Below are 72,089 nucleotides of genomic sequence, written 5' to 3'. Positions count from 1 at the left end.
TTATACTTAATTTAAAAAAAATAATGGATATTTAAAAAATGCATAAATTTGTATGGTAGCAGGATGAAACTAGAAATAAAAATCAAAATATAATTTTTAAATATCCATATTTTTTATAAATAATATCAAAATGACCCATAGATTATACTAAAAATATCAAATTGTCAAACAGAACAGAGATAATTAAAGTACAATGAATCAAAATTTATGAGATGTACCTAAAATTGTGTGTATAGAAAAAACATAGCCCTGAGTACCTACATGAGAAAATTAGACAAGCTATTCTTAAAGTTGTAAGGATCCATTTCAAGAAATTTAAAATAATCAAATGAAAAGAAACAGCAGTGGGAAATCATAAAGATAAAGTTAGGAAAAATACTAAAAATAGAAAGTCAAAAAATACTTGGTTCTTTGAAAAGATAAAATTAATAGACATAAAGTGTTTAAATAATTTCCGAGTAATCTTGTAATGTCTATTTAATTTTGACAACCATAATTGACACAGACATTGCAGAAACAGATATTAAAGGACTTTCTTCCTCTCTGTACACAATTAATATCCCAGGCAACATATTAGCAAATCGTTTCTGGCAATGTTTTAAAGAATGCTATAGTAATATCACATTGAGTTCATCCAAAGAAACAAGATTGAGTTATTATTCAAAACTAAATAAATTACCAGAATAAAGGAGAAAAAAAAATTATATATCTATGGAGATAGAGTTTATTTACAAGTGGATTGGAAAAGCTCTGTTATTATCTTTGGTGATTTCTGGATTTTGGATGTTGATTCCTGACCAAGATAAAGATAGCAGATTTTTTAAAAATTAAATTTATTGAAGTGACATTGGTTATAGAATTATACAGGTTTCAAGTGTACGATTCAATAATATGTATATGTATACTGCATTGTGTGTTTACCACCTAAAGTCAAACCTTCTTCTGTCATTATATATTTGATCCCCTTACCCTTATCTACTTCCTTCCCTCCCCCCTTTCCCTCTGGTAACCACTAAACTGTTATTTGTGTCCATGTGCCTCTGCTTGTTTTATTCATTTGTTGTTCTCAGTTTTATATCCCACATATGAATGAAATCATACAGTTCTCAGCTTTTTCTGTCTGACTTCACTTAGCAGGAGAATCTAAAAATCCATCCATGTTGTCACAAATGATAGTATTTCATTTTTTTTATGGCTGAGTAATATTCCATTGTATATATGTACAACATCTTCATTATCCAATCCTCTATCTAAGAATGCTTCGGTTATTTCCTAGTCTTAGCCACCATGAATAGTGCTGCAATGAACATTGGGTGCATATGTATTTATGGGTAAATGTTTTCCAATTTTGGGGGTAGATACCCAGAAAAGGGATTGGTGGGTCATATGGTAATTCTATTCTTAAGTTTTTGAGGAACTTCCATACTGTTTTCCATAGTGGCCATACCAATTTATATTCCCACCAGCAGTGTATGAGGGTTCCTTTTTCCCTACAACCTCTCCAATACTTGTTATTCCTTGTCCTGTTGATGATAGCCATTTAACAGGTGTGAAGTGATATCTCGTTGTGTTTTTGATTGCATTTCCCTAATAGCTAGTGAAGCTGAGCATCTTTTCATGTCTGTTAGCCATTTATATATCTTCTTGGGAGAATTATCTGTTAGGTCCTCTGCCCATTTTTTAATTGTATTGTTTGTTTTTTGTTGTTGAATTGCATGAGTTCTTTATATATTTTGGGATATACAGACACACAGAACAATGAAACAAAATTCAGAGCCAGAAATAAACCCACATATATATGGGCAAATAATTTTTGACAAAAGAGCCAAAAATATGCATTGGAGAAAAGAAAGCCTCTTCAGTAAATGATACTGGGAAATTGGAAAGACTGCTATCTGTCACCATAAACCAAAATAATTCAAAATGGATCAAAGACCTAAATATAAGACCTGAAACACTAAATTGCATAGAAGGAAACATAGGTACTAAACTCATGGCCCTTGGATTTAGGGAGGATTTCACAAATTTGACCTCAAATGCAAGGGAGGTAAAAACAAAAATGAATGGAACTATATCAAATAAATAGCTTCTGCACAATAATCAAAACTGCATGGTATTGACAGGAAAAAGAAAAAAAAAAGGATAGTAAATTTTAAGATGTGCTATTTTAAGGCCCAAACACTTCTGAGGATCTTTAAAGTTATTTTTTATTTTTTATTTTTTTGCTGATGCTTTGGTAACCTACTTGACTAGTTTATGAACTTCTTAGAGTTTTTATGGGTAAGCTTTCCTTGTCAATGTTCCTTGCACATGTATTAACAGTTTAAGCCAGTGACTCAGCATGGTTCATGTATGCAAAGTTTGGAACCACAGGGAGCTTGTGCTATGGAATGTCTTTCAGACCTCTGATACCTGTTAGAATTCTCTATTCCCTTGCTGTATCATTAGTTTGCCTTTTAATATAAGCCTCAAGTGAGTATGCACTGTGGAATGTGGTTAGTCTTTTCAGATATCCAAACTAGGGAAATCATTAGAACATCTCAGTAGATGTGCAAACTACCTTAAGAACTCAAACTTTTTTCATAATAAATTCAAATTCTAAAAACTTCCTAGCAAAGTAGAAGCAGAAGTAAACTTTTTAACCGTATAGACATTATCCTCAGGAAAAACAAAACAAAACAAAAAACTAAAACACACCTGATATTTTAATTATTAAATGCTGAAATATTTACTCTGGTGATTGGAAATAAGATAACAGTGTCCCAACCAGTTCTTTTAAACATAGTATTGTTGATACTAGCCAGGTCAATAAGGTAAGAAAAAGAAAATATTTAAGAATTAGAAGGGAATGGAAGGAAGAATTATAACTGATGTTATGTGTAGATGACCTTCTTGTATACAGAGAAAATTCAAAAGAACGTTTAGATTAAAATATTAGAAGGAAATGTAAATTTAACAAAACAGCTGGATATAAGATGAATACAAAACAATTTTATTTGCCTATACACTAGGCCAAAATAATTATTAAATAATATTGTAAAAATAATACCATTTATAATAACATCAAATACCTAGAATATATCAAAAATATGCAAGCCATAGCCTTTTTAGTAAAAGGATACCTAAATAAATATATCATGTTTATGAAAATCATTGCTGTAGTTTATATTGTGAATATTTTATTTCTTTCCAAGTGTACCTATTATTTATCTATACTTTTAATAAATTTTAAAACAAAAACTCAGGAGGTTTGTGTGTTTATGTGATTCCGAAAATCAACAAAATAATACTAAAATTTATGTAGAAATACCAAAATTAAAGAAATATAACAAAAGGTAATAAAGGAGAAGACCAAATCTAGCACACTTAGTCTATAGATGTGAAGATTTAGCAGCATTTTGTATAAATTAAGACAGTATGCTATTTGTAAAAAGATAAAGAAATACTAAAGGAACAGATAAAATGTATGAAAACATTCTCACACATTTAAGATAGCTGATTTTGCAGAGTTAGAACTATACATCAGTGGGGAAAGATCTATTTTTTTTAAAAAAAAAGTGTCTTTATAACAATATAAAATGCCATAATTAGATTCCTGCCTCACAACGTACATAAAAGTCAATTTCAAATTTGGTTAAGTGAATTTATCAAAGTCAGAAAATCTAAGGTCAATATTAAAAGTCAGTTGTGTTTTATATAAGTAGCAAACAAAAGGGAATGAAATTTTAAAAAGTAACACAAAAACATCAACATTTTGAATTTACTTAGGAATAAATGTAACAAATGATGTGAACTACAAATTTTGCTGAGAGAAATTTAGAAACCTAAATAAATGGAGAACTATGCTATGTTAATAGATTGTAAAATTCAAGAGTTTAAAAATGTCATTTCTCATCAAATTAATATATAAACTCATCACACTACTAATCAAAATCCTAGCAGGCTAATTTTCATAGATTTTGACAACTCATTCAAAAATGTATATGGAAATTGCAGAGGTGTTAGATTAGCCAAATCAATATTGGAAAAGAAAAACAAAGTTATAGAACTTATCCTACCTGACTTCAAGACTTACCATAATGCTTTAATAATCAAAAACAATGTGCTATAGGTGAAAGGATAGAAAAGGTAAATCAACATGAACAGAAGAGAAAGTTAAGAAATAGAACAGTATTAAGGAAAATCAAGGGGGAAAGGATGATTTTTCAATACCTTGTGGTAGAACAAGTGGATATCCATAAGCAAAATATAAACATTAGCCTCTTCTCATACCACAATCAAAAATTTATTTGGAGTATATTATAGAACTAAACATAAAATCTAATGATGTAAAAATCCAAGAAGAAAATATGAGAATATATTTTTTTCAAATTTTTGATAGGCAAAGAGATTTTTGATGACACATAAAAAGATCTGTTTATAAAATATAAAATTGATAAATTGGACCTCATCAAAATTTAAAAGGTTTTTAAATTAAATAATTTATAAAATTATGTATCTGACAAAGAACTTGTATCCAGACTATAAAAGAAATTTTTAAAATCAAATTCACCCATCTAGTATATATGGACAAATGATATAGACATTTCATATAAAAAGATGCACATGTAGATGCTCAAGATCAATAGTCATCAGGATAATGACAATTAAAATTCCAAAATATACTACTTCAAACCCAGTAGAAAATTTATAGTGTCTTATGTGTTATACTCCCAGGCTAGAAACAACAAAAAGATTCATCAACAGCACAAATTGTGGTATACTCAATGATAACAGTGAATGTAATACAGGTAACAGCATGGATGAAACTCAAAAACAAGGAAGCCAGACAGAAACTGGTGTCTATGATTTCTGATTTCAGCTCAGAGATATAGAAAAAGTTACATCTCTTATTCACATCTTACAAGACTGCAAACATTTCAGAGGCAGATATATAGTAGAAATTCTTGATGTATTAGAATCTATCATGGATGAAACCAATAAAGAATTGGGAAAACAATTGAATACTATAAAAATACCCTGCTACTGAATGTAATGGCAAACAGATCTAGTATCCATTAATGATTTTTGTCAACCCAATCTTTACTATGATGGTTAACACATGCTAAATTTCCCACTTCGGCCACATTCTCTACAATTACAAGTCAGTGCTCACCCTTCTATAAACAAAAGGCCTCCACTCTCCTATATTAAGTGTCATCAGCAGTTGACCTGCATAAGTTCCTATTTTTTTAAGACTCAGTGCTCAAATTACCAAGGATTTGGCCAGTAACATATTCAGGAATCAAGGAGAAGAATACTTTATCACTGACTTTATTTAGAATAGTCAGCAAATAAAAAGTATCTTCTTATTACCTGAGTCTGGCAGACTGTCTCATCTCTGTTGATATTCCATTGGTGATCATTGTGGAAGGGTAAGGATGATAACCATGTGAACATCAACAACTGGTAAGTCATGAAGAATTGATGCTGTCTATCTCTGAATTAGTTTTACTAAAAGTGTCAAACAAAATTTTGAAAATCAATTTAACTCTAATTTTTTTTAAATATTGATAAATATCAAAAATATCAAACAAATGCTAATTATAGCCTCAGCCAGGTGCCTTCTAACATAATTCTTTCATTACTTTCTGTATTGACATGAACCATGAAAAACTAAATGCTATTTTGCAGGAATATATGCTCTTCACGTTTCCTTGTTGTTGGCTATTGCTATGTATTCCAGTTGTTTCGGCCAGAGAAGACTGAAAGAAAATAAGATCAAGGAAAAATATCAAAGGAAATAATAAAAAAATTATTTCATTTAGTTTCTGAGATATGGAGTAGCTCCTAATGCTCTCAGCTTATTAAAAAGCAAACAATTTTAACAATTTTTATAAAAAATCATTTAAATCATATGACATGTATACTTCTAAAATAACATTTAAATGACTTTCAATTTACATAAATATCTCAAAATATATTAATAATGATAAATAATGCATTACAACTAAATGAAAAATAATTTTCTGACATTTATATTGAAAAGTACTATTATTTTTTACAATCCCCAAATATTAGTGCTTATATGCGAATCTATTTTGTGGAAAGTAATGGAGTCAGCATTTTTTATGGCCACAGTATCAATTCTCTAAAAAGGTGATTTTAATGATAATAGTGTCCTTTAATCAGATGACACTATTAGCAAGTTTCACTTTAACCAACCTCTTAATTTTTATCAAAAAGCAACTGATTATGCCACTCTGTAATTAAAGTATAGAAATGCATGCCAATGATGGAATTTGACTCTGTGGGGAATCATATCATTACAGCTTAACTTCAAAATGTCCAAATAATGAAATCAAACATTTATACACCAAACTATTTTTGGTTACCAGATTTGATGTAGGCTGCTAATTTTGATAAAGGAAAATTAAAGACAAAACTGTAAAATAACTAAGACTATTTTAAGAGCAAAACTATGGTGCTTTCAGGAGAAACCTTAAATATAAGGGCACAGAAATGCTGATATTAAAAGAACGTGAATAAGATATATTATGCCAACACCAATGAAAATACTGGCATAGTTACACTAACATGATAAAATTTTTAATTAGATTAGTGTTTCTTGTGTTTAACAGCATGGCTGAGGTATATTCTTTTGTAGTGCAGTATATATTTTTTCATGGGCTGTGATTTTTGCTGATGGATGAGATATTAATAATCACTTGGTCTGTTCTCTTTCACACTCTTTCTTTTCTGTAACTGTGGATCAGTTCCTGTGCTGTACAGATCTGCTCCCAGAGGATTCTGACATTGACAATAAACACGACTAACAGTAAACTCTCAGAGACTTAGAGAGTTTATACCAAAGATACAGCTTTGAATAACCGAAGTGAATCCAATGTTCCCAAAAGCCAAATTCATAAATAAGAAAGGAAGCTTTTAAAACAGCTTAGATCTATTTTTAAGCCTCTGCTTAGTGTTAATTACACTGTGAAAGTTCTTTTCCCTTCTTCTTTTCAAGACACACAGAATTTGGTGTCCTAACAGTGAAAAAAATGCATTTCGGTTTTAAGAGCTGGATTCAAGTCCTCCATCAGTTAATTCTACATATATTTATTGATCATAGTGAACTATGTGCTTGTAACAAGGCGAGGTTCAATGACTAGAAAAATGCATAAGAAAATCTCTACTTTTGAAAAGCTGACAGTATCTTGGTGATACAGTTTAGTAATCTGGCAATAACAGCAATATAAGTGGTTAGGTTAGCATTCTAATAGCTTCAAGTGCTTGGCCATCTGCATAACATTCAGAGCAATCCACTTCCAAGTGATTGGTTCAACACATAGGCTGCATGAATAAAGAACCATGATTTACTTTCTTCGAATCCTGTTCTACATAGAAAGGGGACAAAATTAAGGATAAAGGTGGTGCTGGAGGCATGAAATCTACAGTAGTTCCCCCAAGTTGTTTCAGGAACGAAGCCTGAGACCCAGGAAATTTATTCTATCAGAGCACATAAGTATCAAAGTGATATCCTGCAACATTTTTTTTTAATGTAAAATGAGCAAATGTTGTAAAAGAATTACACCAAACAAGACACATTCAGGCATTATTTTTCTAGCTTACGTTTTATGTCTGTCGTCTGTGATCCTATAGCTTCCTTGGCAATTCTCTAACTTATATTTTGAAATGATCTGACTGCACATGTCTTCTCAGTTGTCGCTCAACTTGATGAAGAACAGAGTTATGTCTTATTCACCCTGTGATCTATAGCACAGTTATCAATATAAGGATATCATAGTATTTGAAACTATAGTAGTCACCTAATATTTCAAATTGAATCAAATTGCCAAAGTTAGAGGGAAAAAGGCAAAACATACATACCCTATATCATATCTGAGTCAAAATTATGCAGGCAAAAATATATAATACCTACAGCCATGCCACCCTGAACATGCCCGATCTCGTCTGATCTTGGAAGCTAAGCAGGTCAGGTCTGGTTAGTACTTGGATGGGAGACCAAGTACACCTAGGAAAACCAGGTACTGTAGTTGTAAAAAATAAAAAATAAGGGATTGTAAACTGACAAGGTCCTTGCAATCTGTGAGGTCAACTAAGGGTTGCCTAATAAATTAAATAAATAGATAGATGATAGATAGATAGATAGATAGATAGATAGATAAAGTAAAAATATATGATACCTTGTAATTAAGCAGATTATAATCTAATACTTTCTATTTTACATAAAGACTTGCTCAGTGATTACATGGAAATATATTTTAAATTATTTTGAAGATTATGAATTAATAAATAGATCCACTGACTTTCTTTAAATCAAAGAAGCTTCATTGGCCAAAATTAATTCTTAAAGCTTCAATTAAACACTACAATTTCTAGTATTATGTTTGGGAAACTTTTAGATTGTTTATTATGCCTTAAGTATAATATGTGCTTTTTAATTTTAATTATAATACTCATAAGTTATAACAGAGTTATCTTATTTTGTGTTTATATATATGTTAGTTTTAGAGATATAGTAATATTCAGAATCAGAATATTTGCATTCAAGTTTTAGATCTGGAAATTACTCTCAGACTAATGACAAATCAGTTTATCATTTTGAACCACAATTATACATTCTACAAAATTCAGGCAAAAGTATGTGGTATGTAAAAGTGCTTTGCAAATAAAAGTTATTGCTTGAAATGAAGTATATAAAGATACTATCCATTGTCTTCAGATTTCACAAAAATTGTTGTAATGTAAAAGGATAGGTATGTTTTCTTCAGAAGGTATTTTACACAGGATCTAGTGCCACGTAATTGTAAGATTAGAACCATATTCATGTATAGTTGTTGAAATCAAATATCTGGTAAAGTCAACAGTCACCACTAGCCACAAAATCAAATAAATATAAGGATTGATGGACTGAACTTTATTTATAAAAGGGAGAAAGTATGTAGAACATCAAAAATAAAATATTATAAAATTATTGAATAAAGGTATAAAACTTGCCTGCATAACAGGATTTACCTCAAAGCATTTTAAATTTTGTTTTGTTTTGTTTATTTGTAGACTCCACCACATAGCTTGAGCACCCTCTTCTGGATCCAACTTTTCCCAAGAGTAGCCTCTCATTCATTTCTATGTCTCAAGAAAGAAAATAAGTAATCATCCTATAGCTATAGAAAGAACAGCAATTCTGAATTCTCTTATGAATAATAGAAAAATTGGAAAATATACTGAGTTTACAAAATATCAAAGCTGCAAAATGCCTCAGTAACAAAGTGATATTTATCACCAAGAAATATTCTTGATATAAAAAAAGAGCAAGGTGTTTATATTTAAAGGAAAGACATTTACTGCCCCAAATTCAATCAATTTTATAACTTGCAAGCTGCTTTAATCTGTCATAGGAGGGAAGAATGATGATTATATATTATAGGTTGTTAAAGGTATGGTTTTTAAAAACAATTATTTGAGTTAGGATGAACCTGAGAACATAAAATAGTCTCATGACCCATCCCATCCATTATGTTTGGAATAATAATCCTAGACAGTTATATGACATAATAATAAATAGTCTCTTAACAAATTTAAAAGTGTATTTTTCATCATCAAGATTGCTAACTAGCAGTTATTGAACAGTTAGTTGAAGCTTGACTCAAATGGGTATTGATCCTGTAAAGATTAAAATTTAAATACGAAATACTTTCTTGTAAGACAGACATTATAGTCAGTCATGGCAAATGGAGAGATTTTGTGTCACACAGATAAAGTCAGAAAAACTAGTTTTAATTCTTGATCATTTTATATATGATGGATATATACCTGAGACAGAGTGGATTAGAGAATTATATATGTTCAGCACAAGTATATTCAAGGACATAGGAACTAGGACTTAAAAGGCTATAAACCACTAAATATTAAGGTAAAAATAACTAAATCTCTGGAGATCCAAGCCACACTCTGGGCACCCATGTGGTGCACTGGATACATTTCTCCTAGACACTGCAAAACATGATTATGTCAAACAGTATGACAAAATAACCTCTTAACAAATAGCAGTGGCAGGACATATTTTGAGGCCCCTCTTGCCTCACCTGGCTTTTGACATTACCCTGTACCTAGAGAAATTTCCATTCTAAGGAAACTCTTAATCTATTTCAGCTGCTCTGTGATTCTTAGTGATGTCTTCAAATTAGTTGTTCATGATGTGACCACATGTCCTTCTTAGTCATCACTAGTATACTGAAGGTTAAAAACTATTACCAACATCTATTGAGTACTAAGTGCCAAGTTTTTTGATTTGTATTAGCTGATTCAACATAGAAATAAATATACTAATTAGATATCATTGCTATCCTCATTTTACAGATAAGAGAATGGGATACATGAAGTCTAAGATTCTTGCCAAAGGAAGTAAAGGGTAGAAGCTATACTTCAGAATTTAAATTCGAGCAGTTCTATTCTTGATCCAGCAATGATGAGGCCTCATAGGCTTCAGTTAATCCCAGAGTAACTTGAAATGACACTTATCCTAAATTTTATTCTCCATGTACCAAATCTTCAGGTCCATTGTTACATTTCTAGGTTGCAAATTTTAGCAAAATACCACATTTTGTTATCAAACCGAGGCTCTCGTATAAAGATACATGCAAATGTTTTCAAAGATAACTTCTTAAATAACACGTGTACAACTACATTTTCTAGGGGTTTTTTTGGCGGGTTTTTTTTTTTATTATTATTATTATTTGTTTTGTTTATTGTTTTGTTATAACAAAGAGTTATTCATCTTTTTGATAAAAAATACAAATGTTTCCCACTTCTCTTTCACAACTTGACAATTAAACTTAGTTGAATCTATTAATCAAGGAAAAATCACTCTTTCTAATATTTTTTAAATCCAGTGAAATAGCGGAGAATTGGCAAAGCTTACTCTTTTTTCCCATAAGGCATAGGCTCCCTTGTTCCCTTTATCCATGCCGCTGCATTGTCCTGGCATGTAAGGGATAGTACTTTTTGCTGCTGAGAGAGGAGAAAATAGATCAGGAATGCAACCCATTCTGGAAAAGAGTCTTCAGACCTGATAAAGAGGACATTCCACACAAAGCAATGCGTTCATGGTGGTCACGACTCAGTAACCACACCCAGAGAAGCAGCAGTCTGAATGAAACAGCAGAAACATGTATATGGTACTGTTAGACACCCCTTCCTTTATTTGAGTCAAGTATCTTGAAAGAAGTAAGGCAGCAGCCAAAAGAGGGAATTGCTGATTCAGATGCAGATTGTTAAAACAGTCAAACCATAGATAGAACGGTTATTTTATTTTGTTTTGTTTCCTTTTTCTTGTTTTAAACAAAATGTGCAACACAGTTTTAACTGTCTTCAGCATTTTACCATCTATGTTTTGGTATTTTCTGTTATTTTTATAGGTCTGTCATATGTTTATATATCTATGTCTATGTGTCTAGCTATAAATATATATAAAACTTGAATGAATTTGTCAGAAAAGCTACGTAAATTGATTCATTATTTCTCCATCCACCCGTCCATCCATCCATCCATTAATTAATTTAACTGGTAAAAGTTAGACACCTTTCAGATTCCATTCTAGGCCTTGGGTAGACAGAAGAAAATAAAAGATACAACATCTCTATGCTTAACAAGTTTATAGTCGAAGGAGTCTGATGTTAAATAAATAAGCAAACAAATAATTACAACTATGATGGAAAAAAAAGAGGCTATTGAATACTGAATGTGGATGTTTACCAAAGGGATTCTTAGAAAAGTTCATGTAAGCTAGAATTTGAAAAATTATAAGGAAGTTTGAATTTTGAACGAGAGAAATATTTCGGACAGGAAACATAAAGACCCTAGAGTAGTAACAAGCATGATAAACTCAAGAAACTGAAAGGCATATGTGAAACAAGTTTCTATTATTCCCATTAACCATCTAAAGACTATCTCCACCTAAACGAGCCATAAATAAACATCCAGTTTAGCAAGAAAGTAATAGCTCTCAGCTAAGATGCTTCTGAAAAGAGTTAATATTACCTCTAAAAGTTATGGCGGTAAACATTTTAAAGATAGAGAGAGCCCTCAATCCTTCTAGAGTTATTTTACTGGTCATTGAGAAGTGGCTAGTTTAAACAGTTGACATTGTTGCCAAGATCCCCAAGACTTAATTTCTCTGTTACTTCACTAGACTTTCTATATACCCTAGTAGAGATTCTACTAATCCAGTCCCTAAGATTTTATCTTGCCTTTGGTATTTTCATATTCTTTGCACAGGAATATCATTAATGTATTTAATAATTTAACAGTTTCTAACTAGCATATAATAGTGATGCATTCCACCAAACTTTCCTTCTAGATTTAATCCAATTCTATCATACCTGCAAATTCCCAAATTATTCTCTGAATCTTATTTATTACATAGTACTTTTCTTCTCCTCTTTTCTTTTTCCCTCTCTCCATTCCTTTCTCCTTTCCTTTTCATTACTGTCTTCTATTCTTTACCTCTTTTTCATCATAAACATTTATTACATTAAAATATGTCAAGCCCTTGTGATACTGAATGTGGACTGCCAATTGCCTTTTTCAACTCAAAGAGTTTTTATTTTAAGTAAATATTTTCTTCTCATTAGCTCATTCACCCTTTGACGAGAGTTATCAGCACATTGGGGTCTGGGTCACACTGTTTATACAGTCACAATTTATTTTAAGTATGGCCATATCATTGTAGGAATTTCATCTTCATCATTTCTGTTTTTAAATTTGTTTTATTTGTCAGCACAGAGGCCAGAAAATCTGTACTCTTTATCCTTTTTCTTTCATAGATCAAACTTTTAGAAAATCTATAATTAACAAATATAAAGTATTAATAGCTCTGAATTCCTAAAACTTTTTGCATATATGAAATATTGCTATATCAATTACATAATCTATTCCAGTATTGGTTAAGTTGTCATCCATATGCAATGTACTTTATCTCTCTTCTTTTCATCCTATATTCTCTCTCTCTCTCTGGCTTCCAAAGTTTCTTTTGCTGACTTCCAAATGTTCTCTGTTCCCTCTGCTCTTAGATCCATCACTTAACTCAATTGCAAGGTTACTTAGTCTCCACACCTACCAGGCTTGTTTCTCTTATTTCAAATTATATTCCTTATTGGGTCTATTTCAATTTATAGGTTTTCATAATTTTTTAAATCATTCATTTCATGGCCTATAACCTGTAATTAAAATCTCATTTTTGCTTTATAAGCTAAATATTAGATCAGTTTTATTTTCTCTGAACTACTATACTGGTAAGCTTTTCCATTGTACTCTTTTTGTATGAACTCTAGAAAATATAATTTGTATATCAAAGCTATTTCCTAGTCATATGTGAAAATTCTCATTCAAGTCTAGTTTTAGTTAAAAATATAATTTCTTCTATTCCTCCTAGTCTTAAAGGAATATATACTAATAAAGAATATTTATGATGGAAATTTGATCTACAAGTCATTAATATTTGTTTTTTTAATGATTAATCAGTTTTCTCTTAAAAGGAAATAAAATAAATATCTATAGTAAATAATTATTGAGGTAAGAGCACTAACTTTCACAAACATTGAAAGATGATAAGTGGAAAGAATTTGTAATATTCCATATATTTGATTCATTTGGCACTGATGTGATGTTTAATGTAACTAAATATATTATCTTAGAGGGAAAGATTAATACCTACTCATGGATATTTTACTTTGCTCTTCTGGTTGTACACCTTCCTATACATTTATTTCTCGCTGGCAGCAAAACATGAAAAATCAAAGTCACGGTAAAGCTGAAAGTCACGGCAAAAAATAAATAATTCTAAGCAAAATAAGTCAGACATAAAAAGTTAAGAACTGTATGATTTCACTCATATGTGGGATATAAAACTGAAAGTAACAAATGAACAAGACAAACAAACAAAAACTCGTAGACACAGACAATAGTTTACTGAATGCCAGAGGTAAAGGTGGGAGGGGGAAGTAGATAAGGGTGAAGAGGATCAAATATATGGTAACAGAAAGAGATTTGACTTTGGATGATGAACACATAATGCAATATACATATGTTGTATTATTGAATTATACAGTTGAAACCTATATAATTTTATTAACCAATGTTACCCCAATAAATTTTTTAAAAAATTGCTGGATATTCTAAGTTTAGTTGAGATTCTGTAACATCAGCTGCCTCCTCACCAGGTAGTTACAGTGAATGTTTCCTTCAAAGATTTTCTATATTCAATTGGTGTAATTATTTTGTGTTGAAGATAAGATCAGTGCAAATCTTGGAACTTTTGTCATAGAACAAAATGTTCAGTGAACCAATTTCTCCACATTTCCTGTGATTTTCATTGCAGGCAACAAAGAGCTATTTAAGTTTGTACTATGTATATTCTCCATGAATTATTTACTTCGATCTGTAGTATATTGTTTGATTTTGTTTTCTACAGTTCTGTTTTGAATGCCTTCAGTTCCTCCTCTCACCATGGTGAAGTGTACTTTCCTATTTCTCTGATTTGAGCATTGGCCATGAGTGGTTGTAGTGTCTTTAGAAGGCATAAATGTTCTTGTGTAGTTTGACTTGGCCCTGCACTCCTGAAATTCTAGAATAGAACATACTTTGGGTAGCCTCTAACCAAGGAAGATAAAAGACACATAACATAAACATGGACCCCACCCACAGGCTGATTCTAAGCTGGCTGCAAACCTGCTTGAAGCAGAGCTTCCTGTCTAAGCACAACTGACTACTTAAGCTTCTTCCAATTCGTATACCTCTGAGCATGAGAATAAATGATTGCTCTAGTAAATTTCTAAATTCTGTGTGATTTTTAAACAGTATTTTACATTCAAAATGAACTTATAAAGCAATCTTTCCAAATTAAACTCAAAGTCTACCCAGGCTGGCTAGTTGATTCCCATTCCCATCCCTCTTCCTCTTCTCATAGTCTATGACCCTAGTGTTTGTTATAGCAGAAGCTACATTACATTTGCTTTTAAGACCTTTCTTTAAAATGTAGAGGAAAAGAGTTGACATTTAGAGATAATGGAATATTAATTTTATCAAAAAATAAATTATTTACTTCATTTTTTATTGTCTTGAAAGACTGAAAAGTAACTAAATAATGAGTTAATTTTCATGCCATGACTGTATGATATTATCTTTTTGCTACTGGCTACAAAGTAAGGAATACACTTTTGATTTGGAATCTTTATCTTTCCCTTATCTTTTGCATTTTCCAAAGCTTTATCTTCCTACACTATGAAGTGAACCAAGGTAGACAAATGACAAATAAGAAATATTGATCCCATGAGAATGTTATACATTTACTTCACCATCTTTTACTCCTTTTTCAGACTTTACACTATGTAGAATAGAAATAATTTAAAATTGTCTCAATTATTTTGTCATGAATTACCTTATTACATGATTACTGCTTTTCAATAATTGCTATCAAATTTTGACTAATTTTTCTATATATTCACTGTTATAAGTCCACTGTTGACTGTTTTCCTGCAAAGAGTTCTCTTTTTGCTGGGACAGAATATGCTCATGTTTCGATGGTTATTTTTTAATATAGATTAGCAAAGTCATATGCAAAACATTTGATTCCCAGTTTTTGTATTTTGTATTATTGTCATAAAAAATTAACCTCCTTTTCATATTATAGCTATTATTTTACTCCTGTACCTTACAGGGCCCATATTAGATGTCTACCAAATGCTAGTTTTGCAGCCATTAATCCTTAACTATCCAATTCGAAGATACAAATTCTCTCAAATAATTTTGTTAAATTAGAATAGTATAACTTTTTCTTTCAGTAGGTTCTTCTTGCTTCTAGAAGATTCCAGGTAAAGAAAAAATTTTATGTTTTATTGCTAATGTTTAGATTTCACACATAATCTCTGCGAAATGGTTGGATTATCATATACTTAAAAACCTTCCCACTAATCAAGCCTAAGAAGCCAAAAAATGTATGCTAAACAGATGGGCAGTTAATTTCTTTCTCATTGAGCTTGCAATGTGCTCCATGATGTTGCAGCAGCTGTGATGAGAATGGTAGATGTCCCAAATCTATGCTTCATTTAACTTCAGAAATTCTAAAAGATTGCATTGTGTAGAAAATAAAAATGCATCTTAAAGCGATGGAACTGAAATGTGTCCTGAAGCACATTTCATTTTTAACAACAAAAGTTTTTGTACAAATGTTGGTTCTTGTATATTTCTTTCTTTTGACAACTTTGTCATCAACTTAGATTGTTACTTCATCACTAAATGCATACTGTTGACCTAGGCCTAGACACCCAATGAAAATCAATGGGATCTTGATACAGGAAATGAAAGAATTACATAGTAAATATTGTCTTTCAATTGTTTACCACTCATTTGTTTTTCATATAACTGATAATGCCACATTACATTTGTATAACACTTTTTATATTCAAAAGCATTCTCTTGTCAAATGAAAATAAAAATGCTTGTCTTACCTTCTTAACAGAATTGTTGTGATTACTTAAAAGAAATAAAAACACTTTCTAAGGTAAAGAGTGCTATCAGAGGTACAGGATTATCATTGTCATTATGTCTGAGGAGAATTTTAGTCATAAAAAGTGTGAGGGCTTTTAAGTAAGATCTGAATTTTAATTCTTGTTCCATTACTTATAATTTGTTTCAAACTTGCTAATTTTCTTTTTCACTCAGCCTCAGTATTATTTGTGTAAAATAAATTAAATAATTGTAAACTAACATATAAAGGATGTATGTGTTTACATGCTTGAAAATTACAGTTTATATATGGAAAATATGTAGTTCAGTTTTGGATTAATATGTAACAGCCATTAAAAATTTTAAACATCATAAAACCTATTATTTAAAAAAATTAACCAGGGGTAGACGAGTGCAAGGCATATTTTGACAACAGATATTGTCATTAAATCCAAGAAAGAAGAGGTAATAGAATTAAAATAGCTGAAGGGAATTATCTTTCACTTGTCCTCCATTTAGTATGCCTAAGTGCTATGGTATTTCTGCTTGGATAAAGTCATTTGATGATTGTGTTTCTGATGGATCTGTAACTGCTAGATTATGTATAATGGATCATAATCTCTTTAGAAATAATTCCTGTTAAATTTCTAGAAAGAACTCAAGGCTTCTCTATATCATCCTCTTCCAGTCTTGAAGAATTGGTCAAGTCTCTCCATCAGGGAGAAAAAAGAGTTACTCAGGTTTTAGGATAATAAAAGGTTTCAACTAACACAACTATGTGTAATGTTGATATGCTGATTAAACTTTGCTATATAAACAGTTATAGTTCCTTTTGAGGCTTCTTCAAACATAATCAGAATGGTAAAAAGTACTGGCTTTTTTTTTGAGATTTCTTTTTTTTGAGACCTTCGATTTCTTTTGTTTCGAGACCTCTTTTACTCTTGAATTTTTCTTTCCAGGTAATGGAGAAGAAATAATAGCAGAATTCATTTTCCCATGGAAGGTGTTCATTAATTTCTTTACATTCCCTTAGTTGAAATCAATTTTTCTTCTTGCTTTTTCACTTCCACATGTCTCAAGGGGGCATAGATCCAGACCTCGTCTTAGATATCTCGACTAATATCAGACTCAAAGGTCTGGGGTTAATGGACTAAACCCTCTTCTACCCTGATGCAGAGGATATGCTTGGATCAATCATTGTATTCTCTCCCTCTTCTCAGTTTTCTACTCAGCATTCAAGCCTTAGACATTATTTTCTTACTATCTGATATAATTTATCTTTTATTTTTATTTATCTCCCCTCTTTCCCCACTAAAATATAAACTCCATGTAGGCAAGAGTTTTGTAGTTTTTTCCCTAGTGCTCAGAAGAGTGCTGGTAAATGGCAGGAGCAAAATGAATAAATGATGTACAAATAAATAAATCAAGGGGCAAAATTTATATTTAAAGAAAATATACATTTCCAGACTTCAGCCTTCCCTGAATAGGAAAGAGGTACCATTTTCATGCTCCATATAAGCATATTGAAGCTCTACCATAGGGTTAAACCAAATCCCAGCTAATAATGAATTATTGCTTTACCTTCCTTGTGGTTGTCTCTCCTGGGATCCTCACATCTTATGTTGGCTAAGAATGACTGGTCAAATGATGAAGACAACAACACATTGATGTTACTATCTAATAGTATGTCAATCCAGTATTTTGAAAAATAGCATAATTTTCCTGATGACAGAAGAAATTATAATCCTTTTATAAAAAGAAATTTGTAAAGCATAAGAAAAGTATACAAAATACTAAAATAGGGAAGAACACAATATAAATATAATACTTTTTTATATCAGTCATTTTTCCTAGGAATATTTATATTTTCAATGTCAAATTAAATTTAAATTTTTAATGGTTGTTCATGCCATAATAATCATGAGTGTTGTCTCCATCATTTACTTTATATAATATGGATCCTAAAGTTTGTATAGGGCACCAGATTATCAACCATGTTGCATTCAACCAATTCCCTAATGTTGAGAGTTTTTCTTTTTCTGTTTTGTGCTCTCATCCCATAGTTTGCTATTAGTGTTTGACTAGAAATTATCTAGAAAAAGCTCCTTGATCTTACAGAAAAGAAAAACTAAGTCCTTGAAGGTTTGTTATTTACTCAAGCATCGTATTTTAAGAAACTTAGAATTTAAACTGAAGCTTTGAAATTCTTATTCCAATACTGTTAAAAAAATGTACATAGTCATGAAAAGTAAGTTGCATTACTTATCTTCAGCATTAAGTTAAATCATTCTCTGGATTTCTGATATTAAGAAGACCAACAGGAGCAATACTAGAAACCTCATAACTATTAGGATAATTTTGAATAATAATTTTCTTCACATCAAGATCTTTATTTTTAATGAAAATACATTATAAAATTGGTGTTTATAAAATTAAGTATGTCTAAAATAAATCAATAATAAAAGACTACTTGAGATAGTGAAGTGAGGAGGATTCCACATAGTCAGATGGCCTTGGATGTCTGGAAATGAGGAGACAACATTCTAAGAGAAGAGAGAAAAGCTGTGGGAACTGTATTCACCCTTTATGGGTTCTTTTGCCTGTTATTTCACCTACTAATGGGTTTAGTATGATATATAGAATTGGTAAGAACACAAGGATGGGTAAAATGAATAAGCATATGCATTTTAAAAATGGCATCAATTTATATGTATATAAAAATGACTATGTTTGTGCATGTATATGTGTGTGTATGTGTATATATATAACGCAAATTTATGCATACATATTTATACGTGTTCCCTGAAACAACTCTTCTAAGTTTAAAAATACTGATTTAGATTAAATAAAAATGCATTTTGCTTTAATGGCATTGCAATAGTTTAATTCCATTGGATATTACTTAACATTTACAGGGAAATGAGAAAGAAAAGATATTTTAGGAGATGCATTATAAATAATAATTTAAAAAACACTAAATACTAGATCTTGTGTTCATTGTGTTTAAAATGATTAGTTTAAACTAAGTTATTTTAATTAATTTTAAATTATAATGAAAACTCCATAGATATTATAATATTGAGTGAATATCTCTAGATAGATAGCATAATAATAATTACCAAAGGAACTGATGGTAATAAGATCTTGATTTTTAAATATTACTGGCATATTTTTAATTTTTATTTATATTTAAATGTGGACGAGCTTGAATTAAATGTTGAAAGTAGTCTTCAAAGCCAAACAGGTGTTCTGATCTATAGCTCAACTTTGTTGAAATTCAGAGTCTTGGAAACTAATTAAATATTTGAAAAAGAAACACTCCCCTATGAGAGCTTCACTTTTCCTGTGAAGCTTTTTTGGATCTGCCATATTCAGAGCTGGAAAAACTAAACACCTGCTTTTAAGGGACTCATGAATGTTTAATCCTGATAAATAGATTATTCCGGTGGGATCCAGGCAAACAGACCAGATCAAGTAAACATGAAAACAAACTATTCCCTACCCCAGAGGCATTTCCTTTGCTGCTTTCCTTTATTCTATTTTTCTCTTTATTAATACTTGCATTTTTTATTGGTCATGAGTATATGTATATGTATATATATTTTTTGCAAAGAAACGGACATATTTTTAACCATAAATAATATTTGAAAAGACTTTAAATCACTTTCTTAATCTATTAATAATTTAACATATAACATTAATTAAAAGTGAATCCAAAGTTAATTTTAAATTATTTTAATAGCTGGGGCTAATCCTAGAGAAATTATTTTTTCTCAGTATGAAATATAATACTGCCTTTAAATAATGAATTCTTAGAATGTATCTTAAGTATGCCTAAGTCATTTTTGGAAAGGGTAAGAACCATAAACTCAATGGATTATTTTATTTTCATATAAATCACAGATCCCATTTGCTTTGAACAGAATTAACATGTATCATGTAAAAATTGTAAAAATTTAAGAACTTACATGTTCAGAGGATAAAGAAGTCCTGTATGAAATAATAGGTAGATAGATAGGTTGATAGATAGAAGATGATAGATAGATTCGATAGATATAGATAGATAGATAGATAGATAGATAGATAGATAGATAGATAGATAGATAAATAGATATAGATAGATGATAGACAGATAGACAGACGATAGACACAACATAAGCATTTTTACTTAGATATAAACAGTGCAATTTAAATCAGATTGTTGTGTGCTGTTTTAATTTTACAGCCAGTTCCTCAGTTTACTTACATGATAAGCTTCTAAGTGCTATAATAAAAACATGTTTGAGCAAATACAAATTCTTTGGGTAATCTGGTACAACTCTTACTGTAATTTGCCACATTCAGTCATTCTGCCAGTCTTTCAGTACAGTATCAGTTCTACAATAATTGAGTATTTGAGTAGATTTTAAGTTCTTCATTGACAAAGATATAACTAAGACATTTCATATCGCTTTTTCACTCCTTAAATATAGTGTTTTATTAGGACTTAGTAACTGAAGCTAATTATACAGTTACTCTGATCATTTAGAAGAAAAATAAGGCTAGCAAAAGCAAATATAGATTGGAATAAGGTAGGTCGGAGATGTCTTAATCAGGAGAAAATTCAAAGCCAACAGGAATTAACAAAGAAAAACAATGCCTGATTCTTTTTCCCCCTTATACCTCAAATCCTGTCAACCCACCTTTCAAATATATAATATATAATATTTGTTCCTTTTTTCGATATCTACCATGAGTACCTCCTTAATATGTCAGAATCTCTCATGTCTGATTACAGCTCTAGCCTTCTAAGCTGTTATACCTCTCTTCCTTCTTTCACTCTTGCCTATACTATTTTCCACAGAAGAGCTAAAGTGAACTCGAATATATATTTCAGATTACATCAAAACCCTGATAAAATGACTCGACTTGACAATCGGAAAGAAGCCAGACTACTTATCATGCATTCCATGATCTTGCCTTGGAATATGATGGAGGACAACTCAACACTAAAAATAAAGAAAGAGTTGATAAACATAGCAACATGAATGAATTTCAAAGGCATTGTGCTGACTGACAGAAGGAAGTTTCAAAAGATTATATATTGCATGATAACATTTTATGATATTCTGGAAAAACCAGAACTACAGTGACAAAAATTATTCAGTGTTTGCCAGAGGTTAGACATAGAAAGAGTGTATGATTTCAAAGGAGCAGTACAAAGGAGTTTTGGGGGGTAATAGAATCATTTTATGTCCTGATTGAAGCGGTAGTTAAATAAATCTACACACATACTAAAGCTGACCACCAAAAAAGTTTCTATTTGTTAATTAAAAAAAATAAAATTAATTAAGCAATAATTGGTTCCAGTTTTTAAGTTGTGAAATATAATTTTGTATTCTTGAATAATTCAAGTTCTCTAGTTAGAGTTTCTTCATAAGAAATGAGAACAATGCTATTATTTTAAAGAACTGCTACCTCTAAAATGTTGTCTCCCTATCCATATATCTTCTTTGTTTAGTCTTGTTTGTTCAGAAAGTACAGAGAAATGTATTATTTATATTTCTCAGGAGAGATTCAGTTGATCTATTCGTTTGTGTTAATGCAGTCTATGCAGCTACCTTGTTTTTGTCAGGGAACCAATTTTCTTAGAATTCCCATGGTTTATATAGCAGAGTGGGTGCTTTACAAACGATATGTACAAATTAAAAGTTAATGTAACCGCTAAATATTTTTCTATAAAAATATGACAATCTAAAATATTCTAATTATATTTTTTCAATGTGAAGGTGATGTACTTAAATAAGCAATTACAGAATTAGTCAAGGGGCCTTCCTAAAATTAAATAGGCTATATTAAATTATATTTCCCCAATTCAAGTCAAGTATAATAAAATGTCCCTCTTTTTTCTTACTGGCGATGCAGACATAAAATTTCTTTTTCAAACAATGATCCTCAGGTGTCGTACATCTGAATTTAGACAGATACCCAACATGTTTATTCAGCCTTGTTGCAATCACAAGGAACCATGTGCCTCTTACTGATTTAATATGAGGGATGTAGAATATCTCTGCAGTGAAGGGTGATTATTGTATTTCTTTCATAAGTATGAAAGTCTCATAACTCACAAACATTACAAAGTGCCTATGGAATTTGTGAATTATTAAGGTCAGCCATTGGAAAAAAAGAAGATAATCACTTTTTACTGCTGAAATATTCAATTTATTTTATGAGAAAACTTTTTTTATTGATTACCAGTTCAAGGATGGCAGAAACTAATAAAACACTCAGGGGACTTTTGTGTCCCTCTGTCCATCATTTCAGGTTGTATCAGTCTGTGCCCTTGATTGTTTTAGTGATGATCACATACTCAAATGAAAGCAGAGAAGAATAAAAATTTATTTCATTTAAATTTGTGAATTAAAAAAAATATTTAAATATAAAATAACATTTCTCTGTTTCGCTTAGCACTTTATTATCAGGAAGTGGGGGGAAGAAAACAACACAACACTGGCTAGTATGGCTCTAGTCAGTATGAAATAAGGATGTATTTTCTAGGCTTTCTAAAACAGGCTTTCTTTGAAAACCAATGGCATTAAAATAAATAAAAATCAAAGACTACCAAGGAATTCTTGACTCTGATCTCTGAGTCATATTTTTTTAAATATATGTTTATATAATCACCAAAAAAAGTCTTAATCTATGAATTAAGTAAAAGAAAAAAAAAAAAGAGCAGAATTAAAGAATCTTAAATATCCGAAATAGCAAATTAAACAATATTTGTGATTTTGTGCATATGTGCTTGTTCTCCACTCACTTATAATGTTAAAACTATATGAAATTTATTAAGTATGAAATGGGGAACTTGTTACTTAAACACAGAAATCAAGGCCCTTTATATCTTCTCTCACTAAGAAGCACTTATTACTTATGAAAATTACTATTTTGTTTTTATTGTAGTCACTCATTAATTGTTAATTCTCTTGACCTTTATCTATTCATTTCTTAGAAAGGCATTAATTTCATAAAGAAAAATTTCTTTCCCAGAAATTGCTGTAACCTGAAAATAGTTCCGTTCCTTATCAATATTTCAGTAGCTCTATTTTTATTTCCTCAAATATTTGAAGACAGATATCATTTCCTCAAATTTATCTTTTTCACAGTAAAAAGTCATAAGATCAAAATTCCCTTTATAAGCTTAGTTTGAAGGTCTCTAATCATTTTACTTATATTTCTTCTCATTCAGTTCAGTTTTTCTTGTAATGATATTTTAAAATTGAAGTGTCTGTGTGGCATGGACATACAATAAATGTGAAATTTGAAAGCAAAATATCAAATGCAATATTCAGATTGTCGAAAAAAAATTGATGAGAGCTTGTTTCAGGGCTGTTGAAGACTTTTAAACAACTTTCTTAACTTGAAGAGTAAAAACTCAAAAAAAGTGGAATAAGGGAAATTTATGAAGACATTCATTTGCTGAGAATAAATGGGATTGTTTTAGATTTTGCATACTGCTGCCATCTGGATGAGGCTTGCAGTAAACCCAAGAGAAGTTCTGGATTTGAGAAAAGAAACGTGCACGCACATGAAGCAAAGACTCATTCTCTTGGATAAAAAGAGCTGTTGATGGGAGACACCCAGTGATGGGGATCTCTATCCCAAGATGTCCTTGAAAACACCACAAATGAAAACTTAGTTTTAAATAGTTGACATTGAAGAATGTCACAAGCCAGATTTTGAGGTATATGCATACCTTAATTTATTGCACTTTACTTTATTTTGCTTTGCAGAGATTGTATTTTTTTACAAATTGAAGGTTCGTGGCAACTCTGTGTCTAGAGAGTCTATTGATGCCATTTTTCCAAACAGCATTTGTTCACTTCATATCTCTGTGTCACATTTTGTTAACTCTCACAGTATTTCAGACTTTTTCATTATTATATTGTGGTGATCTGTGATCTGTGATCTTTGATGTTACTAATGTAATTGTTTTGGGACACCGTGGCCATATAAGATGACAAACCACTGTCATATAAGAAAACGAACATAATTGAGAAATGTATATGTTCTGACTGCTCCACCAACTGGCCGTTCCCCATCTCTCTTTCTCCTCAGGCTTTCCTATTCCCTGAAACACAACAATATCGAAATTAAGCCAATTAATAACCATACAATGGCCTCTAAGTTTTCAAGTGAAAGGAAGTTACATGTCTCTCACTTTAAATCGAGAGCTAGAAATGATTAGGCTTAGTGAGAAAGGCATATCAAAAGCTGAGATAAGCTGAAAACTAGGCCTCCTGCACCAACAGTTACCTATGTTGTGAATGCAAAGGAAAAGTTCTTGAAAGACATTAAAATTGTTACTTCAGTGAATACACAAATTATAAGAAAGTAAAACTACCTTATTGCTGATATGGAGAAATTTTTAATGGTCTGGATAGATCAAACTAGCCACAATATTCCCTTAAACCAAAGCCTAATCTGGAGCAAAGCCTTAACCCTCTTCAATTCTATGAAGGCTAAGAAAGGTGACAAAGCTGCAGAAGAAAAGTTTAAAGCTAGCAGAAGTTAGTTCCTGAGGTTTAAGGAAAGAAACCATCTTCATAGCATTAATTGCAAGGTGAAGCAGCAAATGCTGATCTGGAAGCAGTAGCAAGTTATCTAGAGATCTAGCTAAGATAATTAATGAAGGTGGCCACACTAAATAACAGATTTTCAGTGTAGACAAAACAGTCTTATACTGGAAGAATAAGCCACCTAAGACCTTTATAGCTAGAGAGAAGTCAATGCCTGGCTTCAAAGTTTGAAAGTATAGGCTGACTCTTGTTAGAGGCTAAGGCAGCTAGTGACATTCAGACCAGTGCTCACTTACCATTTCAAAAATCCTAGGGCTCTTAAGAGTTATGCTATATCTACTATGCTTGTGCTTTATAAATGGAACAACAAAGCCTGAATGACAGCACATCAGTTTACATGGTTTATTGAATATTTTAAGTCCACTGTAGAGACAAACTGCTCTGAAAAAAAAAAAAAAAAGAAAAGAAAGAAAGAAAAAGATTTTTTTTCACGATATTACTGCTCGTTGACAACATGCCTGGTCACACAAGAGCTCTGATGGAGATGTATGGTGAAATTAATGCTGTTTTCATGCTTGCTAACATAACATCCATTCTGCACCCTATGGACCAAGGAGTAATTTTGACTTTCAAGTCTTACTATTTAAGAAATATATTTCATAACGCTGTATCTGACATAGATAGTGATTCCTCTGATGAATCTGGACAAAGTCAATTGAAAACCCTCTGGAAAGGATTTACCACTCTAGATACTATTGATATTCATGATTCATAAGAAGTCAAAATATCAATTTAACAAGAGTTTGGAAGAAATTGATTCCATCCCTCGTGAATGACTTTGAGAGATTCAAGATTTCAGTGGAGAAAGTAACTGCAGATGTGATGGAAATAGCGAGATAATTGGAATTAAAAGTGGAGCCTGAAGTAACTGAATTGCTGCGATCTCATGGTAACACTTAAGGGATGAGAAGTTGTTTCCAAAAATGAGTAAAAATGGTTTCTTGAGATAGAATCTATTTCTGGTGAAGATGTTGGGAAGATGGTTGGAATGACAACAAAGGATTTTGATGACAACAAAATATTACATAAATTTAGTTGATAAAGCAGTAGCAGGGATTGAGAGAATTAACTCCAATTTTGAAAGAAGTTCTACTGTGGGTCCAGTGTTATCAAACAGCATCACTTGCTACAGAGAAATTATTAGTGAAAGGAAGAGTCAATTGATTCAGCAAACTTCATTCTTGTCTTAAATTAAGAAATTGCCACAGCCATCCCAAACTTCAGCAACCACCATTCTGAAAAGTCAGCAGCCATCAACATCAAGGCAAGACCCTCCATCAACAAAAAGATTATGACTCACTAAAGGCTCAAATGATGGTTAGCATTTTTTAGCAATAGAGTATTTTTAATAAGGTATGCACAATGTTTTTTAAACAATGTCAGTGCACACTTAATAGACTACAGTATAATATAAACATAATTTTTATATGCACTAGTAAATGAAAAATTCATTTGACCTGCTTTATTGTGACATTAGCTTTGTGTGGTGGTTGAGAATCAAATCCACAACTCTGAGGTATACCTGCACTTGCTCAAGCATGGATTTTCTGCACCTTTTTATTTCTTCCTTCCCATATTCCTGCTCTAAAGTGATAAAGAAACGTCCTTCATATGTTCCCTAATTGTGACTTTATTCTGATACAGTTTTTTAATTGTGACATATTTTCCCTTATGAAGGCATGACAAACTTTCAGAATTCTCAACTGTTTATTTTAGTTATTATTTTATTTGCCATTATAAATATTTCTAAACTTTGTGAGTTTAGAAAATCTGAGGGTTCACTATTCTGTTTTGTTTTTTCTGAAATCAAATATTGAAGAAAATAGACCTAAAAAATAGTTTACTTTTTGTTGTTGTTTATGTTTTAGGTCATGCATTGCTTTTAGTTAATACATTTTATGGGACTGAGTAAGACATCAAAGTTTCAAATTGCATATGCAAACTCTTTTAGTAAATATCACTTATGAATGATCTTATGTTTCATTTGCTCCCCATGGTAGTCTCTTCCTTTACTATATCTATCTTAGTATCTCTTTGTGACTCTTACAGCTTATTACCATGTTCTGGATTTTTTAAAAAGTGCTAATTATGTTTTTTAGATGTTTTAATTTATTTTTAAATTCTTTGAAGTGATTTTGCTTTTCCCTTAATGTCTATCTTTGGCATTTATCATATAGATTTTCATTTCATTCTGCTTTCTCAGTATCTTCCTACTTTCTATTTTATAAGCCATGGATTTTTCTTTTTAAACTGATGCAATTGTAATTTTAAGTTTTTAACTTAAATTAAATGTTTTTTTTAATATCTTTGTATCTTTCAGCAGTTTTTATCTATCTTATTCAGAAGCTCTCCCAAAAACATGAGCTGTTTTCAGTATTTCCTTTATTTTTCTGTTTATTTATCTTTCAATGATAGTAATATTATCATGGATCCCTATAAGTATACATGTGCACAAAGGCCTTCTTTTAAACATTTGATTCCACTGATTGTGGAAAAGGAAATAATTTAAGAATACCAAATATATTATTTACTAACTGAACAAATTTCAAATAAGATAATATATCTTTTAAATTATCCAGAATTTTTTCAGTAATCTTGTGCTATTATCTAATGTTAACATTATTTTAAAATATATAAGAAAGTATGCTAATAAGAAATGACTGGTTTTTGGGACCCAAAAACTCAAGGACATATGTTTCTCTCAAAAGAATCTCCTGCTTTTGGTAACAAAAGTAGGAACTGACTCTGGGAGACAGTGGCCAAAGTGTGGTATCCCTTTAGGTGATATTTTGAAAATTGGGTGATCCTACAATGTCTCGGGAGCAATCAGTTAATTTAACAATTCCTTATTAGTAAAGTTGATTTCCAGGGGAATTTCTGTCTAGAGCATTGATCATAGCCACACGTACTTCTAAAAGATATGGCCAGTATGTGAATGGCTTTCTGGAATGAGAAATAAAAAAAATATGGCTGTTGACAAGTGCTTATTTTTTTCTACTTTGGCCCTAAAGAAAGATTTCTCATTAAACGCTTATACATTTAAGCTTAAATTGGTTATTTTCTAAAGGTTCAGAAATTGTATACTATCTTTGATTAAATGCGGGATTTTGATTATGGGCTCAGGATGAGATCTAATACTTATCCTTTTACAAAATGTGTAGTACAGTGGTTTTTAAACATTTTAACTGTGGCACATTAAAAAAAAAAACACTTTTTACATCATGACATTACACATACACACACATACTCCTTAAATGTATATTTATGCATACAGTGATTACTAACTAACTAAATTTATTTTGTTACCCACAGTGAGTGGCAAACAACAAATTTAAAACACTACTCCCAAAAGGTGCCAGGGCTATAATAATTTGACTAAAACCAACTTATCAAAAATAAAAACTTATGAAGATGAAGATTCTTATATTCAAATACAATTTCATTACTAGATTAGGATAAGACCTAGAAATGATGAAACACAGGGCTTTCCCATGATTTACCTCTAGAGTTGTTCAAGACTATTTCTATTGTCTTTGTATTGTTTTCAGAATCTAGAACTCACTGCATTCAGCAGACTCAGCTAAACTCCTCTATGCAGAATTGATCCCTTCAATTTGTTCATCTGAGATACTTCTGGATCTTTCCTTTACCATCAGAAAATATATATATTTTGATGACATATTCTTTATTTAGTCATGGTGGCAGTGATAGTCACAATGTGGATGTGATTTCTGGTGGCTTTTTCTCTGAATGTGCTTAACTGAAAGTATTTTATTGTGATCAGATAAGGATCACTAAAGATTAGTGACCCTTATCAGAACAAACAATAAAATGTCTTTAAAAATTGGGCTAGATAAAAGCAATAAATGAACAGGACGAACAAACAGAGACTCATGGACATGGATTACAGACTAGTGGTTACAGAGGGTAGGGGGTAAGGGAGGAGTGGGGAAGTAGATGGGGTAAAGGAGGTCAAATATATGGTAGCTGAAGGAAACTGAACTTTGAGTGGTAAACACACAAAAGAATATACAAATGTCAAATTATAATGTACACCTGAAAATTATATAATTGTATTAACCAATGTTACCTCAACAAACTTAATTTAAAAAAAAATTGGGCTAGAGAAAAATAACTTGCTGTTTGGTGATGTAGTTCATCATTTTACATACAGTTCTGTCGATCCACAGTTGCAAAATTGTATAAAAGATATTTTTTCCTCTAAACGAAGTCCTGACCTGTCTGTGGCTAAGAACATCTTCCTTCATCTTCTTGCACAACTGTTTTTGGATATGAAATAAATTATAATGCATATATTTACTTTTTATCTTCTAAACTTACCTCTACCAAGATGAGTTTTGGGAGCACACCTTCCAAATGGCCAGCCATATGTCCACCCTTATCAGTAAGTATAGATAATAATAGAAGTCTTTTAACAATTTTTCAAGCTAAGTGCTATATCAGTGCAACTGAGTAAAAAGTGTAAAGGTGGTATTCACATTGCTGACACCTCTTTTCTTTATATCTCATTGTGTGCACACACACATACATAATAAATTAGTATATCAAAATTATGGAGTGAGGTATAACTATTCTTCAATTTTAGAATAGATTATATTTTTCAAAATAATTGTGGGTGTCTGTCTTTGTAGGTAACTTTGAGTGTTTTGTCATTATGAAAATATGTATATTTGCTCCCTTTTTCAGGAAGTCTTGTTTATCTAACCTTGACTAAAATCGTCATTGTATTTTCAGTGGCAAAGTTTACATTTATGTTTAAAAATAGTTCTATTGAGATAGAATTTAAGACATTTTAGAAAATATTAAGAAACTATTTCTTTAAAATGTAACTGTTCTAGCTATTTCATTTATAAGTGGCAGGTTGCCTGAAATACAACACTCAGAATGAAAACTATTGCTCCCATGTGTCTGAAGCAGTGGAGAAGGAAAGTAAAAGAGAACTGGGCAAACTGCCGGAGAATCCTTTGACTGGAGAATAGATCCAAATGGAGACTAAAGAGGGCTGTGTGATCTTTATTTTTTCAGACTACAATAGACACAGAAGTAGTTGAAATTAATATTTTTCTTATATAAAAGTTACTTAACCAGAGGGAAAAGAGGTAGTCTGACCAGGAAGTTCACAAAGAAAAAAATATGTACTAAAAAGGCACTTAAATTCTTCTCAATACTCATACAGAAAATTAAGGAATTTCCCTAACAGAGAAAAGGGGGTGAGGGGAAGGACTTGTAAAAGTTTTTTATTGACAAATCCTACTAAAATAATCTGGAATTAAAACTCAGAGGATGTACTAAATATTCCCTTCAGGGCTTTAATTGCATAGAAATACTTGAAAGTAAATTCGTTTTTTAGACTTAGTTTAGACTAGAGTTACATTTAGCAATGATTAATAACACTTAAGTTTGGTATTCGAAAGATAATAAGGCATTGGTAATTTATCAGATCTTCCTTCTTAATGTATCAATTGTTGACACATGCATTCAGTCAGTGTTTAGTAGTTCTCAATTTTACTAATTTAATAATGTGTTATAGATTGAATTATGTATCCTCAAAATTCATATGTTGAAGTCCTAACCTCCCGTATGTTCGACTGTGACTGCATTTGAAGATAAAGACTTTAAAGTGGTAATAAAGGTTAAATGCGGCCAATTAAGGTTAAATTAGGGTGAGTCTTAATCTAATCTGATTTCCTTGTAAGAAGAAGAAATTTGAGTACACAGAAAGACACTAGAGCTACACATGCAAATAGGAAAGACCATGTGGGGACACAGAGAGGAGGCCATCTACAAGCCAAGGAGAGAGACCTAAGGAGAAAACATACTTTCTAACACCTTGATCTTGGGCTCATTGTTTTTAGAACTGTGAGAAAGTAAATTTCTTGTAGTTAAACAAAATAAGTTTGTGCCACCTAGGCGGTGGTATTTTGTTGTGACAGCTCTAGCAAACTAATACAATATATTTCTTGGCTGAAACAAAAACAAAATTAACTCTGTTCTCTTATCGTTTCACACTAACAGGAAATCAAATATTAGATCCAAAAAACAAAAATGCTTGTCACTTTATATCATTTAGATAAGATATATCACTAAATGATATATCTTAAATGACATGGTGCCTAGAAGATAATTAGAAATAAGTAAATTCTGAATAAGTAGTTTTGCAAGAAAAACAAAACATTGGCAAATTTTACAAAGTGAAGATGGGGAGGAAAAAAAAAAAACAAAACCATAAAATAAACAAAATAACATTCTAGGTTTCTAATGGTCTCAGCTCAGATAAGGCAAGAAAAAAAAGTCTTTAAATTTCAGAGGTCTTAAGAAAGCTGCTGGAGTCTATGGCCGTGCTCCCCTGAACAAGCCTGAACCTATCTGATCTCAGAAGCTAAGCACGGTGGGGCCTGGTTCGTAGTTACATGGGAGACCACCTAGGAAGACCAGGTGCTGTAGATGTAAAAAATAATTAAAAAATAAAAAATAAAATAAGAGATTGTAAACTGACAAGGTCCTTGCAATCTATGTGGTCAATCAAGTGTTGTCTCACTTAAAAAAAAAAAATTTTAATTAAAAAAAAAGAAAAAGAAAGCTGCTGGAATTTCATACATTGTGGCTTTATGCAGGTTACTTAATTGCAATGACACTTTTTTTCTTGTGTTTAAAATATTGATATAAGCAGCAGTGCCTACGTCATAATATTGTCTCGTGCATTAAATAAGTTAGTTTACATAAAGCACTTAGAAAGTGTTTGCCACAAAATAAATGATAAAAAATTGTTAAGGAAAAAAATCAAAAATGTTCATTCTGATTCTGAATATGTTTTATTTTTGCAGAAATATACATAGCAGAATACTTTTCAGTGAACTAAATATTCCTTGGACATTAACTAATGAATAAAATTAATAGAAATAATATGATTAAAAATAATAAAATAAAGTAAAATAAAAGCACTGAGGGAAATGAACCCAGAAACAAACAGAACAAACAAACAAAAAAAGAATTAGCAAATATCTATGTATAAAGAAATGTGGAAAAGCAGAAAACATTTTTCCTATAATAATCTATAAATATGTTACAAATACACAATGATAATGATTGCTCGCATTTTAGGCAGGCAAAATAAAGCTTCTTAGATATCTGAATTTCCTTATAAGATGTATGGTTTCAAGTTACCACGATATTAAGCAATGATAACTAACAATTTACCACATAAACTTCTTTTGGCCAACCATATTGAATATTCAATCTCAGGATCACAAACAGCCCACATTCAATTCACTGTTACAATGTGATATGCAGGACTTAAGTTAGGAGAGGAAAGGCATGTCTGCTAATTAAAATGTCAACATTTGTTTTTGATGAAGTGATATTTCTCTTAATTTAATTTTTATTCTTTAACTTTTAAAACTGTACTTGCCTATAAAAATGTGGCACTGCAGGAGCTATTCATATTGACATTCATTAGTTCTATGTAGATGGTATTTCTTAGGTAATTCAATTTCTTCTCTGATCCACCTTACCTTCTCTTAAATCCTAATAATGGTTATTGTCAAAACTCAACTCGAAGTAGTCTTTTCTCCCTTCATAGAATTATCCATTCTCACATTCTAAGCTTTCATTTCTACACTATGACCTATGTAGTTTGAATCTCTGCCTTTTACTCCAATTAAATTATAAGCTGCATCACTTTGCTTTCTACTTGGGAGCTAGCTAATCATTCCTTAAAACTCAGTATGTCTCAAATGAAAAGTATTTTTTTCCTCAATAAACACATCTTTCTCCATATTTCTGTTTCTGTTGGCTGCATTCCCATTCTTTAATTCGCCTCAGTTTGAAACTAGAAAGTCATCATTTACTTGTTTTTTTCTTCAGGTGCTACATCTTTTCAACTTCTGAAATGTATATCATCCCTTCTTTCTTCTTCATCTTCACTCTTCTAATTTTACTATGAGATTTTATCTCTTCATAGTCAGACTACTAAAAGGTACTGATATCTTAGTCTCTAGACTCTGATTTTTTTCAAACTCCCTGTTTATTATTGTCAGATTAATTTTCCTAGACTATTTAGTTATATCTTCAAAATGTACAAAAGTTCTCTGTTCTTTTTAAAATTTGATTTGAATACAAATTATATTTCATATGTGCTACATGATGATTTGATAAACATTTACATAATGAAATTATTACTACAATCAAACTAATTAACATATTCCCCTCACGTAGTTATCATTTGTGTTTGTGTGTATATGTGTGTGTGTGTGTATATGTGTGTGTGTGTGGTGAGCACCCGAAGTCTATAATTTTAGCAAATATCTGGTATTCAATACAGGATTATTCACTATCATCATCATGCTGTTTATTAGATCTCTAGACTTATTCATTTTTCATAACTGCAACTTTGCCTTTGATCAACATCCTCCCCCCCCCCCATTTTCGCTACCTTTCCCGTTGGAAACCATTTTTTTTTTTTTCAATGCCTACAGCACCTGATCTTCCTATGTGGTTTCCCGTCCAAGTACTAACCAGGCTCGATCCTGCTTAGCTTCGGAGATCGGTCGGGATTGGGCGTGTTCAGGGTAGCATGGCTGTAGACGGAAACCATCTTTTTACTCTCTGCTGCTATGTGTTCAACTTTTTAAGATTCTATATATGAGTGGGGTCATGCAATATTTTTTTTTGTACCTGGCTTATTTCACCTAACATAGAGTCCTACAAGTTTATATATACCCTTAGAAAATAAAATTACTAGCTCAAAGATATATGGGTGCTCCCATGTTTATTGCAGCATTATTCATAATAGCCAAGGCATATAGGAACAACCTAAGTGTTCCTCAGTGGATGAATGATTGAAGAAATTGTGATATATCTAGATAAAGATATAGATAAATAGATATATACACCTTTTAAAAGGAGAGGAGATTGCCATTTGTGACAATATGAATATTTCCTCTTTTCTGAATTCTAAAACCTCACATTATCCAGAGTACTACTCTTGTATTCTCCTGTATGCTCCCATTTACACTTACTCTTTTATGATTCCATGTCTACAGTCTTATAGTTTGCCTTGGCCTGGAATTATTCTCATTTTTGTTCCACCAGATCGTACTAATTCTTCAAGATCTACCTTCTAATAGTTCCCCTTATATTTCCTTTTGATAATACTTGCTGAGTTTTTTCTCCTTTCACTTTCATAATACTTTCTGACTATATCAAATGAGTTGGCTCTAACCTATATAGTTTTGAGTTGTTTGTTGCTGCATGGTACACAGAGCACAGAATATTAAGTTGGGGAGAAACTGATAAAACCTGTCTAGATTTTTTTATCAACTTTAGACTGACTTACAATAAGTAAAATATTTTACAACCTTACATCACTCTTTCTACCATCTAACCATACTCCTAAAATAACTGAATCACAGTTTCTTGGCTTAATAATACTTGTAAGTTATTTGTAAATGTGGTTTATTTTATGTCTTCATGAATAATTCTCACTGCCCATCCAAGAAGTGTATTATGATTAAATTTCTTTTCTTGTGCAACTTTCTGTTATCCTTGGTATTGAAAATTTTCTTTTTTTATGGACTTGGTTTTCTTTAAACTCATTATTAAATTATCCCTCATTATCTGTTAACATTGCAAATTCTACATTATATCTAATTTCATTCATTCAAAGCTGATTAAGAAGTTTGTCCAGTATGTTTGCTCTTTTCTGAAGCACGTTAACCCTGCATGTCTTTGTTGCAATTCGAGAAGTTCACAGGGTGCCTGTTTGGCTGTCATGAGATTTCCTTTGCTTTCATTCTGTAAATCAATCTGGTAAATTTCCTCAATTTTATCTTCTAACACCTTTACTAATTTCTTTTTATTTCAGCATTTAAATAATTCTTGTTTTCCATTTTTTAATGAAATTTATTATAACTATTTTGGAGTTTTCTTCTGTCCATTGCATTTTCTCTACCTTTTCTAAACCTGTTTAATTCTCTTTGTTAGGGCTCTTTCCTTTCATGCTGCAATCTCTGCACAAATGTCTGATGCATCCTTATGCATCATATTTGAATGAAGTCCTTAATTTAAGAATTGACTGAATATCTTGGAAGATTATACTTAGCCAACCCCTACCTGCCAGAGGCACCATAAACTTGATAGTTAATATTGCTAGGCCAAGTCAGCATAATTGTTTCAAAATAAAGGTTAGTTTAAAAAGAAAAAATGTAGGTGAAGAGTACCAACTAAAGAAACGAGCTGTAAGGTTGCTTCGCTTTTTTTCTTTTTTTTTTCTGACTGGTCTACTTCAATAGATGACAGACTCTTAATCTAAAATTGAATTATGATTTTAATTTCTAAAGCAGCACAAATGGATTTTTATCAATTTTTGGGTTTTCCTACGGAATTACCAATAATTGGGAGCCTTTCGATTATTTATTCAAAAAGGATTTGTGTTTTTTTCTGTGGAGCAGATAATTTCTAAGTTCAGTTAATTTTTCCAGAGAACAATTCTACAATCACCTGCCTGGAATGTAAGTGTCTGACACCTAGAGTTCTAGGACTAAGTGAAGCACATTGACAGTGTGGGAGTATTTTTATTTGCGACAGTATTCTAGCCCTTCTCTGTGACAGGATTCCTAAGTCATCTGACCTGGAGAACATACTTGTTTCCTTCAGAACTGAATAAAATTGTATAGAATTGGTCTTTAGGTCTAATTACTCTTTAAACAGCTGCTCATACTATTCTGTTTTTCAGCCCTTCCTTTCCCCCACACCCATTTTTTCTTACTCATCTCTCCAACTTCTGCAATTTAGAAGAGCTACATGAGTTTTATCAACTGACTGCTTGGGAGTATTTTCTTCTGCATGCACCAACTTACCTTCCTTATTTCTACAAAATCATTTATCATTGCCCAGTTACTTTCAGTCTTTGTGTATAGCTGTCTCTTAGTTTCACCAAAGTTGCTATTTGTGTTTCTTTTTCTCTGTATGTTTTTTTCCCTCTCATAAGATAGAGTATAATATCTTTGCCTCACTATCTTAATTCAGGAAACTTGGATTGTTTTATTTTTTTCTTTCTGTTTGAAAATAAACTGGGGAACTAATTTGTTTACCCACTATTTTAGCATGATAGTCACCATATTTTTCTAGCCTGATGATAAATGTTTTCCTCCAACTGTTACTGCATTCAAACAATATTTAAGAGAATATTTGAGAGAGTAGGCTAAAGATTGTCCCTTTCATCTTTCTGGCCTTTCACTTTACCATGGAAGAAAGTTAAACAAATTAGGCACAGTTACTCCTTTTAAAATTAATGACTTTTTTAAAAACAATGAATGTCTCCTAGAATTTATTATAATCCTGGGTTTTTCAACTGATTGATTATTGCTTTTAGTACATCCCAAAAGATAATAATGATGAGCTGAAGAAAATTTTATAGAGCAAGAAAACATCAAATAATAAATATTCTTGTATACTGCTTTTAAATTATTTAAAATCTTTGGAGGAATTGTTAAACCGATAAGACAAAGATATAGGAGAGTTTAGATCATTATAATAATCAAAACTGTTTTTTTCAAGAGTAGATAATGGTAAGAAAAAAATGTTTAAGGTTGAAAGGATTAAAGAAAGGAATGAAGAATGATGTTAAGCCCCAGTACAAAACAAAGATCAAAGAAAAAAAAAGCATGAGGTTAGATGTAAAGGTGATGTAAGACGAGGAATGATTTTGCATTTGATTTTGAAGTTTGGATTGCAAATCATAAAGATCTCTGGAAGAACCCTCAGGAAGACTTTTCTGATCATTGAAATGTGAAAGAAAAAGAAATATATATGTATATACACACACACACCACATAAACATACACACATTTTGTTTTTTTTATAGGAGGACTGAAACATTTTTTACTGCTGTAGGAAAAGTTAAGGTCTCTACAGAAATCATTTCATGTGCTACTCCACATCCTGGTGTGGCTCTAGCAGAACTTTGTGAAGCTGGGTAACTGCTCTTGCTGTCCCTACAGATCCCTAAGCCTTAAGGGCAGCATAGAGTGACGAAGTACAAACCGAGGTGACTGTGCTTTGGCAGAGAGTATCCAGCAGGCTCTGGCTTCTGCATCAGTCACCTGGAGGAGACTGGTGACAGGACATTGTGGAAGTGCTATCTTTAGCACTGAGGGCATATAAGGGGAAGGGGAAGGAGAAACACATTCTGCATGATCAGATATATGACAAATGTTTCTCTACTACTCACTGCCCCCCATAGGCTGTTCTCAGACACAATAATTCATGGGGCTGCTATGAAGATGCCCTGTGAAACTGAATAATTAACTGAGTTTGTTTGGAAGCTGAGATTAGCTTAGGAAAACCACCCTCTTGCACTTGCTTTCCTTCCTTCCTTGCTTACATCCCTTTACATCCTTCACTCTTGCTTCCTTGGGATTGTACTACTCAGTTAACTGTTAGCAGATACACTTTTGCTTCACATCTATTTATTTTGTATGGGACTCAGGCTAAGACATTTATTATAGGAAAAATACAGATAACAAGGGTGTTGTTTACTATAGTTTTTTGTACTGAAAGTATCAATATGTATATCTTGGGCAGTGCATTCTTAAAGTTAGTAAAATAAATACTCAATTAAGGAAGCCTAAATCAATTTCAAAGGGTTTCTCTTCCATGTCTTATGTTTTAATAGTGTAGCTGAGAGTTAAATATAAAGATGATCCAAATTCCACTCATTCTCTAGAAAAAAAAAAGTACTTTTTGAGTGTATATTGTTTTTATAATTTATAATGCTAATAATCTTTTAATTTGTTAGCACTCACTATATTAGGAAACCTTTTTTTTTTTTGCAAAATATTAGTGATGATTCCAAGAATAATAGGATTATCCCTGGAGGTTGAATAATTCCAATTTTCAGATCCATGTTCATGAAACTATTTATAAGGGTTATTTACATTAACATAATGAATATGTGGGAAAAATTCATTTTGGTGAGTAAAGGCAGTTCTCGTATTAAATCTCTGATAGTATGTTTTATGGGGATTTCTGTACCTAGCCGATTACTAGGGTACTACTTTAGCTTTCTAATCCCATTGTCCTCATCCATGCATATAGCTTTTCTGAATCATCTTGAGTTTTTTATTATCAAAAGTCTGCATCCTAAGACCTCCTTTTTTCCTGTCTTTAATCCATACTGAGATTTCCCCATTTAGTTCTTCTGTGCAAGGTAGCCAGTTCTCTGGACATTAGCAGAAATTCCTCAATTTTAAAATTATTTGCTAAATGAACCAGGGATCAGTAAGGAGGTGGTGAGGGGGGAGACTAAAAATAAAGCTAAAATTTTATTTTGGAATTTGAGGATCAGGAATTTCTGAGGGGCAAATACATACCTTAAGAATAAGAAATATTTTATTTTAACATAATTATACACATCTATACTGACAGTATATGATTCTACAGAATCCATATTTGTTTTGAAATGATCATTTTATATTAGATATATTCAGCAATCATTCTTCTAAATACTCACCCTCTCTCATATAATTCTTCTTTTTCATTATTATTTCCCTGAACCATTTACCCCTTGATTATGATATTTTTTGTTCAATAGAACAATTATTTCCAAAAATTTTCCTAAAATATATTTAAAGAGCATGGTTTTTCTTTTTCTTTTCTTTTCTTTTCTTTTTTTTTTTTTTGAGATTAGAAAGAAAAATATGATATAAGGTATACAGAGAAAACAAAACATAAACATTAGGGTTATATTGGGGAGAAGCTCAGTTAGCAGTTAGAATCTTTTTAAAGAGATCTCATAGGATATGACCTCCACATCCTTCCTTATGGAAAACAATTCAGGGTTTTAGAGAACCTCTCTACTCCCATGGTTGTGTTTATTAGGCCAAATTATGAAACTAGCAACATTTGTTTTTTGAGTTTTCTATAAGGCTACTCATCATTCCTCATCCATATGGTGATAAAATTCCTTATTTTTCACACTATTAAATCCTGACCTCAGAAAGCATGTGATAACCTTAATTCATAAATAATGGGTGAATAATAAATAATGTTTGAAGGAATGTTTATGAACTGTTTATGAATTGCAGGGCTCTTAGGGGGCTCCAGCATATGAGGTGATTTTGAGGGATGTGAAGTTTCTAACATTTCCCTTTAAAATAGCATGACATAGATGACAACCTGTTGTAATTATGTGTTAGGCATATATTTTCTACACAAAGAATAAAAAAGAGTAATAAGATAGAAAATAAATAAGCTGGGTTTCCAAATCACCTCCGATTTTGAGAAATTCAGTTCTCTTTAGGACTAAATGGTCCTGATCAGAAAAATATGATTCCTTAATCCCTACTTACTTTGAAATTTGTTTAGATTTTCCCTGCTTTTAAAATTCTAACTTTGTGGGTTATAATACAAGCATTAGAGACTTAGACTGCAAAATAGACGATTAACATTACTGACACCAATATAAATGATACATTAAGACACCAATATAAATGATATATTAAAAGATAACAAAATAAGAACAGTTAATTTAATTGACCAGTGACCTAGGGTAAGAGTAGAGCTTTACAAATAAAGCTACTGATAATTTAATTTGTTTATGATTAGATAAAAATTTCAAAATGTTCAAATTCTGGGAGTCATTTTACATCATGATACTTTGTATCTTAAAATACCCTAATACTTTACCCTTTTTGACTTTTCTTCAGAAAACACAATTTTAAATTATAATTTATCTCTTTATTTTGTTGTTATCTGCTTTTCCAGCTCTGTATGAGTTTCACTAAAGGAGAGGATTAGGGCTTATTCTTCACTGTATCCCCTGTACCTAAAACAAAGTCTAGCATGTAGCATTTGATATCTGCTGAGTGAGTATTACAAAAGTGGAAACATGGGAAAATATTCAGTTTAATTATTGAAAGCTTACAAGTTTTGAAAATTATTATGACATATATCAGAGATTAGTAAATTTAAAGTGGAAAGCTTATTTTCATTCAAGTTGTTCACGTTTCTACCAGCTCTGGCAGCTACATACTGTGTGTACTAAAGTTTTAATGTAAGACTATCCGAGTCTCAGTTTTTATTTGTTTGCTTGTTTGTTTTTTAGAAATTGGTTTGACATTCCTGTTTTTCCTAACTCACCAGGCTCAGGAGACTACAGTATTCAAATATGATAATTTGTTAGAAAGATAGGAAAGGCTATACAAAATATATTTGAAATGTTCATATTAAAATGAACCAAAAGTGTTTTCTTCACATATTCAAAAACAAACCAAAAATATAACAAAACTTTTTGAAATTTTAAGTTTAATGGAAATAATATCAGTAGATCTGGGGGCCAGAAGGGGCTGAAGCACTTGCCTTTAATGGCAACTCTTTACAGTATTATTTTGTAGTTGGGCTCGGTATTTGTACTTTCCATCTAATTTCTCCTTAACTTCTTTGGAAAAATTAGAGAGCATTGCATTTAATCACCTTTATCAATCAAGGCACAATAAATATTTAAAAAATTAAAAGGGACATATAAAACTATTATGTGTACTAATTTTTTAAGACTTTTCTATTTATTGACAGTTAAACCATGTATTAGCGCACATGTTTAGAATATTTCGTCAGTCGATTCTCATGCTCATTGTTCTTTTGAGAAAGAATTTCTGAAGTAGACAAGTATTACAAATATTTTTTTTCTCTTTTCTTTTTCTTCTCCTTCTTTTTCTCGTTCCATTTCATCCTCTTCTTCATCTGATAATCTATCGGTTGTTTTAAATTAGTAATCTTTCATGCATACATATATAACATTATATTTCTTATAAGATATATAACACATTATACATATTAGACATTACATATCTTAAACATTTACAGTCATGATGTGGTTAGAGCAAGGTCTTGTAAGTTATCTTCTAGACCTAGAATTCTGTAATTCTCTAAATATATACCTAGATCTTTCTTAGCATTTGATAAAACTAAAAATATGTAAATCATTGTTACTTTTTATTGTTTTTATTTATTTACTTTTTAAACTAAGACATTCATAACTAAATATCTGCCAAGCACTATTCTAACCAGAGTATTTTTGTTAGTTAATCCTCATAACAACTTTTTCCCCCATTTTATTGAGATATAATTGACATGTAACATTATGTAAATGTAAGGTATACAGCCTATTTATTTGATATACTTGCATATTGCAAAATGATCACCACGACAGTGTTAGCTAACACTTGAATTACATCACATAATTATCCTTATTTTTGTGGTGAGAATATTTAAGATTATTCTCTTAGCACCTTTTAAGTATATAATACAGTATCATTAATTGTAATCACTATACTGTCATTAGATCCCCAGAACTTATTCATCTTATAACTGGGTGTTTTTTTCTTTAACCAACATCTCTACTTTTCTCCCACCCCTATTCCTTGTTAATCACCATTCTATAGTCTTTGTGTCTCAGAGTTCGGCTTTTAATTTTTTTTCTTTTTTATTTTCCCCCATCTTTATTGAAGTATAATAGGCAATTAGTTGCTCATATTTATATTGTAGAATTCAATGAATTTTTTTACTTCTAGTTGGCATACAATAATATATTAGTTTCAGTTGTATAGCACAGTGATCAGAGATCTGTATAACTCACAAAGTGATCATCCCACTAAATCTAGTACCCCTCTTCTGCCTTACATATTTATTACAACATTATTACCTATTTTCCTTATGCTACACTTTATATCTCCATGGCTATTTTGTATCTATCCATTTGTACTTCTTAATCCCTTTACCTTTTTTCACAACCCCCCCAACCCTTTTCTCATGGCCTAGTAGCCTTCAAAATATTCTCTGTATATATGTTTGTTTCCATTTTTATTGTTGTTTATTTTGTTCTTTAGATTGCACATGTACATAAAGTCAGTGGTATTTTTCTTTCTCTATCTGACTTACTTTATTTAGTACAATCCCCTCTAGATCCATCAAGGCAATATCTTTTTACATCCTCTTTCTTTAAGTCTGTATGTCTTTTAATCTGAAGTGAGTCTCTTACAGACAGCATCTGTAGGGGTCTTGTTTACTTATCCATTCAGCTACCTATCTTGTGGTTGGAGCAACTTCTTTTCCATTTGAGGTACTTGATAAATACGCAGTTATTACCATTCATTATTCATGTTTTTGAAACATGGTTATTCTTCTCAAAGAAATCCCTCCCACGATTCCTGTAATACTGGCTTGGTGCTGATAAATTCCTTGAGCTTATTTTTGTCTGGGAAGCTCTTTATCTGTCTTTCGACTCTAAATGATAGCTTTGCTGGATATTCTTGGCTGTAGATTCTGAGTTTTCAACACTGAATATTTTGAGCCAAACCCTCTGTCCTGCAAAGTTTCTTTTGAAAAATTGGCTGCCAGTCTTGTCGGAGCTCCCTTGTAGGTAACTAATTGCTTTTCTCTTGCTGTTTTTAAGGTTCTCTTTTTGTATTTAACTTTTGGTATTTTAATTATGATGTGTCTTGGTGTGGGCCTTTTTGGGTTCCTGGTTTTGGAGACTCTTTGAGCTTCCTAGGGTTATATGTCTATTTCCTTCACCAGGTTAGGGAAGTTTTCCAGCATTATTTCTTCAAATACATAGTCAACTTCTTGTTCTCCCTCTTCAGGTATCCCTATGACACAGATGTTGTTACCTTTAATTTTTGTCCCATAGGCTCCTTAAATTGTTATTATATTTCATATTCTTGGTTACTTTTATTTTGTCATTCTGATTGAGTGTCCTTGGCTTCCTCACCCTCTATATAGTGTTTTAATCTTCTTCTTCTTCTACTCTGTTGATTCCCTCTAATATACTCTTCATTTCAGATAATGTATTCTTCATTTCTGAAGAATTTTTTTATAATTTTCATTTAGGTTTTTACATTTTTTATCTCTGTTAAAGTTCTCTCTGAGTTCATCTACACTTCCCTTAATTTAATTGAGCATCTTTATAATCAGTGTTTTGAACTCTGCATCTGGTAGATTGCTTGACTCCATTTTTCCTTGATTTATGTTCTGTTCTTTCTTATGGTTTCTGCTCCTTTGTCTTCCCATTTTGGCTGCCTTTCCATGTCTGTTTCTGTGTACTAATCAAAGCTCTTAAACCTCCCAGTCTTATTAGCATGGCTTTGTGTAGTAGGTGTCCAGTGGCACGGTCCTGAGAGAGATTCAGCTGCAAGCTAAGTTTAGCTCCATCTTGTGCCCCTCTGGGGCCACCTGTTAAGATTCAGCAAGCAAACCACAGATACTGTGCTTATAGCTGCCTCAAGAAGCCACTCCAGAAACTGAGGTCAGTTGCCACCAGTGTGAGACTTGGCACTGTTCAGTGAGGAGCACCAGACTTGCTGAGTGAGTTGGGGTAGGTGGAGTTTCAGGGACTCCTCTGGGCAGAGGGCCTTTATTATCCAGTTTGATGACCTCAGCTATGGAGGCAGCTGAGTTCGCTAACTGGGTGTGGGGAGGGCTCAACAGAGGAACAATGGATACCGCCAGCCCTTCTGCCTGGGAGAAAGCCTTGCCTCTGGCCCTTGCTCTGGGAACTCCTGAAAAACCCTGCTGCCCTCGGAGGAGCTGACACTGCGCTGGTACTCAGAGCGAGCAGGTATGCAAAAGTCAGCTTGTGGACACAGCATCTTTAAGAAGAATCTGCAGCTGCCAACTGCCTCTGCTGCAGCCTCTGTGCCACTCAGCTACTGGGGACCAAGAAGATTCCAGTCTTTGCTCCCTCTTACCTTTTACCATTTCAGGGTGATGTCTTTTTCTTCTCCCTAGTTGTAGCGTTTCTGTTCCTCTAGATCCTCAGGCAACTCTGCTTGCTGTTTGCCCGTGTTTCTATCACACCTTTGATGTAGTTGCAAGAAGGAATGTAGGAAGCTTCTATCATCTGCACCATTTTGCCTCATACTCCTGAGTTCAGCCTTTTTAGATTCCATATATAAGTGATGCATATAGTATTTATCTTTCTCTGTCTTATTTCACTTTTTGCATAGCAATACTTTATGTAGATATATTACTATCCCATTTTACATGAAGAATAAACTAAGTTACAGAGATAAAGACTATAGGCAGGGAAAAAGAATAAAGACATTTTACTGATAAAATTATATTAATAATCACAACAAAATTGTCTCAAAATAATGTTAATTATTCAATACATATATTTTTTTAGGCAAGGCGACCCTTGGTTGACCTCACAGATTGCCAGGACTTTATCAACTTACGATCCCTTTTTTTTATTTTTTATGCCTACAGCACCTCGTCTTCCTAGGTGGCCTCCCATCCAAGTACTAATCAGGCCCATCCCTGCTTAGCTTCCGAAATCAGACGGGATCGGGCTTGTTCAGGTTGGCATGGCAGTAGACCATTCAATCTTTTTAATATATTTTTCTTCTCATACTACAAGGGGAAACAATTAAACCAAAGATGATATTACTATTCATGCAAAATTGGAATCAAAATAAGGACTTCTTGATTCATTATGGTTTGCCATCCAGTAATTACAGTATTGAGATCATATAGTCTATGTCTACGTCTTTGTCTATATCTCCATCTATCTACCTGTCTGTTCATTCATCTATCTACTTCAGAAGCAGACTATCTGTGTTACAATATTGAATCTACCGATTTTTAAGTATGTAACTTTTTCTGTTTTATTTTTTTTTTATTTGCAAAAATAAAAAGTAGAGGACAAAGAATTAGGAGGAAGAGGAGGAAGAGAAGAAAAAGAAAATTATAAGTTATGTCTTAAAGCAATGGTTTTCAATTGGAGTTGATCTTTTACCCCAGAGATCATCTGACAATGACCAGAGACATGTTTGTCACACCTGGGGTCTGTGCAGGGTGTTTTACTGGCATCCGTGGAGTAGAGGCCAAGTGTAATAATAAACATTCTACAATTCACAGAACAGCCCCCCGCAGCAAAGAATTATCTAGTTCTAAATGTCAATAGTATGGAGGTTAAGAAACCCTTACTTAAAAGGAGATGCTATGAGGATTAAAAGAAGTTAACACATGTAAAAATTTCTAGTGACAATCTGGAGCTACCTAATAGCAGCTTGTTAGAGTCGATTTTACACATCTCTACCCAACTTCTATTGAGTGACATTTCATTATTAGGTTTAAATCAGCCATACCAACTTTGTGGAGTATTTACACCATAAAAATTGACAAACTACATATCAGGGCCCTCCCCACTCCACCCCTGATTCCAGAGACCTGGTTGTTAAACATTCACTAGCCACCATTGTCTAACCACTGCTTAGCATATTGTAACCACTGCATAAATATTAGTTATTATTACAATTCTTATTAAGCCCTCTCAATTTATCTGGGAAAACCACTCTAGAGTTTATTCTTCCCTTTTCCCATTGTATATTAATTGTTCAGTTTCTATTTCTCCTTAAGATCTGGTAATAGACTTCTTTGTGCTCCCAGTTTCAAGGTTCCAACTGCTTCCTCTTTTATCTTTCACACTTTATTCATGTAAATTATTGTAGAATGCAAACTTAATCCTGCTACTCCTATGTTTAGTATTATCCAGTGCCTTCCCATTCTTTGTGGCATGTATTTGAATGACTTAGTGTAGCATTGTTGACCCTTTAAGTTCACTGCAGTATGCCTTGCAAGCCACAGATCTTGTATTCCAATATCCGTACTGGTATCTATTCTATTATTCTTGTTACATTACACTCTCCCTTCTCCTCGTCAGACTAATTTGAGCTATTATTTAAAGTTAGGAAAAACTAACTCTGTTTTTATTTTCTGATCCATAATTATTTTTCTTACAGATGCCTAGACGTTAGCTTTCAAAATTCAAAAGCCAACCATTTGACTCTAATTGCCTACTCATACTTTATCTGAGGAGAGTGAGCACAGAATGTTCCAAATATTTCCCAAATAAAGGGGAAGGTCATAATAGTTAGTATATCAGAATTTGATTGCTTTGTATGTAGAAATTTGAATATCTTTACATTCTAAATTGTACAATGTGAATATCTCTACTATATGTTATATGTAATTTATATTATTCAAACTGTCCAGTACATTCCAGAAGCCAAATTAGTGTTAAGTATAATTTGTATAAGTTGGTATAGAAAGAAGAATACTGGACAGTTTGTTCACATGAAGGTCAGAATTATTTGGAACAAGTTTAATTTAAACCACAGCATTATTATAAAATCTAAATATTTATATGCATCAGCTAACATACAATATATTTTGAACACCATTTAATAGAAAACAAGAAAAAAAACATGTACACCAAGACTTATGAATATTATGACTCATGAATTCCCAACCATATACTTAAGAATAGAAAAATAAAAGCAGATTTCTAAAAAGTATTCTCCACAGCACGATTCCACTCCTTGAAATTGCAATAATTAAACTAAGCGGGGGAAGCCATGTGCACTATTTCTAGTAAATATATCTTACTTCTCCTCTGTAGACTATCCTGTGATTTAACCAAGCATATCAAAATCAGAGGCACAATGGAAATTTGTGCCTTGATTGGTAACATAATTGTAAGAACTTAGCATAGTGGTTATCACATGAGAAAGATGCCAAAAAAATTGCATTAACACCCAGGAGGAGCTCGTGGCTTTCACTCTTCGAACATTTGCTGGACATCATAAATGCCAGGGTAGAAAAATGAATATTACATAGCCTCTGACTTTTAGGATATCACAGGCTACTGGAAAAAAATAAACTTAAATTAAAAAGTCTAATAAACTAATCACAGCGAAAATGATATGGTACGAATTATTTTAAAAGGTAAAATATGTGGAAAGACTTCTTAAACAGAAAATTCTAAACAATAAGGTAAGTTATAACAGATTTATACATTTGATTATATTATTTTTAAAACAATGTGGATAACAAAATCCAACATTTAAGAAGGAAGTGATACTCAATGGCTGATAAAATACATGCAGACCATGTAAAATGTTAATGTAAAAACTATTTTTAAAATATTCCAAAAATATTAAGAAAAGGAAAAACAACCCAATAAAAACTGAAAAAGAAAAATTAATAGGCAGGTCACAGAAGGAAAAAATTGACCAAGAAGATATGAAATTAGTGGAAAATAAATTAAAAGCATGGTGAGATTACCACGTTGCCTCCATTAAATTATAAAAAAAATGAAACACCTAGAACACCAAGTGTTGGTAGACATGTGGAGCCATGGGAACTTTTATGCACTGTAAGCTGGGTATAATTGTAATACCAATGTGGAGAACAATTTGGCAGTATTTAAAAATTAAAGTAAAAATATGCATGTCTTAGATCCTAGGAATTCCACTTCTTGATACATAGTCTACAAAAATATCTCACATATATGTTTAGGAATAGTGGAGCAACATTTTTTGTAACAGCAAAAAAGTTAGAAATGTCCAAAATCTCCAAACCGAATATTGTAACTTTCTTCATGAATATATCCCGCAAATATATTGAACACTTTTTCCAAAAAAGCCAATTATTGAAGAAAGTATACACACACACACTCACATATATATGTGTGTATATATATATATATATATATATATATATAGAGAGAGAGAGAGAGAGAGAGAGAGAGAGAGAGGACATTAATATAAAGTTTTAAAACATGCATATAATTTATTAGGGATATACAAATATAGTAAAAATATATGGGTATATATAAGGACAACAAATGCCAATATTAATATAGTAGCTGCCTCTGAGAAGAAGGTGGCTTCTATTATGTTAATAATGTTTTGTCTCTTGCAATAGGTTGTAAGATCATGGATATCTCATTATTATTTTGGTGTTGTGACTATCAGAAATATTTAATACTACATGTTAAATGTGAATAATACAGTGGAAGCACTGGGGAAGAAATAATAATTTGTTTGGAAAAATAAAAGACTTCACAGTTTTATTTGGGGCATATATTAAAGCATAAGCAAAAATTTTTCTAGAGTAGAAGGGAAGAGAGTTGATAGAAAAGAATTGAAGATGAGAAGAGTGAAGAGAGTTAGCTGAGTGAGAAGCCTGAAAGAATGTGAAATGTGTAGGAATCGATGAATAAAAATTTCATTGGTCCATTTACCAAGAAGAACTGGAACAGCCAACCGTAGTTAACAAAGAACCTGGGCAGGAAAGTTGAAAACATACTGAAGAGGGCATTGAATTTTTAAAACTCAACCCTTCATGTATTAAAACTAAGATTTTTTTGTAATAAAGTTATATTATTATACTTACAATTCAGTCTGCATAGGGGATACTGTGGAATAAGAAAAAGCATCTAGCAGAGATTTGGTGAGAAAGTTTAGTGAGAAAATTTTATGAGAAAATATGCAGAAATAAAAAGCTTATATTTTACATTTAATTTCAGGATACTTAGAAAATTTGTATGAGGGAGACTATGAATTTAATGGCACAATTGGCTGCATCTACGACCATATATTCAATGTACAGGGATGTTGTAGGTTAGCAATTAACATGATGAACTTTGAAGCCAGATTTCCTGGATTTGAATTCCAGGAATTACTCTGCAATTTACAACAGAGTAATCTCGGACACATTTCTTAATCTTGGTGCCCTGATTTATTTATCTGTACTGTGAAGATGGTAACATTGTCTACTGTGGTGATTATTAAAAGGATTAAACGAGTTAATGAACATAAAGTGCTGAGAATTTTTTCTAGTCAGTGATAAATCCGAAAACAAATTGAGCTATAATGTAGGTATCCATCTTTATGTAATATCTGCAGGAGACACAGTTCCATGGATGCTCTTTTCAGAGTGTAGGAAGAGTAGTCCTTCAGTGCTAGCAGCTGAGAAGATGAACTGCTGGTTCTCTATAGAGATTACAGAGTGAGCTTTTCCTAAATTCAAGCAGAGGCTTTTTTACTAGCTAGCTATTAAAAAATGAATCTCTTGGTTTGATGGTTTGCAATTGTTTTTATTTTGTTTTGCATACTCATTAAGCATTTACTTTGAGTATGAGCCCATTATTTGATTTATTTCTTCCTATGTGTTTTTAACGGACTTTTAATTTTAGAATAATTTAATATTACATTTTTACAAGAATAAAATTGGCTGCCCAATTTTATTTTTGCAAAGATATTGCAAAAAAAAGCACTGAGAATTCCCACATCCCTGATACCCAATTTCCTTTAATGTTAACATCTTACATGACTATAAATCAGTTGCTAAAACTTAAGAAATCCATATTAGTACTATGAACTGAACTCCAGATTTTATTTGAATTTCAATCATTTTTTCACTAACGTCTTTTTTCTGTTCCAGCATCCCTTCAGGATACCACAGTGCATTAAGTTGTCATGTTTCCTTTGTCTCCTGTGGTTAAAGACAATTTCTCTTTATTTTTCTTTATTTTTCATGACTTTGACAATTTTGAGGAGTCACAGTATTTACCGTTTTATTTCTGGCTTACTTCACTGAGCATAATGTTTTTAAAGTTCATCCATGTGTCAGAATTTTATTCCTTTTATGGCTGTATAATATTTCATCGTTTGTATATATCATATTTTGTTTATCCATTAGTCTGTTGACACGGTTTTTTCCACATTTTGGCTATTGTAAATAATGCTGCAATGAACATTGGTATATAAGCATTTGTTTTGAGTTTCTGGTTTTAATTTTGGGGTGGGGGGTATATCCTTAAAGTAGATTTTCTGGGTTATATGAAATTATATGAGAGAGAAAGAGAGATTATAAGGAATTGGCTCACATTATTGTAGAGGCTCACAAGTCCAAAATCCCAAAATCTGCAGGTTAGGCTATCAGGCTAGAAACCAAGACAAAAGTTGATGCTGCAATTAAAATTCAAAGGCAGTCTACTGGCAGAATTTCCTTTTCCTCAGGAGAGGTCAGTCATTTTTCTATTAAGGCCTTCAAACTGATTGGATGAAGTCTACCCGAGTTATGCAGAATAATGTACTTTACTCAAAATCTATTGATTTAAATGTTAACCCCATCTGAAAAAAATACCTTCACAAAAACATCTAGAATAAGGTTTGACCAAATATCTGGGTACCATGGCCTAGTCAAGCTGACATATAAAATTTATCATCACACCCAATAATTCAGCTTTGGGACTATGTAATTACAACTTAACCCATGGAAATTTATTTTAGTACTATAGTTGACTGCTCAGATCTTTTCTAGGAAATAATACTTATAGGTGATAGATTATAAACATTAATTTCAAAATAAACCTAGTATAGATTTTTATGTAGGCACTATCTCATTTCATCTATAATTTCTATATAAATCCAATGTATAAAAATGAAATGGTAATCATGCAACATATTTTAATTTGTAGCATTTGGAATGTAGCTAAAATAGTCAATCTTCTGACTTTTAACATTAGCCCTACATACAGATAATCACAATGTGGTACACCCTATTATGTTGTCTAATTGAGGATGAGTTCATTTTTTTTTAATGTTTCATTTTTGGAAGTATTTTTCCTAATATTTGTGCTCTAGTGTCATGATGAAATTTAGAAGAAATGATATGGGCAATTTTTGTCTGCCTATTTATCATACTGCATCAAATAAATGAATTATGTCATCAACTTTTATGGTAGAATGAAAACTAAATCAGAGAACTTGGTGTGGATTCTAGGTATAGCTCAGCAATCAAAATACGTGTGACTTTGGAAGAGTGGTTAATCTGAATATCCTTATTTGTTCAATTATAGAAAAACTTTAGTCTAAATTTTGATAAACATATAAATATCAAAACATTAAAGATATAAATATTTAATATCATTTAAAATGCGATCATAGAAATCAAAGCCTTCATTACTGCAGTGGTAAATGATACCTTGGTATAGTAACACAATGTGTTTTATGTTTTTGGTAATTCCCTTCTGTGCCAGAGGCCTTCTCTCATCCAATTTATCATTGCCTGCAAGATGGAATGCCACCCTAGGAAAGCAGAAAAAATATGATTCAAACTATAAAATTTACGTGCTTTCATGTTGTTATGTCTTGCAATTTTGAGTTTCAATCCCTGAGGGAGTCTAAGTATAAATTATATTCCACAAAATACTGTGAATTTGTGAGAATTCATGAGATAAGAGCCAGGCTTTTACCTTACCCTGGCCCTATGCTGGATATTCTCCTTTTGCCTCTCCTGATGCGTTCTCCACCTTTTCCACCTGCTCTGTGTTTCAGAAGTCTTCACAGTATAGACTGTTTCAGTGATCTTCTTTGACTTCTGGCAGAATATCAAGAGTTGGAGAAGAGAGTACAAGCAGAGCTCTCTTGCTATCCATCACCATTAGTTTGCTGTGTCCCTTTTCTGAAGTACTCAGCTCTTGGATTTTCCATCAGTTACCCTTTCCACAGAGTTACTTGCTCCTATTTGCAAAAGCTATTATTTTCTTGGCTTCTCTGACCTAGAGCTACTAATATTTACCATTGTTTCTAGTACTGGGGAACAGCAACATCCTGTATTGGTTGAATCAACCATCATTTGAAAATAGTCTTTTTATTAAACTCTCCTTAACTGCTCCACCTGAGTGTACCATTTTTTCCTGTCAGAACATTAGCACAGTCCCAAATGATTTAAAGGGGGTCTTATATGGGGGGTAGAGTGAGGGTGAAGTGGGTAAAGGAGATCAAATATATGATAGCCAAAGGAAACTGGACTTTGGGTGGTAAACACACAGTAGAATATACAGATGTCAAATTATAATGTACACCTGAAAATTATATAATCGTATTAACCAATGTTACCCCAATAAACTTTAATTTTTTTAAAAGTTAAAAAAAATATATTTATAGACTGTTGTTGGAGTATAGAAGAGAAATGACCAAGGTGTGAGTATATGCTGAAGGACTTTACTAGAATAAATCTAGGTTCTTGTTTGTGCTGATTTTAATTCCAGCACTCTGGAACTGGTCTCTTTGCTAAAGTATCTTTAGGATTTTGAACTCTGATCAGGGATGAAACATACTGATTAATAGTGTTTCTTGGTAGTTATAGGTCTATGGAATTTAGAGATGGTTTGTAACAGCAGTCAGCTTTTTTTTTTTTTTTTTATCATTGATAACAGTGTGATCAATGGTTTGCACCTGGTCATCATATGATCTCTGGAGTAATTTGCCATTGAGGCTGGTTAGGTAGAATATGCCTGAACTTCTAGTCTGAGACTGATAATCATTTAAAATATAGAGCTTTTTCCCCAAGACACACGGAAAACTTATAAATTAACAACCTCAAGTGAATCTTACATAGTAAACCGTATTTATTGAATATGTGATACAAATAGGAACAAAATTTTGTTGAAAGTAACATCACAATAAGATAATCACAAATAAATGTATAATTTGGTAGTCAATAAATCTTTTGAATTATGAATATAAGAGCATAGTCCTAAATATCTACATATATTTATTTATTGCATGGTCAGGCCTAATATTGGAGTGGTGGGCCAATGAAAGTGTCTCTGCTGAAAAACATTTGCATTAAAATGTGAAAGATCAAAAGGAGATAAATAGGCAAGTTTGAGTAAGACCAGGTGGGGAGTGAGGGGCAGATCTGAGGATGAAAAAAACAAGGTAAATATTCAATAAGTTAAAAGAAGAATATTGCCAAATATCCTACTCTGAAAAATTTCTCTACTATCGTACCTGCAGCTGAGAATCTCTTTTCTGTATGATGTGTATGTGTGTGCACACATACACACACACATGTAAATGTGTGTTTCAAAAGCAACTGCAATAACAATGGAATAACAAGAATGAAAGGAGTTTATTTTATTTTTAAGAACTTGACTTTAGCTAAAGGTCATAAACAAGTTCCTCTGTGGTCAAAAAACATAACTGAAATTATAAGTAGAAAATGGTAAACTAAATAACTCATGCTTGTCTAGAGCGGGCAGTTACCAATACACTAATGTTATTGATTTACTAACCCAGGCTAAGAATAAGAACAATAAGAATAAGAACAATATCACACACACACATATATATGTGTGTGTGTGTGTGTGTGTGTGTGTGTGTGTGTGTGTGTGTGTGTGTGATATATATGTATATATGTATATATAGAAAATGTTTATATACATATGTATTATATATGTGTATGTGTGTATATATATATATATATATATACATATATATATATATAGAGAGAGAGAGAGAGAGAAAATGTTTATATTTATTGTGCTATGAAAGCTCTGAGATAAGACTATTCACTTACTTTTACTAGATAGGGTAAGAAGTGAGTCTGTGTGGCATCCATACTGTTTCCTGCCAGTGTGCATATTCTACCTCCTCCTTTTGTAAGAGAAACCTGACTTACTCATGTATTCTTTCCTCATGAGCTCAACCCATGTGCCTCAAAGGGAATTGATTAATGGGCTCTGAACAGTCTAATCTAATCCTGATAAACCCATCCCTCCTTGCCAGTAACTGATTTACAAAAGGGCAAGCCTAAGCAAATTTGGTCACTTAACCTGAGAACAATTTGATAGATGCTTTCTGGAAAGAAGCTTCCTTACAATTAAAATATAGCCTGAGGAAAACAGGCTTCTTTGCTTACATCGGTGTATGGGGAAGCATAACCCCAATGATTCTGCAACTGTAAGGGGTCCAGCAAAAAACTTGTTAGTCTTAGTCAGATAAAGTAGTCAATATAATAGCTACAGGTATAGGTTATTATACAAAGCAAAAAACATCATACAATTAATAAGCTTGACTTAAGTTTTTGTTTTTGTTTTTTGTTTTTCTTTTTCCAAATTCAATGGTAGATACAAACAAAATTCTCTTGCTAGAAACAAACTAAATTCAAAATGTTTTGAAAATCAGGCTTAAGCCTTAAGTGGGAAGATTCCAGGTACTCTAGAAAGCTGGTCACAACAGGACAAAATCAGAAGTATTCTGTTGATTCTTAATCTTTCATGCACCAGAAATGCAAAAAGAATTGAATTACAATATTTTTTCTAATATCAGGGTAACGATGATATTCTAAGCACATCCTGACAAATATTTTCACTATATATCTTCACACTAATTACTTTATTATTTTCTTTGTTTATTACTTTGTAGGTACTGTTTCCTTGGTATGTTCCATGGCATTAATCTTTTTTACATTTTTTATTAAATTTATTGAGGTGACATTGGTTAATAAGATTATGTAGGTTTCAAGTGTATAATTTGATAGTACAACATATGTATATTGCATTGTGCTCATCACTCAAAATTTATTGCACGTTAATCTTAATTATATTCTTGGTTTTCTAGATTTATTGAAGTGTAATTAACAAGAAAATTTATATACATATATATTTAAGATATTCAATATATTTTTATATACAATCAGGCTCATTAACATATCAGCACCTTACATAGTTACCAATTTTTTGTATGTTTGCAGTAAGAACACTTGAGATCTACACTCAATACATTTTAACTATACAATATAATTATCAGCTATAGTCATCATACTGTACATTAGGTCTCTAGAACTTATTTTATAATTGAAAGTTTTTACCCTTATGACCAATAATTCCTCTTTTCTGCCACCCCACAACCCCTAGTAACCATCATTATACTCTTTGCTACTCTCCATTACTGTGAGTTAAATGTTTTTTTCTTTTTGATTCCACATATAGGTGAGATCATGTAATATTTGTCTTTATGTCCCTGACTTATTTAACTTAGCATGATGTCCTCCAGTTTTATCCACGTTGTTGCAAATGGCAGGATGTTGTTTATAAAGCTAAATGTTATGCATGTGTGTGTGTATGTGTGTGTATCATTTTTGTTAATAGCTGTCTACGAGGTATGAAGTAATATCTTATTGTGATTTTAATTTACATTTTCCTGATGAATAGTGATATTTGAGTATCTTTTTGAAAACTGTTGGTCATTGTCTATTTAGATCCTTGCCCTTTTTAAAACTAGATTATTTTTTTTTCTTTTGCTATTGAGTTTTATGAGTTTTTTTAGATATTTTGGATAGTAACTTCTTATTGGATATGTAGTTTACAAATATCATCTCCAATTGTATAGATTGTCTTTTCACCTTGTCGGTTGTTTCCTTTGCTGTGCAGGACTTTTGTCTTTTCAGTTTGATGTAACCGCACTTATCATATCTCTTTTTGCTTTTGTGGCCTGTGCTTTTGGTGTCTAATCAAAAAAAAAAAAAAAACAAATTGCCAAGACCAATGTCAAGGAAATTATCCCCTATGTTTACTTCTAGAAGTTTTATGTTTTTAGGTTTTACATTTAAATTTAACCCATTTTACATTGATTTTTGCGTATAGTGTAACATAAGGGTACAATGTTATCCTTTTGTTTGTGAATATTCAGCTTTCCCAACATTATTTACAAAATATACTATTCTTTCTTCATTGGGTATTCTTGGTATTTTTGTTGAAGATTAGTGGACTGCACTGTGTGGATTTATTTCTGGGCTCTAGTATGATCTATATGTCTGTTTTTATGCTGTTTTGATTACTATAGCTTACCTTACCTTGTAATATAGTCTGAATTCAGGAAGTGTGAGACATTCAGTTGTCTTCATTCTCCTCAAGATTGCTTTGGCTATTCAGGGTCTTTTGTTGGTATTGTTGTTGTTCCATATACATTTTAGGATTTTTTTTTCTACCTCTGTGAATAATGCCATTGGAATTTTTATATGGATTGTTATGGATCTATAGATCCTTTTGAGTAATATGGATGATTTCAAATAATTTGAGTTTTCAGATTCTGCCTTCTGTCTGTTGTTGACACACTACATTGCATTTTTATTTCATTTATTGTATTCTTCAGCTCCAGAATTTCTATTTGGATCTTTTCATTACTTTAGTTATATCTTTTAACAATTATAAATGACTTACCTCTCTTACTATTTAAAACAGAATTCTCTAGAATTTTTCCTTAAACATTTATCCAAATGAGTTATGCATATTTATCCACGTTAATATACCCTCAATTGAAATTGTCATTTTTGAAATATTTTTGAGCTTCCTTAAACTGCAAATAAGATAATATTCATAAAAATACATGTGTTTGGTTCAGAAAGCATGCATGAATTCCCTTTCTGCAGGAAATGTGGCAGCATTTATGTTTTCAAAGTAAAGTTTGTTCTCTGAATGTAACAAGATATCATCAAACATACATCAGTCTTACACTTTATTTTTTCAAAAGATGAAACTATGACAGACAAAATATTTGGTTCTTGTAATCTATAGTAGTCTTCAACTTTAGTTATTTTGGAAAGAAGAAAGAAGTAAAAGTGAAATTGTGCCGCTGGTGTGGTATTATTGTTATTATATCTTAAAATAGACACAGACACAAATCCTAAATATATACCATCTCCAGAAAGCAAAATTACACTCTGTCCATCGTTGCAGCTTTCAGTTTAATGTTTCTCAAATTCAGTGCTTTTGCTTAAAGTCTTTTTTCTTCCTTCTCTTGTCTGCACATCCATGTTGAGGTTTTACTGATATGTCAAGACCTATTTCTCTTAAAAGACTTGCTAGAAGACACAAATTAAAATTAATTACTCCTTTATAATATTTATAAGCCCAGGTGTGTATTAACACTATTCATTATAATCTGCAATGTGGTTACTTTTTCAGGGATCTTTCCACATTCATTTTTGAAGTGCCTATTGGCCAACGTGAGTCACAAATGCTCACTATAAATAGCTGTGGCTAGTTTCAGGAATTAATTTTACTCAAGGTCAAAAATAATGGTGAGTAGTTGTGACTGTTTCAGATAGATTGCAATAAAAAAATATTTTAAAATAAAAACCAAATTAAATTCACCTCAGGTACCATGGCAATAGTGTAAAAAAATAACATGACTTTGAAATCACACACACTTGCATTACAGTCCTTAGCATCCTAGCTTGGTAGTTCAGTGATGTAGGTCAAGTTATTACCCTTGAACAGCAGTGTCCTTCATATTTGTATAATAGGGATAATATTGCATAACATTCACAGTAGGTTGGAAAATTATAATTGTGAACATCTAGAATAGCATCTCTTTCATAGTAGATGCTCAAAACTTGGTAGCTACTATCAGGAGAAGTAGTAACAGTCAGTATTGCTAGTCATCTAAAGATTATCTAGAAAAAAGCACTGATAAATCTACCATTACTGGAATGAAAATAATGGTTAATTTTGTTAGGACATATACCCATGATATTTGTGGTTGTGTATATATGAATCTAAATTAACTATCTCAAGGACTTTATGGTAATATTTATCAAATATTAGATCTTTCCAGCAAAATATACAAATGATATGCAGTTATAACTTTATCAGATGTTTTATGGTTGGCCATGGAATAATGGAAACTTTAAAATATGCAATCATAGCTAAAATCAAATTGTATGGTATTGATTAATTAAATAAGCTTATTTCTCTTACAAAACTAAAATATTTAATTGTTTTTGGAAGCATACCAGTGTTGCTTTGTATAACTTGAAATGCAATGTATTTGTTATCCCAAATAACAAAGACATGAGTATATGTATGTATATGTATAAACTTCTTTGAGTTCTACCTTATTTGAGAAAACATGTTATATATCTGGGAGTTGTGTGTATGTGTGCGTGCGTGTGTGTGTGTGTGTGCATGTGTGTGTGTGTATGTGAAAGAGAAAGAGAAGGAGAGGGAGAGGGAGAGAGAGTAAACCAGGTAGAAGTAAATTTTTAAAAAGTGATGAAATAAAAAGAAATTGCAGAGAATACATCAAAAGTATATCACTAAAATTAGTATATAATATTAATGCAAAAGTACTGTTGTCTTTTCCTGAAATTTACATTTTGGGGGGAATTTTATAACATATTCTCAACCGGTAGTAATCAAAATATAGAGTAAACTTACATTAAAAAACTTCTTGAATTTTTAGAACTCATTTCTAAAATAATCATTTTCTAAGGACTTTTTTTATACTTTCAGAATGGAGTTAGCATTCATACTCTTACATTCAATTCCTCAGAAACATAAATCCTTTCAAATGCAAGGGGATCCTAAAAATAGTCAGTGACCAGTAAGGATTAATCAGAGTCTGCTCATGTTATCAGTTATTTATATACCATTTTCCCAACTGAGCATCCCTACTGCCATAATGACCTGAATGCATGCAGTGCTCAGCTGCCGAGGCAAAGCTTACAAGCTGATTTTATTGCTTTAGACACATTGAACAACAGAAGAACCCATCAGCACAGAAACGTTAGGATGCCAGAAGTGTGTTCCAATCATTTGCAATAGATCACTCTACAGTGTGTGTATATATCAAACCTTGTGCTTTCTTCTTTTTTTTCAAAGAACTCTGTAACTCCCAATAAACTATACTTTAGCAGCAGTGATAAATTCATTCTCATAACTAAATCACAGATGATATCTTAATTTGATATTTAAGTTAAATGGTCATCAGTCCCCACTAGTGGTTTTATATAGATAACTTCTTTGCATTCTTGGCCCTACTGAAATTTGAGAGTATATTGAATTATCTTCTATTGACTAAGAATAGTAATCTTCAAATCAGTGATGTGGAATAGTATTTTTATTTTTTGGGTTGAGTCCCAGACCTTGTATAGAGTATTCCTATTCTTATACCGTACTAATTGAATTTCTGTTCCTATGAGCCATTGTGTTAGACAGTTATTTATATGTTATTTATCTGTCCTTGAAAAATAAAAAAGCTTTTACACACATATGTATATAATATATCTATTCCAGAAACAAAAGTAAAGATGAAATAATTGCCTCTAATTTCCAGAGTCTAAAGCACTTTCCCCTTAGAATTTTTACGTATGTGAACTTATAATTACTATGGTTGATGATTTCATATTGTGATATCTTTCTCTTATGCAAAATATAATACAACCAATGCCATGTCTTACTAGTAAGCAGACAGAATTAGAAACTGTCATAAAAAAGTATCACTGTAAGCACTTGTTTTGAAATCACAATTTATTTTCTTGTAATATAAAATCTCAAATTGATAAAAACCTCTAAACTATTTATTCATTGTCATAATTTCATTATAGAGAATAACACTAGAATAAAATTTTAGATATTTTAAGTCAAATAAAACACCTATTGTATTTAATTTTATGTTGATGATTTCAATAAGAACAAAAAATTTTAAATGTTTGACAAAAAATTGCAAGGCAAATAAAAGTAAAATTTTAAAACATCATCATTCTTCTCTTTCTGTATTCTGTCATGATAATAAGCATATCTATATATTTAATTCATGAAATTTGTAATTTTTATAGACATTTCTTAAGATAATAATGTTAAAGCTGTCTATGTGTCTGTCACCATAACTTGATTAATTTACCAGTAGAAATCTAAATAGAATCTTGCTTCTGTCTTAATGATTTAACATGAAATTGCAAGAAATAACTGATAGAAAAAATATAGAGTAAAATATGAATATCACTGATTCATGGGTCTCCAGGAATCAGAGCCAACCTAATGGCACATAACATTCAAAATGTAAGGCTTATCTCAGCTCCCATTATCCTAATAAGGTGTGTAGTTCAAATAAACACATTGAGCATAAATATGAATTTTTCTGAATAATAGAGACATACCTAATTGTGAAATACTCTGGCATGAAATGATTTGCCAGGGCATGTAGCAAAGCTCATGACTTATAACATGTGCTTAATATTATGCTTTTGCTGAATTAATAGTAAATTATAAAGTGATGTTTAGGAAACAGAGAAAACACTACATGAGTACATTTGAGGGTCTTATGGACTTGTTGAGCCAGCTAAAATATTGGAATTTTTTATAGTTTAATTAACATTTAAATACTAAGATTGTTTTGTTTTGCCTTGGATCTTTAATAGAATTCAACTGATTTTAAAACAATTCAAAATAATTTATTTATTTTCCATTAAATTTATTGAGGTGAAATTAATTAATAAAAATATATAGATTTAAGTATACAATTCAATAATATGTCATATGTATATTGCATTGTGTGTTTACCACCCAAAGTCAAAATAATTTAGAGTAAAATAATATTTGGAAGTAGTCTTTTAGGTAATAAAATTGTACCTGATTCATAGATGGAACTAATGGCAAAATTTAGGGAATGAACATGGCATGTCAGGCAAGGTGAATTATTGGTAGGGGATGCAGAAATTAGTAAAATTAAAGGGCCAAAGAATAAAATTGTGAACTCCACTGTGCAATTGATTTTAACATTTAGTTCGGAAGATAGCATGACTACATGTGGATGATAGTTAAATATATTCTCTCACTGTGATCTTGTGTTATATTGACCAGGCCTCTTGGGCATTTCCTTTTAAAGATCTTGGATGATCCAGAAGAAAGACTTTGAATGATATATCATTATAGAAAAATTATCAGTTGTTAAATTGGATAACTAGCAGAGTAGCTATATTAAAAAGAGTTTGATGATTATACCTACAGAAATAAAATAATCATATGTAACTCTTAAAGGCAAAAATTGGTGAAACAACTATATATTCTGTAGGAACAATAAAATGGAGATATTCCCTTATAAATACATTAACATATGCATGTTAGTTTGCCATCAGCATTTGATGAGTGATAGCTAAAGGAAATGGGATGGAATTATATAAAATACAAAATATTCAATTAATCCAAAGAAGTCAGAAAAAGAGAGAAAGGAAACAAAAACATATAGAACAATTTAAAAATAGCAATATCAAAATAGTAGACCTAAACTGAAACATATAAATAGCATATGCATAATAACATTAAATATAAATGTCCAAACATCCCAATAAATGATAGAGGTTGTCAGATTGGAGCAAGAAGCAAGGGACAACTCTTATGCTACCTACTAGAAACCCATGTTAAGTATAAATACGCTAGATTTATAGATTTTAAAAAAATGGATACGAAAAGGTACGTCATTCTCACAGTAATTTAATAAAAACATTGGAGTGACTGTATTAATATTAAATAAAGTAGATTTCAGATCAAATAATAATATAAGCAATGAATTAGATTTATCATAATGATAAAGTGTTCAGGTTTAAAAAGAAGTTGTTACTGAATTTTTTAGTGTATTTGTGCAAACAATAAAGAACTTCAAAGCATACTTTTCATCATATATAAATTCAAATGGAATTTCATAAATGGATAATAGACATTTCTATACCTAAAAATATAGAATCTCAGCAGTAAAATGAAAAAATATCAGTTACATTAGGTAACAAAGATTTCTTAGATGCAACATCAAAAACACACTCCATAAGAGAAAAAAAGTATATAAATTAGATATCAAAAGACACTTTTGACTTTATGATGGTAAGTGGCTGAAAAGACAAGGAATATCTACAAAATGATAGAAGACATTTCCAAATCATGTATCTGATAAAGGACTTTATTTATAATATACAAAATTTCTGAAAAATCAATAATAACCAAAAACTCAATGAAAAAAATGATAAAAGTGATATCTGGATGTCAAATTAGATTTGGATAACAAATCTATTGGAATATCTAAAATTAAAACGAATCAACCATACTATTGGTTGAGACATGAGGAAACTGGAATGCTAATACAATGGTGGTAGGAAATGTAAAAATATACACTATGGGAAACATTTTGCATTTGCATAAAAAGTTATACATTGTCTACACAAAAACCTACACATGGATGTTTATAGCAGCTTTATTCATAATTGTCCAAACTTGGAAGCAACCAAGATGTGCTTCAGTAGATGAATAAACTGTGGAGCATCTATACAAAGGAATATTATTCAGCACTGAAATGAAATGAGCTATCAAACTATGAAAAGACATGGAGGAAACTTAAAATTGTATATTCTAAATGAAATAAACCAGTTTGAAAAGTCTACATACTGTGTGATTTCCAATATATGACATTCTATAAAAGGCAAGACTCTGAAGACAGTAAAATGATCAGTAGTTACCCAGGATTAGGAGGAAAGGAAGAATGAATAGGCAGAGCACTGAGGATATTTAGGGCAGTGAAAATACTATAACGATAGATATGTGTCATTATACATTTGTCCAAACTCAGAAAATGTGCAGCATCAAAAATTCTAATGTAAACTGCGAACTTTAGGTTGATAATGATGTGTCCATGTAGGTTCACCAGTTGTAACAAATGTTCTGCTCTGGTTGGGGCTGTTAATAATGGGAAAGGCTATGCTGGGGGCAGGGAGCAGAAAGTATGTGAGAAATCCTCTATGCCTTCTGTTAAATTTTGCTACAAATATGAAATGACAAAATTAAAAAAAAAAAAACACTTTAGCATGTTTTCCTGCGTAAAATTTAATGAAGTACAACTGAAAAAAAAGTCAATGTTAGGGGTAAAATAAATAGATCGGCAATCACAGATCTATTGAAGAGCACAATTTTGAGAAGTATTTCCCTGAAACTGTGAAGGAAAGAGACAAGTAGTTCACAAAACCTTGCAGTTCACCAATTTACACAGGAAACAACCACTCAGTATAAAAATATAGTATTCAAAATACCATACAAAATAATATACTGTGTAATTAATACCTTGACAATGTTCCAGTCTTCTCTCATACTTATACTTTATAAAGCAAAGCAAAACTATTAAAATTTGTATCCTCTTATTTATGTAAGTGTGAACTCTTGAAATATGATATCAAGAGAAAAGAGAAAAACTATCTGGATACTGAATCTAATATTGACGGTTCGCTTCATTTTTTTCAGCCCAAATTTCAAAAATTATGTTCAACATAAGAAAATTTTATCTATTAAGCAGAAAACAGAAAAATCTTTCCTGGAGATATTTAGGATATTTGATACTAAAGCATATATAGACATACTATGGAGCAAAATGTAAATCGTTTATTTGTGACGAGCCCTAGAGAGTTATTTCTGATGATTTTAGGAACGTTATAGTGGGAAAATGTACTTAAGAATAAGCATTTCTAAAAGTAACCATTAGAAAATTTGATCATCTGGAGGTTAAAGCAGGAATTTGTAATTTAAAATGACAGACTAGGACTAGAAGGAGATTAGGCATCAGGTTGGATGAATCAAGTCATATCCAAAGCAAGAAGTAAATGTTTTGGCATGCATTAGAAAAGAAGACTTCTTTGTCTTGGTTGACACTTCTGCTGGAATGGACATGGCAAGCCCCAGGTCCATTTTTAAAGTTGGGTTGATTTAGTTTTGTGACTTGGGTAGAGCACTGGATTGGAAATTGTACTGATTCTGCATGACTTTGAGGAGTCACTTACTCTTTCCAGATATTGAGGTTTTATTTCTTTTTCACTTTGTAAAGTGGTGGTTTGGGGATCTGTGATCCCAAAGAACCATTCTTGCTCCAAATTCTATGACCCCCATGGTATTATTTTGTTTGTGTAATTTTTTTCTTGCTCATCTGACTCATAATGGCTGATTATTTGTATGAAAGTACTCTAGGGTAACACTGACTCTTCGTTTTCAATCTAAGATTAAAAAACAACTAGACACTAAAATAATAATAATAATAATAATCACACATCTACTATAAGACCAAGCCATTCTATTTATCATAGAGAAATAAAAACTTATATCTACACAAAGACTCTTTTTACAGATGTTTATAGAGGCCGCTTTTTCTGTAATAGTTTCAACCTGGAAACAACCCAAATGTCCAAAAATAGATGAATGGGTAAACAAATTGAGGGAGATCTGACAAATGAATACTATTTGGGAATATAAAGAAATGGGCTATTAATGCAACATTACTGAACTTAAAAATAATTATGCTGAGTGAAAGAATCCAGGTGAAAATAAATATATATTATAGGATTCTATTTATATAAAATCTTATAAATGCAAGCTAATATACATTAAGAGAAAACAGACTGCTGCATATATGAGGAGAAATGTGGAAAAATGTTGAAAGGAAAGATTGAAATGGTGCATGAGGAAACTTTTGGGAGTTATGAATATGTTTATTATCTTTATTGAGGTTATATTTCACAGAAATACATGTATGTCAATATTTGCCAAATTTTACCTTTTTTGCATGTAAAATTTACAGTGCACCTGTTTTACTATAATAAAACTGTTACAAAGTAAGTGTAATTCATTCCAGAAGAAGTCTGATACAATTCATTACAGCAAATATATTTCTGAGGGTTGATTTGAACAATTGGCTATGGCATGACACAAAGATAGGTCATTTAAATTTGAAGAATCAGGGATACTCTTAAATAATAAATTACAATGAGAAGATAAAGAAATCATGGAAATGTGCTACTGATAAAAATACAGCCAACAACTCAACATAATTCATAGCCCCAAGTAATCCTTAGTATATATAGTATGCATATAAACTTAATTTATGACAAGGCAATTTACAAATTAACAGAGGAAGGAAGGATTATCTAATAAATGATGTTCAGATAAAATGCTGGCATTTAGAGAAATAAATCAATTTAGATGCTCAGATCACATAATCTCAAATTTAATGTAATTAGAATATAATACATATTAAAAACTATAAAATTAAAAGAAAATAAATTATTAAGCATATGGAGTGGAGGCATTAGAAATTATTGAAGAAAAGAAAAATAAGGAAAGACCAATACTTTTGATTGCATGACAATGGGGAACTATTCATAAAAAAATGAAATGTCTAGAATAAAAAGGCCAACAATAAAACAGACATTTGTAATAAATGACTTAAAAAAATTCTTCAGTGAATCTGCCTTTGTTGATGAGACTTACCCAGTGATGCAAACCTAGGAGACAGGGCATGAGACTAATTCATTTCCAAGACCATACATATCCATTTATAGATGAACATAGTTCTCCAGTAAAGCCAGTGAATCATCGTCAGGAACTGCGCTAGAACTATTTTCTAAGAAATAGTATGAGTTTGATAGTGTAACTAACTGTGTGGATTATGGAATTCGGAGCTGTCTAGGGTCATCTTTAGTACCACAAAAATAGAGTCTGGTTGAAAATGGGTGAAATAAAAAGAAGACTAGAGTTTAAAGATAGAATGGGAGATTCTTAAAACATCGTTTGAGCATTTGAATTTAGCTCCATCTTGACCTTTTAAATCCCTAACCATTCTGTTTCTATGGATTGGTAAATTCCATTTTAGCTTCAGTTCCAGAAAGTTTTTTTTTCATTTGAAACTAAAAATCTTGAATAATACCAATATTATATTTTAGAAATAAAGACTTCATACAATTAATGTATGAAAATCTTCTTAATGAACAAATGATGAACAGATAATATATGCACACTCACAAACACATACCTCTACTTATCAATCATTTAAAAAACTGTTGATATGTATTTGTAATTGAAGCTATAAAAATACATCAAATATTAATGGATTAAAATGACATTTGTTTTAGTCATTATTCTGCAATTTGGAAGGTCCTTGAAAAGGAAAACTAGTGGCTGCTGCCCCTGGGGCACCAGGAAGACTACTTGCTGATCATGTGATGGCTTGCTCACTCACATGTCTGGGGCCTGGCCTGGGAAGCCTCAAACAACACAGCCTCCTTGAGCATTTCTCTCTATCCCTGTGTAGTCTCTATTTGTGTCTCTCCAACATGAAATCTTTAAGGTAACAGGATTTATTACATATTGGTTCATCTATCCTGAGATGAAAAATGCATTGCCTTTTATGACCTAAAATTACAAAGTTACACTGCATTCTATTCACCATGGCAGTTTCAAAGACCTTAACAGATTCAAGGGAGACAAAATACACTCTATCTCTTGATAGAGTGGCAAGCTTCTGAAAGATCGTGTGAGACTAAAAATGCTCTTATGGCCATTTTTGGAAAATACAATGTATCACAAATGGTTCAGGATTAGAAGCTTTCACTAGAAAATCCTCCCAGAGGTTATCAGTTACAAGTGTTTTAAACTTCTCTCCTCCCAAAGCACTTTGATATATTTCCGTTAAGACATGAGTTTATCACTGCATGAATGAGATTATAGTTATTTTGCACGTTTGTCTCTTCAGATAGTCTCTATGTTTCTTGAAGATAGGAATCACATCTCATTTACTTATGTGTGTATATATGAGACAATGGTCAGTGATATAAGATAGACATCATAGATATAGATTTGGATATAGATATAGATTAGATATAGATATAGATTAGATAGATATAGATTAGATAGATATAGATTAGATAGATATAGATAGATAGATATAGATAGATACATGTCACATAGTAGGTACTCAATAAACATAACTTTAAATGGATTGGCTATAATTAAACTATAGTGCTTTTTGCACAATTGATCTTATTTAATCTCCTATGGGTGCAAAAGTTAGTAGATTTGTAGAATTAGTGTGCCATGTTGGGTCTTCTAGGAAGCAGAAGCATAGAAAGAATTGAACATGAACAGGATTTATTAATGGCAATGCTTAGGAAAGTTGAAGGGGAGAAGAATCAGGGATTGGCAAGGAAAGCTTTCAGTACCTATCTGATAGCTGTGAAAGAAGAAGGGGAAGGAAGAAAGGGTGAATGGATAGTAGAAAACACTTCACACGAAAATTATAGTACCTCTAGTACCTCTGCCACGCTCAGACATTGTTGGCTTGGATGAGCCCAGAAAGAAAGTGTCCTCAATGTTCTAATGAATTCAGAAAGAATTAAAGTTGGAGGCTGTTATCTGTAGTTCTCAAAACAGTTTCTCACTCGAAAAATCTGAGCGGCACACCTCAATAGCCTCTGTAGCCTACTCCTTGAACTGTATCAGTCCATTCTGTACTCTGTTTTGGTGACTGATTTCTTCAGGTTTCTTGTGAGCTTCTTCTGAGGAGGAATTTAGAAGAGAGAAATTGCTTGGATGAATTATACCGCATGCTACTAGAGCTAGTCTTTGGGCCACTGCTGTTAATCACCCACTTTCTTCTCCACTGTTTATTCTAAATCACCCTACTCAGAGCTGTCACCTTTGTAGATCTTGGTTACTTTCCTTATAATATGACCCAAATGTTTATTCATGATTTCTCTGAGTCTTAGATAATATGCTACATTCGTCTACCTATTGCAACAATTCGGCAAGAGAGAATCAAATAGTACACAGGTGAATCACTGGGGTTCTTTCTGGCCTCCATTGTGTCAAAACAGCAGGCTCCTCCTGCTGATTACAGTAAATTATTCCTGCCAACATAGTGACTCTTTTTCTTACTTTCTGGTCTCTGGATTCAAAGAATTTGAAGTGCCCAGATGGCAGCTGTAATATAAATTTCAGTGGGAACCTTGCTATATCCCCTGGCGACAGTGCGGCCTTTATGAAAACCAAGCCTCCTAACAATTCAGAGCCCAAAGTTTCAGGGACAAGAGCCCAGAGTTCTTCAGCAGTAGGTCATAGGTAGGAATGGTAAGTGGGGCAATTCTATCTTCACATTTTGGTTACCAGAACTGTGTATCCTTCTTTTGGGCATGCACACTAAGGCTCTGTTTAGTGTACATATATAGTGTATCCTAGATAGTAACCTCTCTTTTGTGAGTATTTTCTTCAGTACTTGAGTATAATCTCTCCCTAGCACTTAGCTCTATCTCCGGTAAGCCATTATACTGATTTATCGGACTGATTGTTTCTTGATAGTGTGTCATGTGATACAACTATTAGATCACAAGGTCATGTTCCCACTCGGCACCTCCATTATTGTGAAGTGTGTCCCTTACTTGGTTGCTAAATTCAATGAGATTCTAAGGCAGTGGGTCAGATACTTGGTAAGGCCCCATTCAGTGTTGCTAAATGAGGCTCTGCAGATAAGGAAAGGAATCCCATACCCAGAAAATTTATTGTCCCTATAAGGATAAGCCCCTGGCTCTTCCAGTGGAGGAGAGGCCCAAAGATATCAACTTCCAATCAAATGGCTGGTTATTCTCCTTAAGGAATAGTATCATACCAAAGAACCAGTAATGATCAGCACTACTGCCAGAATAAACATTCACATGAGGCAATAGCTAGATTGACCTCGGTAAGTGGGAGTCTATGCTTTTGGGCCCAAATATAGGCTCTATTTCTGCCACTGTGGCCATTCCATTTAATGTGCCCATCATTCTATTATGGATAATGACAAAGGCTAGTCAATACCAATTATCCAATTCATTTTATATTCTTGGTTTTTCAGTGTGCCTTTCATTGTGGATGTGTTCTAGTGGTCGTTAACATATAATACAAAAATGCACTCACTTCTTGTCCAATTCCATATGTCCATTAACATGATTCTAGACCTCTTCTCAGATCTTCTAGGCATTTTTATTCCAGAATCTGTCCATAAGACTAGCCACTGTCCAGAAATCTGTATACATTTTCATACCATTTTACCTTCCGCAGAAGTGAATGATCACTGAATTTCTTGAAACTCTGTTTACTGTTAAATTTTACATCAGTATTATCTCTCAAGTCAAACCTTGTCACTATAATATAGCTACCATCCATTTTTCAGCTTACTTGTACCTACTGACCTGACAAATTCGTAAGTATAGCTCAAGATTTTTCTTCTTCATTCAGGTAGTTAAATGGAAACCACATCTTTCTTTGTGGCTATGTGTGTGAGCTAAGGACCCTTTTTTATGTCATTGGATTTTCATGGAAATGTGGACTACTTGTTTATATTCATGTCCTGTAGTCTTTTGGGCTTGATACTGTATGTACTATTTACGTCTTTTGGTGTACCAGTGCTGAGATAATCTGTCTTTATGATTTGGTAGGTCCAATAGAACCCAACTCATGATGAGCAGTTCCAAATGAATGGGCACTTAGTAACCCAGAGTCATGCATTTGTTTCTAGCAGAGACCACTAACATACTATGAGCTGTTTCTTGAAAGGTACAGTACTCTACTATACATGAAATGGCCTGTTCCAGAGCTCTACTTACCTATATTATGGTTCTTCCACTGGGTCTGGCCATACATTTCACACTGGATCATTTCCCAACAACAATGCCTCTAACAATATAAGGTCTATGAATCATGTAGCCCAAGAGTGGAAAGCTATTTGCATTGTACCCCTAACTTAGAGTAGAACCCTTTCTTGTTATTGACTACACTGATGCCAGGCAGACTTCCAAGTCACAGAGAATAGGGGCAGTTGCAGTATTATTGGTTGTAAAATATATTATCTGCAAAATGTAAAAAGTCTTATGCACTATAGCTCCTTTGCAGCAGGCGATGTAAAGTGTAGCAAAGTTTTAATTTGGAGAGAAATTTTTTGTTATGTTCTGTCTAATGGACCCTTAAACATTTTACAGAAGTTGCAGATCTTTCAATCTTCAAAAGGTTTATCTGCCACTCTCTGAAGTGCATGTAGTTTACCAAAGCCTCCAGCAGACTAGAAACCTCATGTTTATCTGGCTTGATCAACATGATGCTATTGATATAATGGATCAATGTGATATTCCATGGGATTTCCAGACTGCCTAGAGCACTTTGGATTATATCATGACAGAGGAAAGGAGGCTTAACATAGGCCTGGGGCAAAACTGTAAATAAATATTATTATATAATCCAGGTAGATATGAGCTGACTTGGATTTTCTTTATTGACTAGGATAAAAATACATGTTATTTTGCCAAATCAACAGATATAGTTCATGCATCTGAGACATTATTAATCTATAGCAACTATAAACATGGCCAGCATGGCAACTGCAATTTTGTTTACTGTTCATTTGAGTTGCAGTGATCACTAAGTTCCATCAGATTTTGGCAGAGGACGTACTGGTGAATTGAATGGAATTATAACTGGGCCCACTGAGTCTGAATCCTTTAGAACTTCAAAGATTGCACTATTCTTCACCATTACTATCTCTGCCCCACACCCTCGTGACATGCATTGTTATTTTTATTTACTCTCTTGGCTGAAAGTGAACAATTTCAAAGGTTTTCATTTGGCTTTTCCCTCTATTATAGATTCTTGACTTCTAGGCAAAGGACCCATATAGAGGTTACTCACAGTAAGGTATCAGTTCCAATTATAACACTCAGGAATAGATCGAATAACCATGAAAGGTTAGCTAATAGTTCATTTAATACCTGGCCTCTGCATACTTACACTCAAGTATGGGACCTTGGTTGCACTTTAGGTTTCTAGGCATAAATAGTAATTACGACTATATCCCACAGTCCTCAAATATTTGGTTGTTTTCCTTCACATGGTATACAATAATCGCCTGAGCAAATATCCACAGGCCCTTTGAAGGAAGAGCTGGAGAAACACACCTCTAGTACACACCCGTTTAAGTCAATGATTTCTAGATCTGAAAATTGGTTCATATCTGGAAACTGAGAAAGAGATCAGAAGTTTTTATTGGAAAAACCAACTTTACATTCCTGCTCCTCCATTCTTGTGCTCTTCTGATTATAGATATTGAATACATCTTCATTTTCTCTCAGTTTTGCCCTTGCAATGTCATGTCCTGTTAACTAACTCATCAACTCCCTCTCAGTAAAGTCCCCTTTACCATTCTCTGACCTTGCTGATATTTATAGAAATTTGTGACTCTCAGCTTCAGGGTTCTCCACCCTCATGTTGTATAATCATTTTATGAACATGCCCCTGAGCCTTTTTATTCCTTTATCTACCATCAGCCAAGATAACTCACACACTTCAACCTTACTCAATATGAGCCTTCACTTTCTCCAGGTTTTAAAGAGCTACCCTAGCAGCTAGTTTGCATAATCTGCACCATCTTTGCCAGGGAGTTAAATCTTGTGTTCCATAAAAGTGTCCCTAAATTAATGAATTCTTGCTTATTTAGTTTGTATTTCAAGTCCCTTGAAAATAGCAATTGAGGCCAGGTGGTGCAGCTTAACTGCAAAAATCAGCATGGTCAGAGGAGCTGCCAAGGGGGCTCACTAAAAGGAAGATAATGAGTTAGTTAATAACCATGGTGTTGCTTGGGATGATATTAATATCAGGGATACTCCCTTGGATCCTGTTCTTACACAGTAGCTAATTTTGCAGCTCCTTTGGGTTGTAATCTTTTTTCTCCTATATCAGAATTAGCATGTTGCCAGCCTAGTTATACTGAAATTTAACTATAATTAGTCTGGGACAACTCCTAAGGAGGATGCCTATTAGCCTATAGTATCTCTCCAAGTAAGGGGCTAGTTCTTGATACATTAAATGGAATACTTTTGCAGGCTCCAAGTGTTCAGAGAAATCTGAGGAGCCCCAGTGATCAGAGAAACTCACTTCTATGTCTTTATTCCTTATTTCCCTGTCTTGGGTAAGAGAACTTTCATTGGCTAGGAGTTTAGTCCTCTCTGGATCTGTACAGAGACTATTAAAGATCTGAGTAGGACACCTCCATGGATATCATATTGGATTATATTACCATAAAAAGTTTTTATCTTGGTTTAGGTTCATTAATCTTAAGAAACAAATATTTACCTTAAAACTTTACATGTTGACAAAACATGCACTGACTCAATTATCTGGCTTTACAAAAGAAATCAGAATTGCTAAGCATTGATGAATTTAAATTTGCCATATGTTTGCTCCAGTAGAACTATTTTCCCTTCTCCCCAAAGAAAGCCATGATTCCCCAAGACATATTTTTTAATCTAACTACTGACCTTTGATTGGAAGAAAAATGGAATTTAGACTATAAATTTAATTCTCCAGAAGAGTCTCTAAGGCCAGAATAGGTAAGATGAAATAATACCTTTATTTTTGTAGATTTTTTTTTAGTAGTGGTTAGTTTTCATCCTCCAATGGTATAAGTTTAACTTGTTGGCAATGATTTACATGAACTGGTTAATCATTGTTCTCTGAAAATTAAGAGTACCTTGAGAGTTGAAATGTGGACTACCTACTGATATTTGGTATATCAAATTTTTGTGATTAAAATTTCTGTAATGTTCTTTCTTTGGCAAAAAAATAAATTGCCTTTCATTACAGAAGTTCCTGTTGAGTTATTTATTAATTATCTATAATACTGATTGAGAAATTATATAAATTATTAATAT

At 32.1% G+C, this 72,089-nt stretch overlaps 3 pseudogenes; 1 reads left to right on the top strand and 2 right to left on the bottom strand.

Moving 5' to 3' along the window:
- Positions 1 to 31,470: 31,470 nt before the first annotated feature.
- LOC120599164 (uncharacterized) lies at positions 31,471 to 31,589 on the top strand (annotated as a pseudogene).
- Positions 31,590 to 33,607: 2,018 nt separating this feature from the next.
- On the bottom strand, positions 33,608 to 33,726 carry LOC120599128 (uncharacterized; annotated as a pseudogene).
- A 10,670-nt stretch (positions 33,727 to 44,396) lies between these two features.
- LOC120599007 (uncharacterized) lies at positions 44,397 to 44,515 on the bottom strand (annotated as a pseudogene).
- Positions 44,516 to 72,089: the final 27,574 nt, after the last annotated feature.

The sequence above is a fragment of the Pteropus medius genome, unplaced genomic scaffold (assembly GCF_902729225.1).
Source record: "Pteropus medius unplaced genomic scaffold, Ma_sr-lr_union100, whole genome shotgun sequence".
Lineage (NCBI taxonomy): Eukaryota > Metazoa > Chordata > Mammalia > Chiroptera > Pteropodidae > Pteropus > Pteropus medius.
The sequence above is the reverse complement of the archived record's forward strand: the minus strand, read 5'-3'. Positions and strand labels throughout refer to the sequence as shown.